The 51,077-nt window shown below is 34.4% G+C and overlaps 4 protein-coding genes across 6 annotated transcripts; all 4 read right to left on the bottom strand.

Annotated features, from left to right (window-relative positions):
* Positions 1 to 617: 617 nt before the first annotated feature.
* LOC132064499 (uncharacterized) lies at positions 618 to 20,392 on the bottom strand. 3 transcript variants are annotated; one of them, XM_059457494.1, is made up of 16 exons: positions 20,030 to 20,390; positions 18,549 to 18,682; positions 17,038 to 17,095; positions 15,583 to 15,798; positions 14,161 to 14,436; positions 13,384 to 13,518; positions 13,158 to 13,283; positions 7,350 to 7,394; positions 6,231 to 6,338; positions 4,681 to 4,823; positions 4,440 to 4,563; positions 3,616 to 3,690; positions 2,795 to 3,163; positions 2,604 to 2,696; positions 1,637 to 1,793; positions 618 to 1,120 (listed from the first exon to the last, which is right to left on the bottom strand). In XM_059457494.1, the coding sequence occupies exons 1-16, from the start codon at positions 20,252 to 20,254 to the stop codon at positions 852 to 854; spliced, it is 2,553 nt and encodes an 850-aa protein (XP_059313477.1). In that variant the 5' UTR covers positions 20,255 to 20,390; the 3' UTR covers positions 618 to 851. The 3 variants fall into 3 exon arrangements, with proteins under 3 accessions (XP_059313477.1, XP_059313478.1, XP_059313479.1); XM_059457496.1 differs by having other exon boundaries at positions 991 to 1,120; positions 1,609 to 1,793; positions 20,030 to 20,392; XM_059457495.1 differs by lacking the exon at positions 7,350 to 7,394 and having other exon boundaries at positions 20,030 to 20,391.
* A 3,093-nt stretch (positions 20,393 to 23,485) lies between these two features.
* LOC132062733 (22.0 kDa class IV heat shock protein-like) lies at positions 23,486 to 24,261 on the bottom strand. Its single transcript, XM_059455241.1, has one exon. It carries the CDS (start codon positions 24,176 to 24,178, stop codon positions 23,597 to 23,599), a length of 582 nt encoding a protein of 193 aa, XP_059311224.1. The 5' UTR covers positions 24,179 to 24,261; the 3' UTR covers positions 23,486 to 23,596.
* Positions 24,262 to 26,497: 2,236 nt separating this feature from the next.
* Positions 26,498 to 32,680, bottom strand: LOC132064498 (uncharacterized). The gene is made up of 18 exons (XM_059457493.1): positions 32,410 to 32,680; positions 32,172 to 32,289; positions 31,864 to 32,051; positions 31,646 to 31,753; positions 31,088 to 31,152; positions 30,441 to 30,546; positions 29,889 to 29,972; positions 29,537 to 29,683; positions 29,325 to 29,453; positions 28,956 to 29,023; positions 28,654 to 28,687; positions 28,491 to 28,575; positions 28,105 to 28,172; positions 27,922 to 28,035; positions 27,783 to 27,818; positions 27,626 to 27,712; positions 26,859 to 26,950; positions 26,498 to 26,773 (listed from the first exon to the last, which is right to left on the bottom strand). Exons 1-18 carry the CDS (start codon positions 32,539 to 32,541, stop codon positions 26,602 to 26,604), a joined length of 1,833 nt encoding a protein of 610 aa, XP_059313476.1. The 5' UTR covers positions 32,542 to 32,680; the 3' UTR covers positions 26,498 to 26,601.
* A 1,138-nt stretch (positions 32,681 to 33,818) lies between these two features.
* Positions 33,819 to 43,273, bottom strand: LOC132064497 (methionine S-methyltransferase). Its single transcript, XM_059457492.1, has 12 exons — positions 42,931 to 43,273; positions 40,069 to 40,262; positions 39,744 to 39,950; positions 39,490 to 39,585; positions 39,218 to 39,406; positions 38,959 to 39,147; positions 38,616 to 38,852; positions 37,717 to 37,851; positions 37,152 to 37,469; positions 36,826 to 37,005; positions 34,918 to 35,877; positions 33,819 to 34,398 (listed from the first exon to the last, which is right to left on the bottom strand). Exons 1-12 carry the CDS (start codon positions 43,163 to 43,165, stop codon positions 34,099 to 34,101), a joined length of 3,240 nt encoding a protein of 1,079 aa, XP_059313475.1. The 5' UTR covers positions 43,166 to 43,273; the 3' UTR covers positions 33,819 to 34,098.
* Between the last annotated feature and the right edge of the window lie 7,804 nt (positions 43,274 to 51,077).

The raw sequence follows: 51,077 nt of genomic DNA, 5'->3' as shown, positions 1-51,077 counted from the left end.
AAGGGTAAAATAGTGTGCGTTGTCCTTCAAAAATTAACTTGGTCAGAGAAGCTGTCATTCTAAGGTTAAGTTGGTGCATTGATTACTCAAATGTCAGATTTGTTTTGTCGTGTAAGAAAACCACCACAGTTTCAGATTAGACAATGGTTCCCTGCAACTTCCGCAGACTTGTCATATTTTTTCACATAGTTTTCTGTTTTGATGATCAAAATTTGGCCCACTCAATAATATTTTCTTCACCAGTCTCTCAACAGTCTAAAGTGAAAGGTGTTTGAAACGTAAAGGGCGGGAATCGCAAATGTTACGATTTCTTAATTTTAATAAAAAACTTTTTTGAATAAATGCTCTATTTTTCCACATATATTTAGCAACTTAGCAAAACAATGCCAGTTTGAATAAGCAGCAGGAATTCAATGCATAGACCAAACATCAGTTGATCATGATTAAGAAATCTATTCACATAAATGTTTACATTGACTAGCAATAGCTTGGTAATTGCTAATTAATTTAGTGTAAATACCGAGTGTTGACGAACTGCTCTTAAGCATGTCGTCCTTCAGTTATGGAACTTCCAGAATTATGGCTTAGACATTTTTATGAGCAATTACAAACATAAATTTACTATTAAAAGCAATCATTTAATTTAATGCATTTCAGAGTTCAGATCCAACCGCTAATCGTGAACCTTCAAAAATGTTGAACTTAGAACTAGTTGGCAGACCACAAAACTTAGATCCCATAATATACCCATAAAAAGTTAAAACACCGGTGATAAACAACTCTATAGAGAGCTTACTAGGGTTAACATTATAATGACGACATACACAACTATATTAAGTGTTCCAGTTATGTCAAGATTTGATGAACATTTTCCGAAATTCATCATTGGATTTAGGATTTTCGTCTTCAACAGCATCAGTTTCTTTTGTTTTGGGTTTATCTTTGTCAACCCCACCAAGCGGCCTGACAGCTCTGGGCATTGCGAACGTATTCTTACCTTTGAGCTGGATATTAGATGCCCGCCGATAGCTAGGAGGTTGAAGCCCCTTTCCCTCAGAACCTTCAGCAGAATCCTCGGCATCTGCTTCCGAATTCTCAGTAGTTTGATTAGCACCATCACCTGACATTTTAATCCCTTCAGCTTGTATCACAGTGAGACAACAGACATAAGTATGCAATGAATAGAAATGCTGATTATAGCTTTCACCAAGATTAGTAACAGATGAAGACAATTTTCAAAAGAAAGCAAGACAACATGCAGATCATGAAACATTGTTATAGTTGTCCATTCTGCAGTAAGCTACACTGGGTGCTCAATACCAATAAAACAGTGAACCTTCCCACAAGCCAAAACATAGAAGTGGATATTCAGGAGCTCAGAACTAGATATAGAACACATACAGCAAACAAAACCAAGAGTTCTATGTCCTTGAAAATTGAAATTACACAGGCAAGTATGAGTCAAAAAGGAACAACATTTGCATCAAATGAGCATTTCAACATCTTGTTACACATGAGTTGTCATCTCCAAATGTCGGCAAATAATGAATAAGTAAATGAAGCAATTACATCAAGGTAGAGTATGGAACTCATTAGAATGTGCAAAACCTGTGAAAACAATTGAAGCAAACCGTACCTTGTCTTGAAGACGCACCCTGAGCAGCACTTCCTTTCTTTCTGCCCTTGGGATCTGACTTAGCAATGCTCACTCTCTTCCCAAGCAATGTCTGCTTGTTTTTTGCCACAGCTGCCGCCAGGTGTTCGTCATCCGAGAAATCCACATAAGCCAATCCCTTAACGCGTTCAAGGAAGAAAACAATAATGTTTTTACACATATAATATAGGTCAGAAATGTTTAATTGTATCACGCACAGGTCCCATGATTTTCGAGAACTTCAAAAAAATCTAATTCTAACAGCCAGTTGCGCAATGCAGGTTGAGTATCTAGTCAGACCCATTGATTCTGATGATTGCATTCTCAGTGGATCGTAAAATTTCAAAATTGCTGGATACAAGCTGTTAACTTGCTAGACTTTTGTGCATTCCCACCCAATACCGGCGACTAATATGAGTGTTAAATGACAGTTCTGTTCTTTTTCTTCCTTTTTTTTTTTCCTTCTTATCCTTATGTACAATAAAAAAAATTGTATTGCTCCCTCCCAAATTAAATGACAGTGCTCAAAGTACGTCAGATATATAATTTTCACAATTTATTTTATACATTGACTCCTTGAATTTTTGCAAAAGATATTAACATATTAAGAGTTTAATAAAAAATTCTAGAATGCACAATGTTTAGAAATTAAAAAAGAAACAGAAAATCTGTAGGCAAAATCAGAAGGAAAACTATTTGTCTTACCAAATAGTGGAGCATCTCATGAAATTGGATCTGAGGAGTAGCGGAAAAATAAAAATAAAAATACTGGGGGAACTTTTCAGTGATCATCAAAACTTGTGGGTGTCTCAGATTAAAAACTAGAGGGTAAATCTTTATAATTATGTAGCAAAAGAGAAGGTACTTCACACTGCAATGTTGAGACTAAGCAGGTAAGTATTAAACTAAATCTCTTGCTGTCTGTGTGAATAGAGAGAAAGAAAGATACCCTTGACTTTCCAGTGAACTTGTCATTTAATATTCGTATAGCAACCACTCCTCCAACATCGCTGAAGAATCTACGTAAGTCATCATAGTTTGCCTGTCTCAGTAACAAATAACCAATTAACAGATGGTGGCTAAGGTCTGTAATTTCATTCAGGAGAACTTAGGCTTCAAGAAACACCAACAGACAACTACCTTGAGGTTAAGGTTAGATACAAATGCAGTACACTGGTCATTGTACTGCTGAGGTTTGCCAGAAGAGACAACTTTGTTTTCATTTTTGATTCCACTCGCTGGTTTGCTCGCAGCCACATCTGGTTTTGTATTTTTTACCTTGCCTGTGCCTTTTGCTTGGTCTTTACTATCTTCAGAAATGATTTTGACATTCTTAGCTTTATCTTTCTGACGTTTAGCAGGAGATTGTTCTTCACTTAAATTTGATGCTGGCTTCCTCTTTTCACGCACATTTTTCCTCGAAGAATTGTCTCTATCATCTGCAGACACACTGACGTTCTTAGCTTCTTGTAGCTTGAATAACTGCAGCTCTTCAAGGCGAGGAGTGACCTAAGACAATTAGAGAAGGGCGAAGCAGATCCATCAGAAATAAAACTCCAACTGAACATCCACCAATAAGATACTCAGAGAATAGATATTCTCACATCAGAAAAGAAGTGATGCACCCACAAAACAAACGGTAGCTCCACCAGGAATGTAATTTTTACTAGAATGTGACTGGTGCACGCCAAAGAGTAAGAATCATAATTACATCACGACGCAAGCTACGGGAGCAACGTCAGGCAGATTGCTAAATTTCTAATTTTCTTTATTGCTTATGGTAGATAGAGTTAACATAATTACTAGTCTTGAGTAATTAGATTTCTGAAATGCATCAGAGAGATTAGTAATGTTTCCTTATGGCACATCAAGGATTACTCCCTGCATCATCACATCTAACTTTCAAGTGAAGCACGAATTAATGAGCGAACTCTAGATGCAATGACATTAACCTGCATTACCTTTTTAACGGCAAGATCAAAGTCGTCAAGTGCACCATACTCTCTCTCGAAGCGAATCCACGAATTGCATATGTCCTGAATTATTCTGTTTTTTAGAAGAAGCAAGGGGTATCATCTAATTCAAAATGAGTAGCAACTTAGGCTGCAAAGAACAATCCAGAAAAAGATAAAATATAACAGATACACGTAAAGGATAGCACAAAAGGAGCCAAATAAAGCACCAGCGAGAATCAAGAACTACAGTGCATGAATTCTTGTTTTTGCCCCCATTTTATTAACAAAATAATTAGAAAACTACTTGGAAACAAGAAGATATCTGGAACATGTAAATTTGTAAAGTATGTTTCCACAAAAAATAGCAAAATCGATGGTATTTAATTAGTTAAGAGGTATTTTCGGGTATAAGGCGCAATTTCTTTTCTTACAAGATGCCTACTCATTAGATTGGACCGGTCTGACAATACCATGCTTCAAAGCACAATACAGACTTGTCTACCTCATATACACAGTACTGCAAATAAAAAGTTTAGTTTTCATTGCCCCAAAAATCATTTCCAAATTGAAAGCTCCAGAAATATATAGTTATTAAGATCATAACCAAACATTTACCTTGCCTTAAAGGAACTCTTGACTAAAGCACAGAAGGATTAGATGCAACTGAACCAAGGAGATTATGCATGAGGTAGTCCGAGGAAAATTAAGTGAACATGTTATAGGTACTGTTAATAGTTCAATGGTTCAACTGTTTCACAACCAACAAGCTCTAGGCAAATAGGAGGCTGAATTTGACTGCATGATATAAGCAATTTATTACAAGAACATACCTCCGAGCCAGTCCCAGGGAACCGTTTACTGTAGCATCTCTTAAAGAGGGATCGGGCTTCATTAATATTACCCATCTCAGTTTCCATATTTATGTACCCTAGCCACACCTCTAGCACAGATCCACTGCAAAAAAAAAAACCATATTACAACAATGAAAATACAACGAAGACACTTTTGGATCATACATTAAATTTGCACGGCGATATTTCTAACTGAAATAACAGACATGTGCATGAAAACCTGATTTTAAGCAGGCTCTCCCAGACACCACGAGCTGCAACTAGATCTTTCCCCAGAGTTGATTCTAAGCGGGCCCAATATCTATACATCCGCAAAAAACTTTCTGTATTCTTCAGATGTGGAGACAAATAATCTGATGCACGCTGGAAGAAAAGGAAGGAGAATACCTTTAATTTCATTGTGGGTTGTGTAAAAAAGGAAATTATTTCTGGCAACAGATCAGAAAGACTAGAGAGAATATCAAGGATAAATTGCAAAATTAAGATGGTGAAGGGTATAAGAAGTTCCAATTACAAAGCAAACAGCATTTGGCCTAACGTGACTATTAAGATAGAGTTGATGCGAAATTCTTAATTTCATCAGGGGACAGGTGAGACCAAAATGAAATGGCAATATTTTAGTGATAACACAGCCAGAAGCATGACACGTTTTTTTTTTTTTTTTTTTTTTTTTTTGAAACTGGTAAAGAACCAGAAGCATGTCACTTTAACTATTTGATTTGTATTGTACTTGTTTAATTAAGAAATTGAGAATTCATTAAGATGGATAACACAGAAACGCAATATTCAAGTTCAGATGTGGAAGTATAGCAAGTTATATCCAACCCCCAAGTATCAGAAATTGAAGAAGTTCAAAGAAAAAATAGGAGACCATAGATTATCTCAAAAAAAAAAAAAAAAAAACAAAGAAAGAAGATAGGAGACAATAGAAGGAGGATTGAAAGACAAATTAAAAGTATTAACACAAAGGACCGGGTCGAATGTTATTCTTGGAAACACAAAACTGTTAATTAAGCAGTCAACTATGATAGTGGACATAACTAAATGTAATTTGCAAAACTATCAAGCTGAGCCAACCCTTCTTTTTACTGAATAAAGTAAGCCTTGGATCTATATAAAGCTTCCATATGGGGACACAAACGTACCACCACTGAAGTTCAACCAAGCATAACTGGCTGTTCTTGCTGTACAAAGAGCCTGTTTAACCATCATGCTTTCACTAACCAATTTAGCCTTTTGGCATACTCCAAATATTTTACTATCATTTGATTTTTGAAACAGGTAAAATTTTGTATTACAGACCAGTACTTGGGAAGTACTGAACCCCTTTACAAGAGAAAAAGGAAAAAAAAGAAATTTAAACAAGTCACTGAAGCATAGCTGCAATCCTAAAATGAATCAAGAACATCTAGGATTGTCTCTGTATCTTCAGGGTATGCATTTAATATTTTGCCATCATTCAATAACAACATACCCAAAGGTCATCCCACAAGTGGGGTCTGGGGAGGGTGGCGTGAATGCAGCCTTACCCCTACCTTTTGAAGGTAGAGAGGCTGTTTCCATTAGACCTTCAGCATATTTTACCATATTAATAAACTTATTCACAAAAAAATAAAGAATTAAATAATTCAGATTTAGATGTGGAGTGAAGTCCTCTGCAAAGCAAGAACCAACAGCAACGTAAACAAAAGCTAAAACTGAATTCCCAGGGCAAGGGTAAGCACCAACAGGAGGTCATTTTTTTGTTTTTTAAGCAATTAGCAAGCATACCTGAAAAGTTTCCCGTATAATTATATAATCTCTGCTTTCAGCTCCAGACGCCAATGAAGACAACCTCCGCCTTAACCCATCAACTCTCGTGAGAAATACATCAAGATACTGCAACAAAGTGAACAAACATGAATAAGTTTTTTTTTTTTTTGAGATGAACAAACATGAATAAGGTTATAATCTGGTAAACTGTACTTTTAGCCCTTAAAACACACTCAATGCAGCTAATGGTTAGAACTAACTCAAAAAAAAATCAATTCCAAAATCTCTTCAGGAATTTTCCTTGTTTTCAGCAGTGGGCATTCTCTCTTAAATCTAAAAAGGAGACGACTGATGCAGCAAGTATTCACATCAATGCGCTCCCTAACAAATTAAAGTTTCAATGATTTCTTTATGGCAGGTGGTGTCTGGGCCAAATTGCAAGCACCAGTACCTGCGACCTCCCACCAACACAAGTACCGGGTAACTCTTCCCAAAAAGGCTTGGGCAGATGGGAAGAATCACCTAGTGTTTTTGTCTCTGCTGGGATTTAAACCTAAGACCTCATGGTGCTCCTCCCACTACATCGACCACTAGGCCACACCCTCGGGTGCAAAAAAGTTTCAATGATTGAGAGATGCAAGATAAGTTAACTTTTGCTAATTCTCTGACGTTTATTTTGGACAAACAAGTCACTGACGAACTTCCATGAGATTAGACTTCTTTGCTGCAATTGCATTTACCAAAAGATAGATTTGGCTTCATCTCACTGAATTTTGCAGTGAGATAAGCCCAACAATAAACAAAGCAAACTCGACGGTTCGATCACTAGGTATGTTGTTGTTGTTGTAAATAGCTATGGATAAATTGACAATTCCAAATTGAAATTTGCATCTTTTGGCATACAAAGAATCTTTTTTCAATTTTGAATTATATTTTATTACTAAGCTGCAATTTAGCAAATTGTTAACAGTAGTTAAATCTAACATCGCATCGCCTCATTAATAGGTAATAGGAACTGTGCAAAGGATCCATGACAAAACTACGTAGTTTTCCCCATAACATAGTAAACCTACTGTGCATGAATGGGCGGGGGAAAGCTTGACTACTAATAACAATATACGACAGATATGCTCCAACCTCTTCAAAGCTTGAGAAAGTGCACTGTAAGGACTTCTCGAAAACCTGGAACATTGATTAGAAAAATGAATAAGAATACCACCAGTAGGCACAATTACCGACACGTGTGCTACAACAAATAGCAGAATGGAAACTAATGCGCTAAATTCTTCTCATTGAGTTTCACACAAGATAGATATTATTGTCTACTCTCTCAAGCTCAGTCAGATCTAAATGCAATAGCACCAAAAGAGAATAGTAAAGGAAGAAAAATTGGACAAAATCAAAATAGCAAGAAGACAGTTATACAGAAAATATAGGATACACAGCTACTAATATTATGCCTCAATTCCAAGCAAGTTAGGCAAATCATATGGCAAACAATCAGGAGTCAGATATCCAATTCTTTTGACAGTGAGGGACTTTGTCAGAAAGTACTTAAAAACATGCTTTAAATAAGGGACAAATCAATCCAGGATCTCCAGCAGATAAGTCAAGAGCATAAAGGAACGTATCCAGCTTGTAATTCTGGTAACAGATAACACTTAAAATAAGAAGAAACTTCAGCTTGCTGGTCTGGCAGGACGATGTTAAGCCGTGTGGACCACCATAAATGAGACCATTTTATGTAACCTGGCTAGAAAGGAATCAAGTAATTTGAAGGAATGGCGCAACTTGTTGACAAGCTGAATTAGAAATGGTTGTACAGTAGTACCACATCATTTGTGGGATGAGCAATTGAACTCTTTATATGGTCTTGGGCAATTCTCCCCTGATGAGTTAAGTTAAATTTCGGGGTTAAATTAGGCCCAAGAATAATTACCTATCAAAAAAGAAAAGAAATTAGATCCAAAGTCTATTTCTTATCATGGTATCTGAGTCAAGCCAATCCCAGTTCTTGTTTTATGGTCTTGGGCAATTCTCCCCTGATGAGTTAAGTTAAATTTCGGGGTTAAATTAGGCCCAAGAATAATTACCTATCAAAAAAGAAAAGAAATTAGATCCAAAGTCTATTTCTTATCATGGTATCTGAGTCAAGCCAATCCCAGTTCTTGTTTTATCCAACGCTCACCCTCACCCCACCCCCCACCCTCTCAAAAAAACCCCCACAAATATTATGTTTCGCATGATACAGTTGGCAACTGCGGGCTGTGTTAGTAGTATTTGTAGGATGGGCAAATGACCCTTTATATGGTCTTGGGCGATCCTCACGGCATGAGCAAGCTTTTGAGTTTTGAGTTAGGCCGAAGGACCATTTCTTATTAGGCTGGTAGGTTTTTTGCCTTTTGGTCTAAGTTGGTAAATGTATGTGATTTGGATATGTTGGACTGCTTTTCTCAGTTCCCTACAGCAACAAAGGGACTTAGCTTATGTTCGTATATGTAGCTTGCACCTGCTGTTTGCCGATTTACAGCAAAAAATTTACCTTATCAAAAAGAAATTCATGGCTGTCAAATCCAACACCCTCCCCCCCAAAAGGAAAAAACAGAAAGTAGATGAAAGTAAAATGATGCAGACGGTGTCTCGAAACACAAATGAGTGTTCCACTAATTTCTCAATCATAAATGGGCAGATAAATGTAAAAGCACAATAACAAAAGATCGATACCTCATAAGAACGGTTATAGTCTTAGACAGGGATGGTAAATGGGTGGGGTTTAGTCAGGTTGAAAATGGTTTGAACAAAAACAGGTTGCATATTGAAGTGTGTGACCATCGCACTTTCAAAATTTAATTATATTCTTAACACGCCTCCTCACGTGCAGTAGACCTGGTTTTTTTTTTCATGGACCAAGCACATGGAAATTCTTTTTGATATTGCGTAGCAGTGAGATTCGATCCTAGGACCTTTGGCCAGCTCTGATACCATAGTTGGGTTTTTAAAAGATGGGGCAACAAGTGTTGATTGAAAAAGTCTCTCAAGAAAATTGCTCTAGATAACAATTGTTGATTTTTGAAAGAAAAGAAATAATAGAGGAAGAAAAATCGAAGCGTAAGACTTTAATGCAGTAGAGAATATTTTTTATTGATCTACAGGTTATCTTTAAATAGTTGTGAAAGTAAATAACTGAAGTAAAAAAATCTGCTAAAATATAGGAGTCATCACAATCCTAATCCCCAAAAGATCTAAAACTAACTAAAAAATTCCTTATGAATAGCAGAGATTATTGACTAAGACTTGTTCAAAAAAACTAAAGGCAACAAAATAAAAATTACTGCACTACTATAGCATATTTCTAGCACTACTCCCTGCTTTAGGAAATGTCATTTAAAAAAGTTGCTCCTCCCTAATTTCTGCTGCTTGAGGATTGTTTTTAAATTTGCAAACTTTCGTATCATGGCCTGTTTGTTTGCAATTTCCACATATTGCATCAGGTCTGCACTTACAAAAAAATTTCAGGTGTGTTTTCTTTTTGCAGCATTCGCAAACAGGATAGTTAACTTTTTCTTTTCCGTTTTGGGAATAAAAAGCACCCTCAGTAATATTGTCTTGTCTGTCTTGTCTGAAGGCTTTTTTTTGCTTTCGTGCTTGAAGAGCGCTTATTAGTTCTTCAACAGAGATGGCAGAGAGATCTTTACACTCTTTCATAGATGAAATTTTAGACTCGAGTCTTTCTGGATTTGTTACAAGAAATCCTTGCCAAGCAACCTAATTCAATTAACAATCAAAGAGATCTTTACAAAATAATAAATAATAGTCTCATCCTTTTGTATCCTAAAAGATTCAAAATCCCTTTTCAAATTCAAAATTTCCAGTTGCCTGACTCAGTCACTTCCTTGGTACTACTTTTTAAGTTTTTCCAACGCTTCTTAAATTGTGTCACAAGCAATTATTTTAGAAAAATCAAATCAGCTACTGAATTTTGAATTACAGTTTTGGCTTTGAATTTTTTGGTTTTCTCTTCTGAGTAAGTCAATAATCTTTCCTATTCATAATGAATTTCTTAGTTAGTTTTACATCTTTTAGGGATTAGGATTGTGATGACTGTTATATTTTAGCAAATTTTTCTACTTCAGTTATTTACTTTACTTCCTCAGCTATTTAAATGTAAACCAGTAGATCAATAAATAACATTCTCTACTGCATTAAAAGTCTTACGCTTCAATTTGTCTTCCTCTATAATTTCCCTGTATTTTTTTTTGCTTTCAAAAACCAACAATTGGTATCTAAAGCAAAATTTTCTTATGGGATCTGTGAGTTCATCCTAATGACCCGTCTTCAAAAACCATTTTAACCAATATCAATTTTCACCCTATTTTAAAACATGGAAAGTAGCAGTCTCTTTGAACGCCCCAAAAATTATAATGGCGAAAACTATCAAATTTGGTCAGTGAAAATGAAATCATATCTTGAAGCCTATAATATGTAGGAAGTTGTAATGGATGATAGACCCTTACAACCACTGCCTGAAAATCTTGCCCTTGCCCAAATTACATCTCATTCAGAAGAGAGAACCAAAAAATTCAAAGTCAAAGTTGTAATTCAAAATTCAGTGGCAGATTTGATTTTTTCTAAAATAATTGCTTGTGAGACAGCAAAAAATGTATTGGAAAAACTAAAAAAAGAGTACTAAGAAAGTGATCGTGTCGGACAAATGCAAATTTTGAATTTGAAAAGGAATTTTGAATCTCTTAGGATGCAAGAGGATGAGACTATTATTAAGTATTTTGAAAATATCTCTTCGATTGTTAATAGAATCAGGTTGCTTGGCGAGGATTTCAAAAATGACAAAATAGTAGAAAAAATTCTTGTGACAATTCCAGAGAGATTTGAGTCTAGTACCAATAAGTGTTCTTCAAGCACAAGAGCAAAGAAGAGCCTTCAGACAAGACAATAATGTTACTGAGGGTGCTTTTTTTTTTTTTTTTTTTCCCATCAAAACAGAGAAGAAAAAGTTTACTATCCTGTTTGCAAATATTGCAAAAAGAAAACACTTTGAAAATTTTTTTTTGGTGGAGACCTGATGCAATATGTGGAAATTGCAAACAAACAGGACATGTTACAAAAGTGTGCAAGTTTAAAAACAATCAATTGAGGAGGAGTGTTAGAAATATGCTTTAGTGCATTTTTATCTTACTGCCTTTAGTTATTTTGAATATGTCCAAGTCAATAATCTTTCCTATTCATAATGAATTTGCTAGTTAGTTTTAGATCTTTTAGGTATTAGGATTGTGATGACAACTACACTATAGCATATTTTTCTACTTCAATTATGTACCTTTTTTTTTTTTTTTTGAAACTGGTAACTATTCAATTATGTACTTTCTCACCTATTTAAATGTAAACCAGTTAGCATTAAAGTCTTACACTTCAATTTTTTCTTCCTCTATTATTTCCTTGTATTTTTTTCTTTCGAAAAACCAACAATTGTTATCTAGAGCAATTTTCTTGAGAGACATTTTCAATACACTTTCAATCTTTTTGCTGCGCCATCTTTTAAAAACCCAACAAGTTTCAACCCGCCCACATTTCATGTGGGTAAACTATGGGTTGGGTGATAAATGGCTGGATTGGTTATGGGTTAGCCCATATTATATAAGTGTAATATTATTTCTAGTGTAATGTTTATAATTTTTTCATATAATATTCATAACAAAATATTATGAAATAGAAAATTCGGGGGTGGAGTTTTTTTTTTTTTTTTTTTTGGGGGGGGGGGGGTTCCATCTTTTATAAAGATATTATAAAAGTAAAATATATGAAATCGAAAATGTGGATTGGGTGATGTTGGGGAGTAAGAAAATAATTTTTTTATAAAAGTAAGATGAAATATAGCATGAAAAATAGGAAGAGAGTATGTGTGAGGGGGTTAAGAAAAAACTTCCCACATTTATTATTTTTTTATAAAAGATAAAATATAGAATGGAATAGAAAATTGGTGGGTTGGGGGGGGGGGATGGGGGGAGGGGAGGGGGGAATTTCCAACTTTTTATAAAAGATAAAACGGAAAAGGGCCAAAATTACCCTTGAACTTTGAAAAATAGTTCATTCATACCCTTCGTTATACTTTAGGGCCAATTATACCCTTACAGTTATACTATGGGATCAATTATACCCTTCTGTGTAACTATTGCCACGTGGCATCATCCCAGCCCTTCAAAATTATTTTACCCTCAAATAATTTTTTTACCCACTAAAATAACTCAATCCGACCCAAAAAAAAAAAATTTCAGCAAAAATAATATGGATAATTTTTCCAGCAAAAAAAAAAATAATGATTTCGCATTAGTTTGGGCTGAAAAAAAAAAAAATTCGTATTAGTGGGTAAAAAATTATTTGAGGGTAAAATAATTTTGAAGGGCTAGGATGATGCCACGTGGCAATAGTTACACAGAAGGGTATAATTGACCCCATAGTATAACTGTAAGGGTATAATTGGCCCTAAAGTATAACGAAGGGTATGGATGAACTATTTTTCAAAGTTCAGGGGTAATTTTGGCCCTTTTCCGAAGATAAAATGTAGTATGAAATAGAAAATGTGTATGGGTGGGGAAGCAGGTGTAGGTAGCGGGGTGCTGGGTTGGGGGTGCGTTGGTGTGTTTTTTATCAATCCGGAAAGCGTTTTTTCCCTCAAATTTTTAACGAAAACATTTTCTCCTATTTTGAGGAAAATGAGTTATTGGGTCTAGTGAATTCATATATGGATACCCATATTTGCCCGTACTTTTATGGGTTAAAAAGAGACTTGAAGCCCATATATACCAACTGAAATATGAGTGACCCACTCACTAAAATGTGGGTCAAATGGGCTAATTTTCTAAATGGGGGCTGAAATTACCAGCACTAGTCTTAGAAATCAATATGAAGCAAAATAAAATGAAGACATACTGCAGATAGTTCGTCCTCAGAAGCACGACCGCGTTCAAGACACAGCAAGTATCGCACCCACATTTCTCCAACCCAGGGACAGTTCCTCGTCGCCCTTTTGTAAATGTCCCGAACAAGACTGGAGGTCTGCAAAGAAATATATGTATATAACTTAAAGCTGGATCAGTTTTCACCACAATCAAGAAACGAAAAATTTAGTTAAAAGGACGAAGGCCGAAGAACAAACCTTCAAGGTTTTATCCATGTAGTGAGTATAATCAAGCCAGAGTTCACTAGATATAGGAAACTCAGCTACAGCACGCTCATATAAGATCTGTATCCTCGCAGGATCCCCCAACGACTGCTCAAATTTTAAGTAAGCCTGCAAGATAACACACCAAGCATCAGTATTCTATCATATAATTGAGTCTAAAATATCTGGTACTATGATTAAGTCCATAACACCACAAAAGAAGCTATGGTGAAGTTATAGTAGTTAAAGTTTGGGTTCATCACAAACAGGATTGCCTAATTTCAACAGCTATCCTTGTTGCCAAAATACAACCAAACAGAAAGCTTGTTCATGATTTTAGACCGTAACAGCTAACAAATTACACATAAACAGCAAATCTTACACACACTCTCAAAACGAACGAGCAATTAACAAACTTAAGGTACTATTTCCGATGCTTATTTTTTTTAAAAAAAAAAGAGTACTATTTCCAGTGAAAAGCAAAAATATGGATTTTCTTTCCTTCTCCTTATTCCCGTGTAATATGTAAACAGGAATGCAGACATATATCATCAAACACATGCAACCAATTCTTCTTTCATAGAAGTACTAACATTTGCATTTTTATAATAACTCTTTGCACCTTAATGATCTTAATCACTCCATTGCCTGTATATACACTCAATTTTCATGTTATCCAGATCTCCCAGACACATCACAACCATTGTTAAATAATCAATTTTGAGTCCTGTTTCAACTTGGTATAATATAGAAGAGAGTATCAGGATATACCATATAGTGTTGAAGCCTTTCTGATTCAGGTGCAACTTTATGAGATATTTGATTCTCAAGATGAGTCCTGGCATTCATCATGTCAAGGGCCTTTTGATATGAGGAGGCAACATGTGGCGAAAGCCCATCCAAGTTACTGGAGTCTACATCAAGATGGGCTCCCTGTTCTGCTTCCCAAGCCTTGTATGTGATGAGAGTTGAACTTGGATCAGAAAGAGGGACAGACAACTGGCGATGGAATAAATTCCTAATTCGCTGGACCTGCTTCTCTCTTGACTGCATTACAACAAGCAAATATCAACAGTAAATATCACTATAAAATGAGGCAAATAAATACAGATCAAGTTATCATTGGACATTGTCCAATATATTAACACGAATGCCATACGGAAATGTTCTTTACACAAAAATAAAGAACAGGCTATCACTTGAGGGAGGTTCTAGATCTAACATTGTTTGATCTTCAGCACAAATACTAGAGGTATAGACATTTTTGTGAAACCAAACCTCTGACCTAAAATTCAAGTCAAAGCTTAACTTAACTGAAGTTACTAAAATGGATATACAGTTTCTTGACATTGGCTCAACCAAATAACTAGACTGCATGTAATACCATGCAAGCTCATAACACAAGAGAGAACAACTCAATAAGTGCTTTCCTTTTCACGGCCTTCATTCAATAATGACAGTAGGCTTTGACAGTTTTTAAGTATCATAACATTTAAATCTGCTACAAGTTGTTGAAGTATGCTTATCTAAAGGGAACTCCAATACTAAGCCGTATCAGTCTCACGACAGTAAAAGCTACCGAAGCATTTGACATAAACCTCTTCTTTTTATCTGTTCAAAATTTCTTGCGAGTCAAACCATGACGTAAGTTAACCCGTTTAATTTCTTTCCGGAGGGGGTGGGACTGAAAGTTGCTTCAGAGGAACAACAACAAGATGCAGCAACATTTTTACTACCCCATGCTTAATCCAGAGGGGAGAAGCTAAAAGCCAGTATACTCTTAGAACAGTGATTTGGAAAAGCTCTATTAGATAAATGGCAGCAAGCTCTCAAGAACACCACTCATGATATAGAGTACCACCTTTGCAAGGAAAAGATATTTATGAACAAAGACAGAGTCATATTATGCCTCTAAATTCTCTCATGCTTGCTGGGAAAACAAAGGGGCAGTAGGTGATATACGACCTTAAGGAAAAAGAAGCATTCCCTTTCCCTCATCCTGGAGGAGAATTTACACAACCTTTAAAAGACCAAGGGCTAAACTAAAGAAAGAACAGCACCTAGCTCTTTGATGACACCAACAACAACGTCTCAATCTCAAACTAGAGAGGGCTAGCTTTTACTATATCTTAAAAAGGCTAAAGAGACGACGACACGCATAAAAGGAAAGAAAGAGAAGTGCCAAGCTCTTACGTCTGCATCAGTTTCATCAATAGTGAGAAAAATAGCTTGTTCAAATTCCCTATATAATTCCCATATCTTGCTGCCTTCAGCAACATGCAGACCAGCAGCAACAAGGGCACGCTCAAAGAGATTTCTTGCCTTCGAAATTCCAGCTGCAGAAAGTGTACTGACTGATTGGTCATGCTCTTGAACAAAACTTAAGTAGTCGCACCACAAAGCAACAGACTGCAGCAAGTAAAAAACTATCAGTACTTTTGTTTTGATTCTGGCAAACCCATTTCATTATCCTCATAAAACAGTAACAGAGATGATTGTTCACATGGAAAAAGTATTTAGGACTATCTTTTATTTCCCCTCTTATTGATAACAGAGTTATCCCCGAGGGCCAGTGCCGCACGGTTTGACACTCTTGAGGATAATGGGCACACCTTCTACGCCTCTCCACTTAAATGCCAAACTTCTGCTTGTGGCAGAGGTCCAGCCCACGCCGTGTGCCTAATCCACACATCACGCACTGTTGACCAATATTAGGACAACTCTCGTTATGCAGATATTGCGAAAAGCCCAAAGATAATTTCTTCTCCAAAAGTTCTTCTTAAGCAGATCCCTGGTGTTATTTTTTGGTGTTTGTGGATTGAAAGGAATCAAAAATGTTTGGAAGGAATCCCATTCATTCTCTTGAAGCTAGATGTTTGTTTACCTTTTTGGAGGGAGTGGGACTAAAATTACCCCTGTAATTAGCACTGAATGTTATCTTTTACTTTGTCAGTTCCTTAGTTTTAGATTGATACATTGTAAAGGTTTAGATTGATACATTGTAAAGGGGCTAACAAATTTGGACTTCTGTTCTCTTGTAACCGTGCATCTTCTTGATGTTTTTTAACGGAACGCCTTACTTCGTCTAGAAAAAATTCTTCAAAACAGAATACAACTTTGAGTTATTACTTCTTTGATTTGGTTCCCGTAAACAATGAAGAAAATATTGGGAGTTCTCCACATAGTAAGATGGTTAAGTTCTTCATGTAAACATCCTACTAAGCAGCAGCACAATGAAAAGGATTATTAAAGTACCACAGGAAGGTTTCTCACGCACACTCTTATACAATTCTACTTTACCAAAGGCAGGCTTGTATCTTTCGCATCTTTTGCAATACAAAGATATATTTGATAACTATATCCTTAAGATATTCCATCAAAGTCATTTCAATAAACGCAAGGCAACCCTTAAACAATAAACCGGGCATGTTCAATAACAGTTTAGCTTGTCTTAAAGTTAGTAGGCACAGGGACAAAAAAAATATATTTTGAATCTCCCGAGTGAGCCAGCTTGGGTATAGCATGGACAACAAGAAAGCATTAGCGTTTTCAATCTAGAACCAGAGCCTGCCTCGACCGTAACTCCTCTTCAAGCTTTTGTAGAGAAATAAGCAACAGGACACACGCTCACATTAACACACTACCTACCAGATAGTCAGACACCCCACGTTCAAATAGCTTCTCAATTGCAGGGAGGGCATCAGGTCTGCAAAAAAGACATGCAAATAAAGAAATCAGAAGACAGCAAAAGTGGCTTCTTTTCTTGTTTCATTATGTGTCAGTGTCACAGAGTTAAACAGGGGAAATATATATATACAAGAATAACTAATTTTATTTTTTGAGAAAAATTATTCACAAGAATAAATAAATCAAGAAAATCTCTTTGTGTCTCAAAGATACTCATATTACAAGAGTAGTGGAAGAGTAAACTCAATCTCATTTACGTCAGCATGTGCAAACATACCCATCATTTTATCTAACCTCTAAATTTGTTAAGAGGAAAAGTAGGATTTGAGCATTACTCCATCTAAAACTCCACCCCATTTGCTTCTCTCTACCATGGAGCTTTTTCGTTCCATATCCAAACCTCCTCCCCATCCTTTTTCTACTATGGCTCATATACTAAAGCTAACTCCATACGAAATTTCTCTAATAAATAAAGATCCGTATCTGTTGTAGATTTGGAAATCATAAATCTTTTTCCCTAGCTCCTTATCCACTCTGCACTCCCTTTGTTTTTGATTATTTGACTTCTCCGCTCGTTAAGTTTCTTCAGTAGGAATGTTAAAGTTGATGCCATCAATGATTTTTCTCCCTTGAATTTCAATATTAAGCTATCCAAAAATCAACAACAACAATGATAATAAAGTCAAGGTGAGTGAACATACATACAAGAAGAAATGAGACGTCCTCTTCATTTATGTCTGGTTCTTTACTTTTTCTCTTACCTTATCTTAAAGTGCAGACTGGTACATAGACATTACACAGATAACATGTAAGAAAAGTTACAAGTCTGTCCTCACAGGTCAAGTGTGTTATAGAGGAAATCACCTCAACAAGCATGCATCGCCAAAATGAAGAATAGTGAGTAGGAACACAAGTCAAATTGCTAACCGGAAAAAGGAAAACCTTGTTCAAGGTAGACAATGTGTTCTCTATTTTAGCTTGGGGACATAGACCACTTCGGATGCTGCCGACCACTTCAATCTTGTTCTCAATAAAGTGGAAATGAGAGAACAAGAAAATGCGTCCACTGAATTAAGTATTATTGGGAAAGGATTATACGAAATTTACAGAATATACATCCTGCTTTTTATTTCTTCTGCTCCCGTCACTAATTAGAGATCCCACTGAACATACAGGAGCAGAATTCTCTATAGTAGAGCAATACAATGTAAGACGTCCAGAATAAATTCCACATAAATCATCTTCTGCATTGTCCGTCTCTGGCCTTCATATGGCCCTAACCTATATGATCCCTCATGCATATCAACTGTCCTATTATGAAGAACCTACACACTAAATAAGCTTCAACAATAAAAAAACAACAAACCCAGTGTATGAAACAGCAAAGAAAAAGCATACATAAGAAATAAAAACCGTATTTTATCAACAACAAAAAATAAGAAATAAATACAGTAGAAAGAAGAAACGCATACCCTGAACAAAGAGAGGTCTCGTCTTTTATCCACTCCTGCCACATCTCTGAACTCAAAGGAAAAATAGCATTCATGGCTTCCCTTGCTTGTCTAAGCTTCTTGATATCTCCTTGTTTCCTTAAAGCTTTTATGTACTACACAGCCACAACAAAACATCGTATCATCAATCTCTTAACAAGCAAACACACATACCACCATCCGAGGAAAAGAAAACAGCTCCAACTGATAATTGCTTCCGAAAATGAAAAATCATTTATCATCACTGCGACAGGTCAACCCAAAGTTTTACTGAACATTTTGAGATGTGTTTGTTATAGATGGAAATGTCCTCCAAGGAAGGTTACCTTACATTATGAAAAGAAACTGTTTCCACCAAAATGTGTTGTATGGACTGGAGTTCACTTTTCTTTACCCTTCTTTTTTTTTTTTTTTTTTTTTTTTTTTTTTTTGGTATGAGTGATAAAATAATTTTCATAAATGAAAAACATGCACTGAGCCAGTGCTACAAAAGATTATTACAGAAAGTACAACTGCCCTATTAGCTCAATCATTGCATCTACATCATGTACAATGGTAAGGTTGCACCAAAAAGCTAACAAAGAGATGCATATATGTCTAAGGCTAAGAATGTTTCTATTTTTCCCTTCAAAAATTTCTATCTTTTCCGTATTAGAAGTATTATTATCTTTGTTCACTCACTTATTTTTACTAGATCTCTCATATAGCTTGCTTCTTTCTTTCTTTCTTTAACGTCATTTATCTTATTCTATGTCATATCTGGTATTATAAAACCGGCGTTAATGAAAAATGGCATGAATGAGTCATTTTGGTAACGGGCGATGTCATACATAAGTCAAACTATTGATGAGTGGCATAAATGAGCCATTTCCTATAGTTCGATGGCATAAATGAGCCATTTCCTATAGTTCGATGGCACAAATGAGCCATTTCCTATAGTTCGATGGCACAAATGAGCCAAACTATTGACGAGTGGCATAAATGAGCCATTTTCGATAGTTGGATGGCATATTTGAGCCTTTTCCGTTATTATTGTTATCTTGGCACCTTTTATTGAGCCGAGGCTATATCGGAAATAGCCTTCCTACCTCCCAAGGTAGGGGTATGGTCTGCTTACACTCTACCCTCCTCATACCCCCAACATACCTAAACTATCATTTTTTTGGTTCCCTTTTCCTACCTAAAAACCCTAAATCCTATCAGATAGTTGAAGTGTGTTTTTACATAGATGGTGATAGTTTCAGTAGGAAAAGGGAACAACTGATAGTTGAGGGTGTGAAACTCGCGGAAAAAAAAATGATAGTTGAATGTGTTTTTAACCATGAACTCTTCAATCACATAATTGACAACCTTGTAAACTCAATGTATTAGTAACACTTTTGTGACACAGAATGCATCCAAAACACTTGTATTACTACCAAAGAATAACTTTGTGATCGAGTGTATGTAGGAAGAGAAATTACTTGAACATGAGAGTCGTAATTGGAAGGGTTATTTAAGAGGTCAGTTTCTAGGGCTTGAATTTGTGCATTCTGCTGTGCCTCGTCTTCTGAATCGGATTCGGAGTCGGAAGCCGAATCCGAATGGTTAGTGGATTTATGGGCGTCAAGCATGTCTTGGTCTTCGTTTACGGTAGGATCGTCTTGAGGTGGATGTGCAGAGGAATCTAGGGTTTCACTTTCCGCCATGTTTCAATTTTTGAGTTTCAGCTTCCTGAAGATAGTTGTTGATGGCCGCTAATCGCTACAATAATGAAATAACAAGTTTGTGTGTCAAAGCTATGCGACGCCGTTGGAAGCACTGCCTGTCTTCTTAATTTTCACTCTCACAACTTGGACAACTGTTTTTTTCTTAAAAGGTCCAAAAATATTCTGAATACTTTCAAATAGCTCAAAATCATCCTTTAACTAGTTAAATAATTGAAAAATACTAGTACCTCTTTTTTCTAATTGTCGTTTTGAATAAAAATTAGGTTAATTTTGCCTTTAAACTATTTTTTTATTTATTTCCCACTTAGTATCGGTACGCTCATTGAAGCTCTCCATTATTCTAAATTTGTGTCTCGTAGTCCACGCTCGGGAGAAAACGCTCCCAGTGAAGAATATTTTATACCCAAAATTAAAAAACTATGATAGTGTTATGAATGAATCAATATCAAATAAGTTTCTCATTAAAAATTTGAAATATATTTATTTTTAACAAATTAATAAGAAAATATTATGTCAAATAAAAAGTGCAACAAAAGGAGTACTTTATGTAAATTTTTCACGAAGAAACATAATAAAGCACATGCTTTTCGAGAAAGAAACAAATTACAACAGCAACATATCCAATTATAATCCCATTACAGCTAATCCTCGAGGCATTTGGACATGTGACTTCATCAACAACATATCCAGTATAATCTCATACGCACAGCTGATCCTCAGTAGGCATTTGGACATCCGATTTTCATCTCATGAGATAAAATCTCAAATCATCCAAAAAAGCCATTTGAGATTTCAAATTTAAAGTAAAAATTAAACCCATAAGTTTATATTTTGTAAAAATAAATCTATAAATTAATAGATATATTTACTAATCATGTTTACCAATCATTTATATCAAATATTAAAAAAATTACAAGTTGATAATATATTTATAACAAATTTACCCTTACCAACTGTGAGAGAAAATTATATTAAGAGAAAATTATATTAAATAGTAATTACACTGCAACTCATGTTCAATTTTTCATTTTATTAACGAAAATGGCCAAATATACCCCTATACTATTGGAAAAGGACCAAATATGTCCTTCGTTATACTTTGAGTCCAAATATATCCCTCCTCCATTAAAATTGTCCAAGGTGAACACGGATATGACGCGACACTCGATAACTCCGCAAGATGGACAACACATGTCATGCCATCCCACCATCCAACTCACTTACGCCCTGTCTTCCCCCTTCTTCACCTATCACTACCATCTTTTCTCCCATCACAACCACTGCCACAATTAGCAACACCACACCGGCCCAATTAGCCTTTTCAAGAAATACAACTGTTAAAAATTCACGTAATGAGTTAAATTCTGTTTAACTGATTGTATGCAATTTATGCTATTTTCTCGTTTTGAAATTTTCAAAAAAGGCATATAAATGCAATTATCAAGTTAAACTTTTATTTTGAATGGCCAATGAAGTTTTTCTAAGTATCTAGGTTGACATGAAAGCTCCAAGAATATCCATTAATCTTTGTTGGAAGCATAAGCTTCTTCAGTTTTATCCAAGTGAGGATAAGGTTGCATTTGTATTTGGTTTTTTAAATTACGTTGAAATTGTTTAGGCTGTGCTATTCTAGCTAATCTTATTCCTTCATTCGGGAAAGGAAAAAGAGAGAAGCTAAAGTAATGGCGAACTTGTTCATCTTAACTGAACTTGTTCATCATTCAAAATCGACTCGATCGCTACATACATGTATTTAAAGAGTAATTGGAATGGTGGTGTGGTGGTGCTGATGAGCCAATGGTTGTGAAAGAAGATGAGAATGATAGTGGTGAATGAAGAAGAAAAGGAGAGATGCAAATCAATTGGGTGGTGAGGTGACATGTCACGCGTGTTGTTTACTTCATTTAGTTGTCAGTGCCACATCACATTTAGTGTCTACCTAAAACAATTTTAATGAAAAAAGGGTATATTTAAACTCAATTTTTTTTACTATTATAGAAGAGTGGGTTTGGTCGTCAACCCACTCTTTAATAGTTTAAAAAAAAAAAAAATTAAGGTAAAGTTCACGTGAATAAGTAGAAGACAATTGCAAAAAAAAAAGTGAGATTCATGTAAAGAAATAGGAGACAATTGCACAAAAAAAAAAAATAGAACATTTAAATAATGATAATAAGTTCGTAAAAATGGTAAAAGTACGCTTAGAGAAAATTTAAAGAAGAGAAATTAAAAAAAAAAAAGAAATAACGATTTAAATTGAACACAAAAATCGCTAAAGAAATCATAAAACCAAAAGAAAGTAAGGATAAAAATATACTAATTTTAAACACATATATCTCACATAAATAATGAGAAATAATATCAAGAAGACGAAATATAAACGGTCAAGAAACGTATATACATATACTTAAAAATTTAAGACTATAACACATGCTAATACATGAAAGCGTTTTTTAGTGTTGTTGAGTAAAAAGAGATGATGACATGAAACTCAATAGGTGAAAATGCATTTCAAATTTTTCAATTGAAGAACCAAATCGAAAAATTATATATGAAAAAAAAATTAAGTAAAATAATTTATTGATATTTTTAATTAATTAAATTATAATACTTTTTATAATAAAATTTTTATAATTATATTACTAAAAGTACTCTTTCTATCATGACATAATTTAACTATACACGAAATTTTATAAAAAAAACTCTTTAAAACTTGTGATTTAAAATAAATTATTGATATTTATATGAATTTAAATCATTTCATTAAAAATAAAAGAAAAAATTTCAAGTTAAATAATTTTTAAATATAAAAATATATTATTTTTTATGTTGAGCCCATCCTAACATGAGCTTTCACCATCTAATAAAATCACCATCTAATATAATGATAAGAGTATATTTAAATTCAAAATATAACAAAGGATGTATTTGACCATTTTTCAAGAGGGCAGGGATATATTTGGCCCTTTTCCGTTGTATGAAACAAAAATTTTGATAAATTGATATTATATATTTTTTTAAAAATCTTCTAATAGCGTATTAATTTTATTATGAACTACAATTTGTTCATTTAATAAAATTGTATAAAAATTTAAAAAAATTATTTTATGTCTATAAAAAAATAAAACTTAAAAAATACAAATTTATATATCTAAACAAAATTTTATTTTCAAATCATGAGATATTTCAAATCATGTCCAAATAGTAGTTACATTGAAAAAGAAACAAATTGTAAGACATTTTATTTTTTTATCACACAAGACAAAGTAGACTGTTACATGATCATATTCTTCAGCTGGACAAAAAGTACATTGTACACTTCCTTCACATTGCAGCTTTAGTAGCTTTAATATCCTCACCACCAACAACATTCTCTTCTTCAGAAATACTAATCACCTTATTCTGTTTCTTCTCCTCAGCCAATTTTGGCACAGTAATCTTCAACACCCCATTTTCCAAATTAGCTTTAATGCGTTCCAAATCAACATTCCTTGGAAGCCTAAATTGTCTCCAAAATTTCCCATAAGTCCTCTCAGCTCTGTGCCATTTCTCACCTTCAACATTTTCTTCCTCTGTTTTCCTTTCTCCACTGATTCTCAAAACTTTGTTTTCTTCAACTTCAATCTTGATATCTTCCCTTTTCATCCCTGGAATGTCAAGTGAAATGATGTGTTCTTTTGATGTTTCTTTCCAATCTGAACGAGCTAAAGCTATTGATTGATCAACACCTTTAGGGATTGTAAATGGGGTTTGTTCAAGAATCTTAAAAGGGTCTTCTTGTGGGAGCATTAAGTCAAAGAATGGATGTGTGTATGGCATTAAAGCTTGAGTTTTTGATGGAAGAATGGCTATTACCATTGCTAAAACAAGAAAACTCATACTAACACAAACTTTTGCTCTCTCCATTTGTAATCTGATGTATTGTATGCCTAAGTATAGCTTAGGAATGTGAAAGTATCAACTATTTTGAGGATATGTTTTGAGTGATATTATTGCTGTGTTGGTTAAGGGGATGGCAATGTTGGAGTTTATATACATGTTGAAGCAGAGGTAGAGGGCAGTTCGGAAGAATTTTGTGAATGGTCTACAAGTTTCTGGAGAAGGAACTTGCATGGAGTCTTTAATTTATTGGTATAGGTATATTGATATAGTATGGACAGACTTTTCTGGAACGTTCAAGAGGAGACAGTTGTGAGAAGTAAGAAAGGAAGAGTTGTGGTTACCCCTGACCAATAATAATGTGTCACGTGTATGAATTACATCCTCCTGTCCATGCCACCTCACAAAATATAATAATAATATAATTTTTTTTTTGTGATGTACGTAGGGCTGTTCACGGTACCGAAAATTTAATCAAACCGAATAAAAAAATCGACATTTGGTTTAGTTTGATTTTAAATTTTAAAAACCGATAATATTTGGTTTGGTTATGGTTCTATTAAAAAATAACCGAACCAAACCGATAAATTATATACATAAATTTTATAATTATTTATATGTATAATATTAGTTTTTCATAAATAATTATAAATATTTTATACCTTTTAATCATTAATTTGATTTTTGGTCTACTTATTTCACATGATTGTTTAAGGTCCGTGTTTTTAAAATATGTCCAAGCCCATTTCTTTTAAGTCTTTTAACTCTTTAAGTGTAAATCTATTAACAGAAGCTCACGTTAGAATCTAATATTTTTAACTTAAATTTTTAGGCTTTCTTTGTCAGCCATTTGATTTTAGGTTGTTTCTTCTGCTTTTTTTGAATTTATACCTTTCTTTTTTCTTGTCTGAATGAATCCTAAACTTCTAATATTTTTCATATGAAAATGACAGATGTTGTAGATTTGGAGGTTCATATAGAATATACTTCAATAACATCAGCATTTGCTGCAACTCAAACACATGGTAATGCCCTAATACTTCTTCCGTGGGTAATCCTCCTGAAAAGCAAAAAAGAACAACTCCTTATAGTCGAGACCCTAGCCTTGGGAATAACGATAGAAAAACATCTGAAGTTTGGGATCATTACATAAAGTTTTTTTAATAAAATGGGAGAACTGAGGGCAAAATACTACCCTAAAATTTGAGATCATTACACAAAGTTTGTATTTCATATATTTTATTTTAATTTTAGGTAGTCTTTATGTTTAATTAATATGTATGTTTGTAACAACAACTAAAAGCTCCTATGCTCTACTTTGCTTCCAGGCATGTGTATTAAGATGACAAAAATGGTACAACCACTACTAAGTTAGTTTTTAGCTCTATATGGAATAGTTTAGCAACTTTGGATAACTTGAGTACTACACTATCACTAATAGTGAAAATATTTCTGTGATGTATGATCCACCTTAAATTATAAATAAAAGTTATCGTTTGAAAAAAAAAAAAGACATGTCTTTTTCAACTTTTTCATGTTTTACTGATAAGTCTCATGATTGCTAGTCATAAATCGAAAAATCGAACCAAACCAAACCAAACCGGTGGTTATTATTTTATTTGGTTTAGTTATGGTTTTAGACATTTAAAAACCGACTAAATTGGTTTGGTTATGGTTTTAATCAATAACCGATCCAAACCGAACCATGAACACCCCTACTGTACAGTTCCCACTTTAATAAATAAAATATTTTAGTTACCAAAAAATAATAATATAATAATAATGCACCGGTGTAAAGACGAATTCAGAATTTAAACTTAATACAAGATTTTATCAATATCATATTTGATTTATTATATTCGAAATCCTGTATTTATATTATAATGATTTTTTTACCAATTTGCGTCAAAATAAAGGTAAAAATTTATCCTTACAGAGCGTTTACACCAAATGTACTGCCACATTCATTGCATGATTTTTAGCAACTATACCATGACAAGACACTAGAAATGCCCAAACAATAAAATTTATTTAATGCCGGTGTTGTCTGAATTAACTTGAATGCACCTTAGACTGATCTACGGGGCAACATACTACTACACCACAAGCACAAGTGACCAATGAACCTGTCCAACAACATTAGTGTCAAAAGCGTTTAACTGGGATTTGAATCTCTAAGTTGATATTCGTATACCTCAATCACTCACCCATTTACTCGGGGGGCTAATGGTCAAACTTCATTAATCATTTAAACCTGAAAAGAAGGCATTCCTAAATGTTTAAGAATTAATATCTCCAAAAAAAAAAAGAGTCACTAAACAAGTAGGCAAACAAAATGATGGTATATACTGTAATAAAGGTAGTTTGAGAACTGAATCATTGGCTACTGCAGCTGGTCATAGCATATACACATTTCATACTCTATATTTCTGCTAATACTGTGCTAGGAATTATGGAAGGCTATTGGTACTAAAAGTTTCTTTACTAGGATCTGATTTTTTAGCAGTCTCATGAGTTTCAGAGGGACTCAGTTTGTAGTCTAAACCAGCTCCATATTGCCAAGCTTCAAGTCCGCGCTTCCATTCGTATCTCATCTTGGCTGGAAATGACCCTATCAATGGCCTAACACAGAATGATAATTGTCAGGTGGCTATGACACCTAGTTACAATGCAATAGGAAATCAAAGTATTACAAAAGGTCATTTACCTAATTGCGGGGTCAAGGAAGGTAGAGAGAAATGTATAGTATCCCAACATGACAAAATGTCCAGACCAGTCAAGAAGCACAGGAATTCCAACCTGAAAAATCATCCGGGTTTTAGTTTTCCTCACATCTAGAAATATTAGAATAGTACAAAATTTCAGAGTGAAGTGACTCGTATTGATTTTATGGATGACAGGACTCTAAGTCTTTCGGACTGTGAGGTTGCAGGGGCGAAGCTAGTGTGAACGTTATGGGTTCGGCTGAACCTAGTTACTTTTGTCCAAATTCTGTATTTGCCTTGGGAAATTCATTGAATATGTATATACTAGTAATGTAGAACCCAATAACGTAGAAGAACTAGAATCCCGGACCCATAAGCTTCATATCCTGGCTCTGTCTCTGTTAGCCATAAGATGGTGGCTGTTCCATTGGACTTAAAAGCAAGCACCGCCAGTCAAGCCATGAGAAGTTGGACTATTTGCGCCGTATGGCGCCACTTTTTAAATTCAGTCCTTGTTAGCACAGTGGGCTAAATTTTGCCTTTTCAAAGGAGTTGGATGGATCTTTCTTTTTGCAGACAAATTTAGCCCATTGGACTAATGGAGACAAAACTTATATAGTGCCATCAAAAAAGCTATTTGTGCATATGCCCCTTAGTAATTCGTATTTTGAAGGATATGATATACATAATAGAAGAAAATGAGCAATTCCTTGTTCCTTAGTGAGGGATGCAAAGATGAGTAATAAAGAAAAGGCAGCCATATATTTACCTGCTTGAATATTGATGGAAGAATCTGAGGTCTCGTTAACATTACGAGGCCTAGTGTTTTCACAAGAGGCCCAAACTGTATAACATCCTATATCAATTAAGTTGAAAGGACATTAGTTCTAGATACAGAAACCGTAAACCACAATAAGATAGTTCACCTGAAGAAAAGGTCTCAAGACAGGATCCCCTAGTTTCTGCAAGTAGATGACAACAAGAAAAGCTTAAGGAACTCAAAATCCTATGGAGTACTAAGAATATCAAAGCAATTGAACACCTTATCGAATTCTAATGGCATACCTGCATACTCATGAAATTGACAAAAAGAAGTTCATTGATGAAATCTGGTGGAATATTGGACTGCTTCTTTGCTGACATTGCCCTTTGAAATAACCAGGAAGAACTCAAGTTTGGCTGCAGAACATAATACATAAGTATAGTGGTAGAGTTATTCAAGTGTTTATGTATCGGCTGGAAACTCACCATGTAAGGATTCAACATTGACAAGCTTTTAGAGTCTGTAAAATTGCCTTCAAGTGCTTCATATATACCTTGTCCACAAAGAAAAAGACCAAAAATAATCAGTCACTAGAAGCTATATTTTTTTCCCAAGCGGGAAAATACCTATGCACAAGCTCCTTTGCGGGTCAAAAGATAAGGAAAGGATGATCAGAAAATCTATTTTCTTTCAGCCAGAGCATAAAATATCACGTCCATTTAAAAAATTTAACACATCTTAATTAAACTAGTCAAATATCTAAGAGAGGAAAGCTGGTTGACATATGCGTCATTAGTCTTTAATTCTTGAAAGAAGGTTTCATGTATTAGGAAGATGTTATAGATGGAAATAAGATAAGATAAACTTTTACCAGTAGTCAATCTCCCTAGGTGCCTAGTCAAGCTCCCAAAACCACCAAAAGAAACTGGTGACTGTATGCCGCTTGCATCCCCAAACTGTAGATATTCAAACTCAAATATTCTATTGACATGTAACTGCAATTTATCATGTCTTTAAAGGGTTTGATGAAGCACCTGTAAAATACGATCAAAAGCTGCTGGCAATGGACTGCCATCAAAATGAAAGGGGACAGAATTATCAGAAATAGTACGAAGAAAAGTGACAAAGAAATTTTTGATAATAACTCTTGACTTATAATATACCAAAATGTTAATGTATCAAAATGCAAGGTGTTGTACTTGTATATATTTAAGGATGCTTCAATTATTCAATTATCGATGGAAAAGCAAATTAAGTTAGGTGGCAAGTGAAATAACAATAGCATCTTATGGATATAAATCATGGCCTAAGCACAGACCTTAAAGTTAATGGTTACCTGTCTCTATATGTTGGGAAAATGCCATATATTATCCTCAAGATTTCCAGATCGTCGAAAGACACGCCCTACAAATTCACAATACAAGAAATTAGAGGTTGATTAGATCATTAAGATGACCTGACAAATTTATACAACAAGATAGCAGTTCCTGTTAATATCCAAAGCACCGGACCTACAAAGCTAACCCGAACAACAAAAGCAATAACATGAGTCCCTTGGCAGATGTTTTTAACTGGCTTCAGATCTTTCAGGGGTTAACTTTCATCTAAATAACATCAATTCCAAGGGACAGAGACAAGCTACAGCTTCCAGAATAAGAAAAAGAGAAAACAGAAGTATGCCAAAATAGCATACTCCAAAAGTTACCTGGTACTTTGGCATCAAATCCCAGTAATCTTCTAGTAACTCTTCCAGCTGCGGAGCTCCCGGTTGAGGATCAACATAAGTGAACATATAAGTGGTTCGGTCTATGGGACCCGAGCCAGCAGGAAATGCCTGAAGATCATGGGAACGTTGTTATTCGCTAAGCACAAAAAAAATCACATTGCATGCTTTCCAAGTACATTGAATTGTTTTACCTCCCAGAAATATTGGACTGGTGACTGGCCAACTTCTTTAGCGGAGGCACTGCTAAATATGACATCACTAGTAGAGTTCTCCTTAAAACCACGGCAGCAAGTACCAACGACAAGGCACATACCATCTGGTTTCCTTCCACATCTAATCTAAAGCAATTTTCAATCATAAGAGCCAGCTCAAGACATAAGAAATGAACTAATAAAAGACTCTAAAGAGGATGTTAGTGAGATATAGAAGACTATTATCAAAAGCATCAGAGTAAGGATTATTAGGTCCAAGTAATCCTTGAATACATGATATATTTTGAAAGAAATAGTTATAGTTGAATGCTTTAAGAAAAAGATTCTGCACCTGCTTTACAATAGGAGAAAAATTGCCCATTGCATCAATGATGAGACGTGAGAATAAAGTCTTTCCCTCCTTTAGTTGCAACACCTGTAAGAAGAAAAGTACGAGCAATATCTGGATGAACTTTACTCATCTACTATGAATTCAATAGTAGCAGAAAGATAATTGACAGCATTCTTTTGATGGTAATGCGAAACCCTGAGACCATACCATCCCTCAGCTCATCTTCATAACTTTGTGAGATTAAAGTACTAAACTTCCAAGTTTTTCTCTTCGAAAGAATTCTAGAATTTTGTGATTTTTATATTTGAGAGATTATGTACTTCTGTTTAGAATTGTGGTCTTTTATCTCAGCCTCTTCATTCTGGCCATTGTTAGGTTGACCAAATTGAGCAAATATCATTTGAGGTTAAGCACAAATTCAATCAAGGCAAAACCCAACGCTAAATTAAAACACAGTTAATGAAAAACGTTGCTTTTTAGCCTAACCTAGGATGCTGCCTGAGTGATAAAGTGCATGCTTAAATAGCCACATTTATGAGTAAGGAAGCATACGGCTGCATCCTGATACACGGATATGTTAGAGACGCTGTAACCTTCAAACGTGACACCTCCAAGGGAATCGAAACGCTCTTTCACAATCTCCACAAGCTTTACAGGCCTGCGAACATATAAATATAAAAGAACATTAAGACCTTGAGCTAGGTTTTACATAAAATAAAGAAATTATAAGCAACCAATAAGTTCTTGAACCATGTTCTTTAAAAAAGTTAAAAAGAAATTATGTGCGAACAAAAAACCATCTAAACAATAATAATTAAAACTTGTATGATGTTCAGATGCGGCATAGAAGCACTTCACTTCATCGAAAGTAGAAGATATTGATTTTTCCAACTTCTAGTTACTAAGTTTCCCATATCATTGAGAGTATGGGAAACAACACTAACAATGATAACTATTCTTCAATCGCGAGCTAGTTGTGGTCGGTTACATAAATCCTCACCATCCATTTTGTTACATAAATCTTCACAAGATGCTGGAGTTCTCATAGTGTGACGGATGAGTCCCGTGTATTAACTTACATGCAAACAGAAAAAAAGAAGAGGGGTTTGATGTTCTTATAGTAGCAAACACAAAAATTTTACAGTTATGAACTTTGGATGCAGATTCAAGAAAGGACAAGGTATGCAAAATAGACTTACGAAACTCCAAGATTGAGAATGCCCTGGACCCAAATGTCCCCCTTCCCTTCAAATCCACATCTATTCTGCAAAGTGACACAGAAGCCAAAAGAGAATAAGTAACGATGCCTAGAAAACAGCAGGGGACCCTTAGTAGGAAACAGATCCAATAAGTCATTTCAACATTATGCAAAATTAAACACCTGAGCAACAGTATCAGTAAGATGTTCAACTTTGCCCATTTTTGCTATATCTATCCTCATGCCCAAGACCATTCGCAAAATGAAAGAAAATTTGTTCTTTATAGGCCTTCCAAACACGAAATGGTAGGTCCGCACTGGTAAAGGATAAATCATTATTACCAGAATTCAGGTTACTCTATGCATGAGACTTAAATTATACTTTAAGACCATATCAAGGTACATAGTGTTATTCACAAAGCAAAAGCAGTTCAAATACCTAAACAACAATCTTGTTATCTGTGAAGACAAATTAGGGCTATCATTTTTCTCAGGTTCAGGACAATGATAAAAGACTCTTCATTGACATATCAAACAAATTCTAGGATAGAGAACATACAGGGTTGAAACTGGCAGCAGTAGCCTCTTCAATGTCGTCTTCAGTTAAAATGCCAACTTCAACAAGTTCCAGTAGCTCTTTCCTTGAGATGTTCCATTCTTGCTCCCTCTGTTCATCAATTTCCCAAAAAGTCAAAACATTATCGGACTCCTAAGCAGATTACTAATTCTAAATAGCATATTTGAATCCCACTAAGGCAGGGTAGTATAATGCAATACCCCTTTTAAAACATTCCTTTCCACGACTCCAACGCGAAGACCTTTGGAACTTAATGCTGTGGCAATGAAGATTCCCAAAGTACCTCCACAAACAATGACATCGAACATTTCCTCCGAATTTCCACCTTGATCAGAATCTTTGAATGATCCAGGGACAGAGGAAACTACTTTCTGGGGTTCTTCTACAACTACAAACAGGAAATTAAATTTTAATGATATCCATTTATGGTGCCAGAATACAACAGTAACAAGTAGACTATCGAACAAATACAGTTGTTGAGGACCTATTCGGAAGTATATTCATCTACCTGCCGAAGCAGAGCAAATTTTAGACCACAGCTGGTCCAATCTTTTTAATGCACTATATGAGTATGAACCACCAGCGCCACCAACTTCCCCACTTACTGCCATTCCCTCCATTATCCTCTGCAAGAACATTCAATTTTCATATATATTCAGTATCCATATACTACATGATCTTTGACAATGCCCCCAAAAAAAAAATATTTCAAGAATGGGATTGACCGAAGAGATTTAAGAGTGTACCTGGGTTCTTGTAGGAGTGGCTTGTGCTTGAAAAGAAACTTTTTTTCTATTCCCAAAAGGTCTAACTGCACAAGGGTACTGAAATACTCCATTTTTCATCATAGTTGGCTGCAGCTGCAGCTGAAGCGCCATTATGAGAAATTCAAGATTCAAAAGAAATGGATTCTTGATTTCTTTCTCTCAGGTTATCATCATGCTTTAGAGTAGTGAACCAACTACTTCCCTGAAAGAATAGTGGAAATAACATGAGAACAAGCGTTAGACACGTTAGACTTGTAATCTTGTAATCTTGACCATCCATCATGCTACGAGAAATCTCGTAACTTTTACTTTTCCGTGTCACCCGTGCATGGTTTTATCAAATTAGTGGTCCTTTGTAGGTAGCTAAAATTATAATTTCGGGACTAATTTATCTCATCTTTTGTGATTATTTTATACCATCTAAAAGATGGTATAAAATAATCCCGGGATAAGTGGGATAAGAAGGCTTGGGATTATGTTTCATTTTGTACCGTGTTTGGTAGGAGGTATAAATTTATCCCAGAATAAAATTATATCTCCTACCAAACACGGTACAAAAAATTAGTGCTGGGATATCCCAGCCTATACCATGCACCAAACGACCCCTAGAATTTGTTCTTTTGTTCAACTTTGGTCTTACAAGGAATAGATACTTACTAATGTAGTTTATGCTTTTAGTGAATTTTTTATTTGTTGTTAATTTGTATAATGTATCTATACATCATTGGATATTGGTTGTAGTCATTTTTTCCTACCATTAATACTGATTGTTGTTGAAGAGGCAAAAGTGGTGTTTGTAATTTCTGTATATCATGAGTTGGACGACGCGCAAATAATTTTGTGGCAGTTTGAGATACCAAATGTCTCATTATTTGAGGTACGGAATCTTGAATCATAATTTTCCCACGAAGGCTCTGTGATTTTAATTGTTTTTATTTCTTTCTTAATTACATGTTGTGTTAATTCAGCATTGTATTTTGTTTTTTTCTGTATTCAACATTAGGTTATTTGATCTGTATTCTCACCAAAGTGAGCCTCCTCGTCAGTAATTGTCAGATAAACCCAAAATGACATCGAACTCGGGGATTGAAGTTGGAAACTATAATTTAAACCGTATCACGCCTTTTTGTCCCAAGACCATTTGACTATGCACGGAATTTAAGAAACAAGTAAAATTTTTGAAATTTATGGTTCAAAACAAGCGTTAAATATAGATCATCTCATAAAGTTAAATTATTTCTAAATATAAAAAAATGACAATTTTTGGGACAGAACAAAAGAAAAAGATTACATAAATTGAGACAGAGGGAGTATATATCAAGTTTAATCCACCATAAACCAAAACTTATGAGGCCCAACCTCACCCCATTAATAAGGTTGGTAATTGGTAAAGGGGAAAATAAAGTTTTCTTAGTTGTTAAGCGAATGTAATTCCAATAAACGAAGTATAGCTGATAGTCCCCCGCAAATATCACGGGAGGAATCAAATCGAGCATCAAAGATTTTCGTATACAGATGCGTTAAACAAAAACCAAGTTGCCGGAAAAACAGATATTCAGGTGCTCTTGCTCACCGGAATGGGGCTTATTTCACAACAACCAAGTTGTGAAAAACAAAAAAAATTAAAAGACAGAAAGACACTTAGACCAGCCTTGGCTGGATTGTCTTTCATTTACTGACCATATCTCTAAATTTGACAATGCAAGCTAACGCACGCTCGAAATCACCATCTTCTAAGGCAATGGTGAAGCGACAGTAACCAGGAATTCCAGTCCACGAAGAGCTATTGATGCACAAACCAGTGGTCTTAAGCATGGCTTCTCTGATATTTGTGTCATCAAGTTTGCCTTCCCATGAAGATGGATCTTTGCCGATTTTAACTGCCTTCCCAAGATAGGCAGATGGCTTTGCCACCACTGAAACGCCAGAATGCGCCTCAAGCACGTCCCAACCACAACTTTCAAGGGTCTGTTACACATAAATCAGGACAATTTGTATCAGAGAATTACAGTCAAGAATTACCAACTTGGAAGCTATTTATAACAAATTATATATTTGGAGGCTGGACACGACTTTAATTTTCTTCAAATGGTGAGAAAACAGATGCCATGTAGAATTCAGTCATGGTTTGGCCACAACAGCATATGAGCAATTTGTGCTAAAGCATTCCTATGTTCCTTCGATGGTCCTTCAATTTGAAGTCCATGCTATAGTAGCTGACAGAACATAGCTGCAATTTGCTCCTTTTTATAACTAAGATGCTTTGATTACTGCTAATTGAATATTATATTCTTTGACAAGTTTAACTGAAATACCTAATACATAAAGTAGAGAAAATGGTCTAAGCAGTGACTCTAATGCATTGCCTATTAGTCAAGATGATGACTCGTGACGAAAGTTCGAATGTTGATACAGAAATGACCAGAAGATAAAGTAATAATAAACATATAATTAATGTGAATTGACCTTTCCAAGAAAAACAGATACCTTTTTCAAGAGCTTATACCGACTAGCCAGAATATTTTCCTGCTCTGAGATTGCATTGGAAAGTTCTGCTGTTTGTTCTCTTTGATCCAACAGCTTCTTTACTTGGTATTTGATAGTGCTGTGAGGTTTGCTCAAACCTGGAAAACTGTGGAACGCCTCAATTAGAGCAGGCTGGTCTAGAAGCAGAAATCCAAATGTGACTCCAGCAGTAAGCATCTTCAGAAACAATCCTCCAAGCAAAGAAACACAGAAAGACTGGTTCTCAGATCTCAGTTTTGCTAGTGTGTCCTCCAAATTCCAGCCATCCCAGCCCTTGGAGTTGAACTCCACACCAGAAAATGAAGTATCAATTATGACCCTCGCCCCAAACTTTGCGCACACAGATAATATACTCTTTATCTCCTCATTGCTGTAGATCTGCCCAGTAGGGTTGACAGTTGGTCCGGAAATAAAAATCCAAGGTCTGTTGACGGTCTTCAAAAAACTTTCAACCGCTTTTTGCGTCAATTTAAACCCTTCCTCTGGATTTGTAGGTACATATGCTATATTTGCTTTCACAAATTTTGCAGCAGACACATAACTACCGTTTGAGCCAGCTGGGAAGCATAGAGTCCCACCTTCATTGACGCATAAAAGTACCAATTTGCTAAAAAGAGCAAGAGGGCAGTCAGCATATATGAATTCTGTCTTGTTATTTGTTGGGAAACCATAACTACTCTCCATTAGTTGTCTAATGTTGCTTGTGACATCAATTTCTGACTCTGCAATGTTCTGTCTCACAAAACTCTCAAAGATGGCTGCCTTGACAGGAGTTGGTATGGGTAAAAAACTTTGATCCACATCCATGTGAATCAGAGTATTATCTGTATCAGTAACAGATAACTCTGCATGATTGAGTACTAAGGATACAGAGCTAGGAAAGCCGATCATCTTGGATGCTTTCAACTTCTCGGCTCTTCTCTGGGAGAATGTGTAGAAGGAACTTTTAGTACGTAGTGCTCAAACAATAAGCAGCTAATTTAGGCAACGTTTAAAGAGACTAGTGCAATCAAAAAGTATGAGTGCACACATTCCAAGATTTAAAATATCTTGTGTTGTACATTCCGTTTATTACTATTTAATAATAGAATTACGATTCGATGGCCCCCCAAGAAAGAGACCCATGTCCTAGAAGCTAGAAACCCTGCCAAATGGTGATTCAGAATAGATTCTATATTCTTAAGACCCAATTTGGTGCTTGCTTTGATGGAATTTGGAGCTCTAAGTCAGCATAATGCAGCCCATTTCAAAATCAAGAAAATTCCATCTTCGCCAGAACACACTCTCTCTCTCTCTCTAGAGAATTTAATATGAATAAAGGCGCCAAAAAAGAAAGCCAAATTGCCAGACTTTTTCCTTTCTGCCCACATTGGAAGTCTTTAGAGACAAGTAAAATGATTATTTAGGACAGCCACATATACAGATAGAATCCAGAAAACGAATGTAACATCGAGATACTCAAAAGGCAGGCCTTCTCTTCTTTTTCTCTTTTCTTCACTCTCCTGATCTATTTACATTTTCTGAAACTCCAGATCAGATTTTATAACAACAACAACATACCCAATGTAATCCCACAAGTGGGGTCTAGGGAGCGTAGTATGTACGCAAACCTTACTTCTACCTTGGGAAGGTAGAGAGGCTGTTACCAGGAGACCCTCGGCTCATAGTAAGACAAAAATAGGCAGTAGCAGCAAGCAAAAACAATAGCAAGATAACCAGATAGATTTTATACGAGACGAAAAACTTAAAGTGCTATATTTACAACTTACATCCAATGGCTATTGCATTGACTAGCAAATTCACACATCTGAACAGCAAGGCTAAAGAACTTTTTCCATTAGGCAATCACAAAAGAGCCGAACTACTAACCTCAGCAGGTGGATGTCGATCTGCAAGCTGAAAAGCTAGAAGCTCGTGGAAAAGACAGCCATAATAATATTGGCTTATAAGAGCAGTATTTCCTTGTAGTAGTTCCATGGTTTTGGACAATGCTTTATAGATAGTTTCGTCTTCTGATATGACAAAAGCTACTTCCAGATCCGAATATACCTGGGGAAAAAAAAAAAAAAAAAGAGCTACAAATATAAAGCCAGCTAAACATACCAGCCAAATAACATAGAAACAAATGACAAAACAGGACCTAAAAATCTTTTAGAAATGCACTAGCATATAGTTGTGGAGAAAAATAAACCTACCTGATTCTTTACTAAGCCACAGACAATAGCAGCATGTGAGGGAAGAGGATTTGCAGCAAGGTATTTCAGGAGCCCATTAGATTTGGGGAGGCTGGATAGCTCAAACTGGTCAGATATGTCTAAAAACAGACGACATCCAATTTCCCTTGTGGTGTCAAGTATGTACTCAAAAGAAGAACTAGTAACTGATTCAAATTGCGCCATCCCAGTAACTACAACTTGGGGCTTCAACTTCTTTATCAGTTCAACCAACGAATCAGATTGGCGTGGAGCTTCAATAACAGTGATATCCTCTGAGTTACTTTCAGTTTGATTTTTCTGCATAAAGGCAAGATTTCAAAATGGTTAGAAATGATCAATAAACCCTATAACAATGCTCATGAAAGATGAACGGACATATCCCTTCAAGTGCTCACTTCGTGTACTATTAAAAGTTGAAACATTAGTAGACTTGGTATTTATAGAGAACTACATTTTTCCATCAGGCTAGTGAAACAAATACATGATTTTTTTTTTCTGGGAGGAATGATAAGGATTACATTCAACCGAGATGGAGAGCAAATACCTCAATTTTCAATGATGTCAACCATTGCCTAGGCAGGTGTCGTGAAAGTTGCTCATCCACAATTGCTAGATGTGGCAAGAATAACCGCAACAGATTCTCTATAGCCACAGCCCTTGAAGGGAAGACAACGACATTCTGACATAAAATCGAGACGCCCATATTAGAATACATAATAAATACAATATGCTTGCAGACTATGTTACTCGGACTCTCCTAAAATGTTGTCGGGTGCGTGTCGGATCCTTCAAAATTAGTGTATTTTTGGAGGATCCGACAGGGGTGCGGCAACACTTTTGAAGAGTCCGAGTAACTTAGCTTGCAGAAATAAATCCTCAAAAGATGCTTCCGATAAAGTCCCCCAGCTCAGTCTAGAAAGCTGAATCTTAGCTACTTCTTTAAAGATGTATCTGTTGCATGACTTGTCAGATAATCCTAGTTATGTGGCTTGCAGCAGCTGACAAAGAAAAATTAGTTGTATTACATTTTCTACAGAACTTACAGTTCCCGTTGATGCCTTATCATGAAAGTACAGTGTTCAGTGCATCCTAACTTGCATTTCACACGGATTATTGCAACTTTGCAAGGCTAACTCGTGTTTGTTAAAGCATTGAACAGGAAAACTAAAAGAAGTGGCTTCTCTAGATTACTTCAGAGAGAAATATGACAATTGTGGATGTAAGCAATAAGCCTGTGACTCTTTAAGCAGAAACTATATGCTAACTTTCACAAAACAAGCAAAACCCTTTTTTCCCCTCAAAAAATAGACATTCGCACAACAAGCTCCATATCCACCATGGCACTCTCTACAAGGCCATCTCTGGCAGCAACCCTTCTTAGTCTCCAATATATCAGCAAAAGAATCTCGCATAAAGAAAAATAACAAAGTTAAACAATCTTACGTCGGCCATAAGAGGAAAATGGTGGTATGTTTTCATAAAGCCAGCAATCAGATTGCGGAACCATCTACTTCCTGCTGGTGATTCATATGGGAAAACAGAGTTCTCCTTAAGCACGTTAGCAAGATAAGCTAGGAAAGGGATCTTCTCATCTGCTACAGCATCATCTTCAAATGATAAATCCAGAGAGTTACTGATATCCTGGAATCCATTCTTGATGAACTCAAATATCTTTTTGACCTGTCAGTTCAGCTGAATCAGTTTTATGCGCTTTTGCAGTGCTTTGAACCGTATATCCTCAATTTCAATTACCAGATCTGAACATATGTAAGCCCTTTACAATTACCTTATTTGGCTGATGAATTTGACAGCTGTACACAGACAAAGCATGAGAGATACGGCCACCAGCCTTGCCATAAGCCCATGCTGTTCGAGCACAGATAGGCTGATCTCCAACAAGTCCCATGAAAAATTCAAAGCGATGCATGCTATTTTTTTCGATTTCAACTAGAGCTGATATATCTGTGTCAGCCGCCTGCATTAACCTACTGTTTAGAGGCATAGTCTGTTGTAACTGTTATCTCAGTTAAAGATAATTCACCCACCTGAAGAATTTTAGTTTGCCAAAGCTTGTTAACACGAACACCACGGCGCTCGAATAATCGTTTGCAGACACCTTGCCCTGGACGGCCTCCCATGTTGAAGATCATAATGCCTGATGGCTTTATGACAGAAATACCTTCTTCTACTGCCCTTGCAATAAGCCCTAAGCCAAACTGATCTTCAACAAAGCCCTAGACATGATTAAGAAAAAAACATAGTTTCAGTGTGGAAAGAAGCAAGGGCATTTTCTACCATTGTTAATCAGTTTATCAACCTGAAGCGCACAATAATTGCTTAATGAATGCAGAAATTCTTCACTAGCATTTTCAGTAATCAACTTGGACATTGCATCCGGGTTTGGATTAAGAATCTGCATCCACAATCAAAATGCATAAAATCAGATTATGTCACCATAAACTTCGATCAACTGCCACGACATACTCAGGATCTCTAGCTTTCTGTTAAGATTAAAGAGGGAAAAGGCAATTGTGTAGTAACCATAACATGCCATGCAAGTTGTAGCAATACCTGCGGTATGCACCCAACAATTCTTTCAAGTTCTATATGATTGTCTCTGCAGTAAGAGAGCAGATCAGACTCGTGAAACTCTATCCTATCTAGTAGTGTTTTCTTTTCATCATCATATATTGGTTCGCCATTGTCATCCAGAGCATTCAAGTATAAATTTATCCATGAGATCTTTACTGCTCTTGGATTTATATCAAGCCCATATACCTGTAAAGAGATATTAAAGAACAAGGAATCTGTAAGCAATTCCCTCAACCAAAGCATCATTTCCTGTAGCTCAAAATTGCAAGAGAGAGTCTAAAATACAGTTATTGATAAGCACAACCTTTGATGGTGACCATTTCTCGGCAATGGCAATGGATATCCATCCATTTCCACATCCCAGCTCTGCAACTGTCTTGTCCTGGAAGATGGAATCAGGGTGTCTATTTAGTCCCTCATAAAAGGTGAAGGACCAATCCTCTGGGATAAAGATACTGGGGATGACAATCATTGTCAGTTTCTTTCGCTTCTGGAAACCTACAAAAAATAAACAGACAGGCGTACTAAGAGAAGCAGTCTCTCAACAAAATTAATTCCTTTTTCATTTTTCTGGGGCGGTACCTCTGAATGGTATTAAAACAACTAACAGTAAAAGGGAGTTCAGAACATAAGTTGGACTTCTAAGTCATCAATGTGGCAACTGGGAATGCCTTAAACTAAATCATTGAACCTGAGTACACGATAAGCTTGCCTTTTGACCATTGAGGAGGACATGCCGGCTAGATTAATAGCAAGTGTGTCAAGAATTTTTCATGTGAACGGCGGAAGGGATAAACTTTCATCTATAAAAACCAATTTCTGAAGCTGAAACGAGATTTCCAGGGAGAAATGAAGATGTTGTTTGAGCTCTGATGGCAGAGAATTAGGTAAAGGTCGCTGGTTTGATGTTAAAACTTTTATTATGTTGTTCTCAAGTTCTGGATATCACAGGCTTTACACAATCTATTAGATTAGAAGTCATAGTATCTCCGTCTGAACAAAAATGTTCAACTTGCTATAGAGGGAGTAGAAGTGTCCCAATTTTTGTATCAAAATGATCAAAGAGAGCTTTATGGTTTGAGTAAATATGATATGTACAGAGAGAAAGAATGATAAATAAAAATTCCAATGGGCGTGAATGATTAGTCAATGGTGAAGGACCAGGTGAATAAAATGAAATTAACAGAGGCTGTGGAACAGAAAGAAAGAGTGAACATGCAGAGAATTTGGAAGTTGGAAATGAAGGATCCAGAGTTCTATTCCATACTTAAGGTACCCCTTCTGCAGAACTACTTTATCCTCAGTGCACACATTCTGATACAAAGCTTAACTTGCCGAATTTAAGTTTCCAAAGTCTAATGGAACACCTATAGAAGATGATCCTCCTAATATTCGTGTACTCTGTAGAAGGAACAGCTTCCTTCAACAAGGTTTACAAGTAAGCCAATCCTCTCTTTAGCGATAGTACACAGAGGTATCACTGATAAATCAAGATCCACCTAAACATGTCCCTTCACATTTCCTAGTGTACCTGATGAATGAAACCAAGGAACTGTGAATCCCTCACACTTTCTCATTCCCTTTGGGCTCTCACATGTTAACTCTTATTCCTTAAAACAGCAACAACTACTATTCGCTTCATTCCCAAGCTAGTTGGGTTCAGCTCTATGAATCTCACCATCCATTCGAATATCTCTTATTCCAATAAATATTAAAAAAATGCTGAACCAAAAACTACTATAACTAAATGTTTCTACCTTCTTTAAAGGAACTACAAACCATTCATAGAAACACTACTATCAAATAATGTGAAATTAAAGTATAATACTCCCTCCATCCCTAAAAGAACAACAAGATTTGGAATATGAATGTGAACTCATCCAATTTTGTGTGATTCAGCTATTGAGTTCTTCATACATGTTCAAAATCTACATATAAATACTACAAGTATCAGTTTTCTATAAGAAGTTTCCGAAAGTTTAAAAAAATTGCACTCAAGAAATAGATTCTGCAACTGTACAAAAATAGTAATAGTACCAAACAAACATGGACATTTGAAGTAAAAGCTTATGAACCTCATTTTTCATCAAATACACAAACGAAAATTCCGATGAAGAATCTACAGTTTTAAATAAAAATAAAAGGAAAAAATGATGATGCAACTAAATATGATGAGAATAGAACAAAAAAAAAAACTGATCAAATCTACACATCCACGCATTGACGTACACGTACATCTATATTATACTCCCTCCGTCCATTTTTACTTGTAATGTATTGACTGGGCACTCCCATTAAGGAGTCAAAAATAAAATAACAATTTCACTATATCACCCCTAGTTATTGCTAAGTAACCTAATAATTGAAATCAATAAAACATACTTTAAAAGTTGTGCAACCACTAAGAATTTTTTGAACTTGCCATACCCAATAATTAATAAAAAGGGTAAAATAGGTATGAAATGGTAAGTTATCTCTTGGATTTCCAAACTGGACAAGTAAATATGGACACTATTTTTAGTATACAGGACAAGTAAAAAATGTACCGAGGGCGTAACAAATTACACAAGCAAACGTAACTATCAAATTTCCAAATTGCTTAAAACATTGCAGTCAAATAGAAATTCTGTAACTGTACAAATAGTAATAGCACCAAACAAATTTGGACAGAGAAATTAAAAGCTCATGAACCTCATTTTTTTTTACCAAATACACAAGCGACAATTCTGATGAAGAATGTTTGTTTTTTTAATTAAAAAATGACTACGAAACTAAAATATGATGAGAAGAGAAAAAAATAAAAAACTGATCAAATCTACACATCCACTCATCGACATACACGTACAGCTATATTATGAAAAAAATTATACAAGTAAATGTGACCAAAGTTTTCTATAAAAAATTGCCGAATTGTTAGTAAAATTGCAGTCAAAGACAAATCTCCAACTGTACAAATAGTAATAAAACCGAACAAATTTGTCCAGAGTAAATAATAGCTCATGAACCTCATTTTTTGCCAAAATACACAAATGTGATGAGAAGTGAACAAAAATAATAAAATTGATGACAACGAAACTAGTAATATGATGAGAAGTGAACAAAAAACTGATCAAATCTACATATCCAGACATCGACTTATACAAGCAAATGTGAGTAAAATTGATACCTTCATATTGTTCAAGGACAATATCCTGAATCTGGAAATGATAAGTTTGAAGGCATTGATCAGATTCTTCTTTAGTAGAAAATCGTTTTTGAAGAAGAGCGAGGAAGACCCGAGCTTCTTTACGGGTAACCGGATCCTCCAGTCGTTCAAGTAGTGATCGGAGAGTACTGTAAGCTGCATCACCTGATTGCGAACACCGTTTTAGGAAGTCATCCGTTGATGTACACACCGCCATTTTGTGCAAAAACTAAGAGAATGTGTTTTTTGGGGGAATGTGAAGAGTGTTTAGGTGAAACTTCCCGAATATAATGGAGTGACTAATGGAATAAACATTTTACTCTGTATTATTATGGAAATGTTTTTTCTTTTCCTTTTAAGAAAAAGAAAGAGAAGATGATCGGTGTGCTTTGGTATGCAGGAAAATGTTTTTCGTGATTTTTTTTTTTTTAAGGAAATAAGTGTGTTTCTTATTTATTTTCTTGTGTTTGGTATATAAGTGAAAAATATTATCTCTAAAAGTATTTGTATATAATTTAATCCTTCTCATCATGTATTTTTTTTCATGCCTCCTTAAGAAAATATTAACTAAAAGGGTAATTTGACTAAATTATTCTTATTTTATTTTTTATCTCAATTTAATACTACTCTCTTTTTCACCACATTTATTGAGTACGGATAAAGGTGAAAAACTAATAACTAATTATATCTTAATTTTTTAAATTGACAACTATTTTGGGCCATATATTTTTTGTAAGAATGACAAGTAAAATGAACCGGACGGAAACTAGTGTTTGTATTAAATAAATAATGAAAAGTACTCGTATAAAATTTTAAGTAATCAAGTTTTTTTTTTTTTTTTTTTTTTTTTGTGTGTTGCTAATTAAATGCTAGCATATAGAAAAGAAATATAATTGTGACCAATTTAGATCAATAATATTTAAAGAAAAATTATAAAAGTGAAGGCCTATCTAATTCTTCGCTCCCAGTTTTTGACTTTTATCTTGTTTTGAATTGAATCGGTTGAATTTAAGAATCTTTTAACTTAAAATATCTTCAGTGTTTGGAAAAAAAAAATGCTTAGAAATAAGTTTAATCTGCTTTTTAGTATTTACATATTACCGTGTATTATCAAAAAATCTTATTTTTCACCAAATAAGCATTTTATTTATTTATTGGAAAGACCAAATATATATTACTCCCTCTGTCTCAAATTATATGTCGCTATTTTGTTTTACACTCCCTCTGTCTCGAATTATTTGTCATTTTTTCATTTTACACTCCCTCTTAAGAGATATTAATTAGGAGGGATATTTGACTAACTTTATCCTTATTTATATCTAAGTTATATTTTCTCTTCATTAAATGTTTACTCTATTTATGTGTAATATTTATTAATGACAAAATTTTACTAAGGATAAAATGAGAAAAAGATAACTAATTATATCTTGAACTTCTAAAACGACAAATAATTTGAGACAACTAATTTTAGTAATCACAACAAATAATTTGAGACGAATGGGATGATTCGTAGTATATTATTTTCCGGATTAGGATAACTAATATTTCCTTTTCGCCAAATAAGATATGTTAACTTAAGTTAGATACAATAGATACTTAGGTGCCATTTGGACATGGGTTTGAAACCTTGATTTGAAACCACGTTTAGACATGCAATTTGAATTTCTTAAGTTATATTTTTTTTATAGACATAAAAACCTCACAGGTTGTGAAAACTATCCAAATATCCTCAATTCTTATACAATCTTACCAAATGAGCAAGTCATAGTTCATAACAAAATTAATACGCTACTAGAAGGCCTTTCTAAAAAATACAACATCAATTGATCAAACTTTAATTTAATACAACATACCCAGTGTATTCCCATATGGTGGGCATTCCTCATAGACGCCGGCGTCGCATGAGCCCGACCGGCCCCGAAGGGTGCGGACGGGCCCAAAGCGAGCACGACTGTCGTTAAACTTTAATTCAATAAAAAAGAAAATTTAACGAAATAGTAATGTAACTATTCTTTAATATAATTCTCCCACATGGTAGACATAAATAAAGGTTGGTAAACAGTTGGTGGGAGTAATTGTTCAAAATATCTACCAACTTATGGGTTTTTTTTACAAAATATAAATTTATGAATCAAGTTTTATATTTAAAAATTTTGAAATCATGATTTAAAATCCCAAATCATGCCTTTTTAGATGATTTGGGATTTCAAACCATGATTTGAAATCATGAGATGAAATGCATGTTCAAACGCAGATTTCATCTCATGATTTCAAATCGCATGTCCAAACGTCTACTTACTAAAAAGTTGGAGTACTCCCTCTGTTCACTTTTACTTGTCCATTTTGGGCTTTTTACGCTGTTTAAGAAATAATAAATGAAGTGCATAATTTATCAATATACCCATATTAATTGATGCATATTTTTATTGGAGTTTAAAAAATGATTTAAAGTGAGTAATTAATACTGTGGGTAAAATGAGAAAAAATAAATTATTTTATCTTGATATGCTAAAAGTGATAAATAAAAGTAAAAATATATTTTCGAAATATTGGATAAGTAAAAATAAACGGAGAGAGTAATTGATAAAGCTTCATATCTGAATCTCAATTCCCAATATGGAAACCCTTTAAAAAATCCTCCTGAATTTTGATACGAGTGCTACGAATTAGATTGATGCATGGCTTTCGTGAAAACCGACCCGAGGGTCTTTTTTGACCACACCTTTCCTTTTCAAAGTATTCTTTTTCTTTTTCGTTCCGTGTGAAAAAGATTTTTTTTAACCACATCCCTCTTGTTGCTATGTACAAAAACGATCATTTCGAGGATGCGAATGAGATACTCCATTTTATTGTTTTCCTCTTTATTTGATTTTTATCAATAGTTTTGGTGTTTTATAGGATCGTTTTTTTTCTTTTTCTTTGTAGTTGGATTGAGTATTCATTAGATTAAAAATGGGTTCAGATGATATGTATTGATGTGATAATTTAAAGGGTGAAAATTATTTTCGTCTCCCAATTTTATTTTAAAAATTAAATCCTTCTTTAATTATGAACAATAAATATTTTCATCTCCTTATTATATGCAATGTCTATTTTACCCTTGATATTTGCAAGCCTCCATCTATATGTAATGTCTTTTTATATTCTATATAATATTTATATTTTAACTTAGGTTTTTGGTAGATTTTTATTTAAGTTCATTAACATTATATGTAGAATAATCCCTTTATGAATTTGTCAAAAAATAAATGATACTTTTTATGATTGTTATTTTACTTTTAATACTGCATGCATTAAGTGTGTATATATGTATGTACATGCATGTGTATGTGTATACTTGAGTTTCATTTCTCCATTATACACTATTGTCTATGTAGATAAACGAGTTTTGGTTGTCATTATGGAATATTTTCTAAATTATAATTCAAAATTTATTTACAATATAAATAGATATTCTTTTAAGAATTTGTTATAAGACATACCTATATTTTTATTAAATATTTTTGTATTACCTACATTGAAATATATTTATTAAGTTATTATTACCTGATATTTTCACTCGTATAAATAGATGTTAAAGTTTTGATTCTCAATTAATATTTCTTACTTTTCTTTTTGCTTCTCGAAAATAATAATTATTTTTTCTATGGAAAATTTGTTATACATATGTTAAAGAAATAAAAAATATTATGATTTTACATAAGTAAAACAAGAAGACAAGTTGATAATATAAGGGTAAAATAGGTATTTAAAAAAATTAATTGAGATAAAAGGGGGATAATGTCTATTGTTCAAAATTGAGGGGTGATTGATTTTTAAAACAAAGTTGGGTGGTATAAACGATTTTCACCCTAATTTAAATTTGTAAAATATATTTCAATGCATCAAAAGAGTTGGGTTTCCGACCCGACCCAACCCACCTATTGTGAATATTTTGTTTCTATAGTGAAAATCTTGTGATTTTTATACAATAAAATTATATAACTTTGATTAAAAAAAAAACATAATTGTTTGGCCTTTTGTTAAATTTACCCTCGAGAAAACAAATTGAAATATGGGACACCATCAATAAGAAGGCTCTTATAACTTTCTCACCTACATCAATCATATATACCTGCACGCTCAACATCAATGACTACTTCTATAATGGGCGTTTCAAGAAGAAAAATATTTAGATAAGCACCATAAGATCTAATATCTAATAAGAAAACAGATGTTGTCTTTCTCCTTTTGTTAGAAAATTATTTATTCAAAACGATACACTATATAGAATTATTGATCAGCTGACGGAATCAAATTATTTGTGGTGACACACAGTCACACTGTCACTATAAAGGGAGGCGGCAAAAAAGTCTTGAAGACTAACTAATGGAGTAGAAGAGTGGGGTGCCTATATTATATGTGGAAAGAAGAAGAAGAAAACAGTGCTGATGTTCCCCATTGAATGACTTTCACATGTTCAATATCTCCTCGTATGTTTTTATGCATCATGAATGTAAATTCTTTTTTTCACACTATTAAACCTTTCAAAGTATACTCTTTTTTTTTTTAAACCACTAGGGCTGATTTAAGAATATTCATAGATAAGTTTACTTGTAAAGTGAAATTTGAAATTTTGAAATAAAATATGTTATAACAGGTAAATTTGACCAAATAATATAAAAATTGATTTACACAGTCATTATATATCATTTTAACTTCTTTTTTGAAATTATTGTTTTTAATAACCTTTATTCTTTTGGTTGTATTTTGACTATTTCATCTATTACTTTTGGGACCACAACAAATAAAGAATTCCACTAGGTGTACATTTCAATGGACAGGCCGATTCAATTATTGATAATACTTCACCTAGCGTCCAGTATGGAGGAAAATATTTTCCACGGAAATTGTTTTCTTGGAAAGTATGTTTTTAAAAAATAAGTGAAATTTTAACTTATTTTTTTTATATTCGTTTGGTTAGTGAAAAATAAATGAATTTTTTACTTATTTTCTTATTTTCAATTGGTAGTAGACAATATTTTAAGGAAAATACCACCCAAACCCCACCACCACACCCATCCCAACCCCCAACACCCACCATCCATCCCGCAACCAAATATCACCCCCACCCAACCGCCACCCTCAAATGCACTTCATCTTCGCCCACCCTACCCCACACCACCACCCACCCCAACCCCCAAGTGGGAGTGGCTGGGGTTTGATGAGTTATGGTGGTTGGGCCGTGGTGAGATGGTGGAATGCCATTTGTGGGACTTGTTTTCCCTTCTTTCATTAGGGAAGTATTTTCTTCATTTTTAACGAACTTGTTTCCTAAAGAAAATATTTTTCAAATTTTTAACCAAACAAATATGAAAAAATTGAAAAACATCTCCATACCGAACACACCCCTAGTGGCTAATTTTAAAGGATAGCTGCCTACACCTTATTTTATATTTTGATTTTCTTTTTAACCTAGTGGCTAATTTTAAATGATACTAGTTGCCTCCACTTTATTTTCTATTTTGATTTTCTTTTTAACCTAAACCTAGTGGCGAAATCTCTAGAATAAAAAACCTTCAAAACTAATAAAATAATCTCCTGGTTGTGTGATGATACAAGATATCAAATTTGAGTTCTAAGAATAAAAACCTTCAAAATAAAGAGTGTTTTACAATCCTTGGTGGATTTATTAGGTGAAGATTCAAATTGATAAGGCTAGTAGATATCATATGACTAAACTAAAAGAGGGCTGATTTTCACAAATGATCCTTTTTTATGCAACAATTTACATTTTGACCAAAATTTAGATTTTGTCCCATGGCTACACAGTGGATGAATAAAAAATTGAGCTACTGTTTTTAGACAACTATAGAGATCAGCGGTCTATATCTTCCACTAATGTTGTAAAACCTCTTGAATTTCCTTTAATTAACTCTAATCAATCAATACTATGAGCCTAATGGTAATAGTTAATGATAGCTGAGATGCGTTGGAACCCATTAATGGCAAATGGTCCATTCCGGATGTGTAACGAACGTGCAATACGTTTGGTATTTAGGTGAGGTATTAGGACGGCTTAAAACACTCGAGGAATACACAATGACATAAAACGATAAAGGGTGGCAAGAAGTATTCGAAGCATGTGATGTGTTGTGTTTTGGTTGTCAATCTTAATATTTGGATATGTAATTATGAAATGAAATAAATGATTTATTTCGTACCAAAATTTGTGAGGATATCTCTTTTGTTATCAAAGTTTGAGAGTAATTTCCCAAAATATGACGATTTAAGAACTTGTTAAGTTGATATAATTAATATTATATACGATAAATTATGTCACTCGATCATTCAAATAATGCATTTGAAAATATGCTAGTGACTTCACATAGGTCTATAGGAGAGATTTTGGGGCAGCAATTAAATGGATATTATTTGCTATAGGAAAGGTCGTCCATCTTTGATACAACGGGATCGGGTCATGTCACGTTGTTGATCTATATTAGGAGCCAGTGAAGTCTCCATTTAGAGCGCCGTTTGGACATAGGTAGTTCTTTTTTTTTTCTTCAAAATATTACTATTTGATTATACATTGAACTGAGATATATGAAAGAAAACATCCTAGACTAATCTAGCCTCCTAATTTAGTGAAAATTCAATGAATTACAGTAGCATCTTTCAAAAAAAAAAAAAAAAAAAAAAAAAAAAATCCTTTTTGATAATCTTTTCCTTTCACACGTTACTTCTTTTCCCTTCTGGCCTTCTTTTTCTTTTTCATCGTCTTCTCAGTTTCTCTTTTTTCAAGATATCATTTTACACAGGTTCCTGTTTTGCAAAAAATAATTGTGGTACATATCTCTGCCACAACCACAAGATTTTATTCCAGTCTCCATTTAGTTGGATTTTTAAAAGTAACTGTAAAATTAAGCATTGAAATCACGAATATGTTATACTTTTACTTTAATATGCAATGATAAATAACCCATACTAACAAATTAAATTACATTGACTCGGGTAGTATCCATAAATAAAAAAAATACTTCGCCACTTAGCATTTTTACTATTCCTAAAATAGATTTTCTTTTTACTTGTCATTTTTCACATATCAAGATAAGACAAATTCTTTTTTTCTGTTTTATCCTAACATTAATTACCCATTTCAAATCATTTTCCAAAACCATTTATATACCAATTAATATGGGCATCATGGTAAAATACACACTTTTTTATTATTTCTTAAACATATCAAAACTTGTAAAAGTGAACGGAGGGAGTAAGAGAAAATTACATTGTAGGTTAATTCTTTTTTTTTGACCCCTTTTTTTAATGGGAGAATGACGTATATATACGTATTAATTACCCATTTTTTCAATTCAAAACATAACAATAGATTCTTACAAAACATATAAAATTTCTCTCATACCGTTATATATCCAAATAATTTTGTGTATCAAAAACTGGAAATATGTATATTTCATACAACATAGAATTCTTACATTTTTTCGATATGAAAATTGTATAAAAAGATGTAAAATATGTATCTAATTGTGTAAATTTTGTAATGTGAGTGTTTTGGAAATTTAAAACAACTGCAATAACATTGTCTTTCATACAGTATTCATACAAATTTAATACAAGTGCAACAAAATAGAAAACTTAATATACAATTTTCATAAAAACTCGGCATACAATATTTGTCATACAACTTTAATATAAATTTAAATCTCGCTTGAAATATGAAAAGAAAAAAAAACACGCTTTAAATCTCGCGTAGGGCTTTAACTATCAAATTGGAGTCAAGACCCCAAGAAATAACTGAATCCAAAAAGGTCATCAACAAATTAAAAGTAAAAATATTTCTTAATTTTTTAAAATGCGTAGCTCTTCGGATACCGCCGAAGCGTGGCAAACTCAATCGGATTTACTATTAATCAATCGCAATTGGGATTCTCCTTTTCGAGTCATCCCCATACTTTAACAGAAATGGAGAGAGAGAATACGCGAGAAGGGAAAGGGTGGATTAAAAATAAAGACAATGACAAAGAGGATTCTCCTGTCTAAAAAACTAAACACCCAGTGAAAAAACCAAGAGGAGGGGAGATTTTCTCTCTCTCAACATGAAAAAAAGGGGGAAAAGGGTGGTTTTTAAT

The sequence above is a fragment of the Lycium ferocissimum genome, chromosome 7 (assembly GCF_029784015.1).
Source record: "Lycium ferocissimum isolate CSIRO_LF1 chromosome 7, AGI_CSIRO_Lferr_CH_V1, whole genome shotgun sequence".
NCBI lineage: Eukaryota > Viridiplantae > Streptophyta > Magnoliopsida > Solanales > Solanaceae > Lycium > Lycium ferocissimum.
The sequence above is the reverse complement of the archived record's forward strand: the minus strand, read 5'-3'. Positions and strand labels throughout refer to the sequence as shown.

Excerpts from the sequence above, each read along its gene's own strand:
- LOC132064499 (XM_059457494.1), bottom strand. The coding sequence starts at position 20,254 with ATGGCGGAAAGTGAAACCCTAGATTCCTCTGCACATCCACCTCAAGAC. Across the intron at positions 13,519-14,160 it reads AAAGGCTTCAACACTATATG|GCTTACTTAAAATTTGAGCA; the intron begins GTATATCCTGAT and ends GTTATCTTGCAG. Across the intron at positions 1,121-1,636 it reads GGGTGCGTCTTCAAGACAAG|GTGATGGTGCTAATCAAACT; the intron begins GTACGGTTTGCT and ends TTAAAATGTCAG.
- LOC132062733 (XM_059455241.1), bottom strand. The coding sequence starts at position 24,178 with ATGGAGAGAGCAAAAGTTTGTGTTAGTATGAGTTTTCTTGTTTTAGCA.
- LOC132064498 (XM_059457493.1), bottom strand. The coding sequence starts at position 32,541 with ATGGCGCTTCAGCTGCAGCTGCAGCCAACTATGATGAAAAATGGAGTA. Across the intron at positions 29,684-29,888 it reads TTTCTCCTATTGTAAAGCAG|ATTAGATGTGGAAGGAAACC; the intron begins GTGCAGAATCTT and ends AAATTGCTTTAG. Across the intron at positions 28,688-28,955 it reads TTCCCAACATATAGAGACAG|TCCATTGCCAGCAGCTTTTG; the intron begins GTAACCATTAAC and ends TTTTGATGGCAG.
- LOC132064497 (XM_059457492.1), bottom strand. The coding sequence starts at position 43,165 with ATGGCGGTGTGTACATCAACGGATGACTTCCTAAAACGGTGTTCGCAA. Across the intron at positions 39,407-39,489 it reads GCAATTATTGTGCGCTTCAG|GGCTTTGTTGAAGATCAGTT; the intron begins GTTGATAAACTG and ends AATCATGTCTAG. Across the intron at positions 39,148-39,217 it reads GGCAAACTAAAATTCTTCAG|GCGGCTGACACAGATATATC; the intron begins GTGGGTGAATTA and ends AGGTTAATGCAG.